This window comes from Martes martes (genome assembly GCF_963455335.1).
Source record: "Martes martes genome assembly, chromosome: 17".
NCBI classification, from domain to species: Eukaryota; Metazoa; Chordata; class Mammalia; order Carnivora; family Mustelidae; genus Martes; species Martes martes.
This window is the reverse complement of record NC_137905.1, coordinates 53,359,158-53,426,943: the sequence shown is the minus strand read 5'-3', so window position 1 is coordinate 53,426,943 and position 67,786 is coordinate 53,359,158. Positions and strand designations below refer to the sequence as shown.

The window sequence follows — 67,786 nt, the reverse complement described above, 5'->3', positions numbered from 1 at the left end:
AACTTTCAGAGGGAAGAAATTACTGAGGGAGTTACAATAAAAGCCAAGAACAGAAAGTGGGAGATTGTTAGAATACGAAGACCTAGGACTAGTTCATTTTTGCTGTTCTTCTGATACAGGCAAGCAACTTCTGCAGCTGTTCCTTCCAGCGACAATTCTTCTGTGTCCAAATCTGCAGTAGGTGGTCTCCGGTCAAGTGCATCTTCAGAAAAGATGAATTCCTAGTCCTATGATACCTCTCCTCCTCACTTCATTTATCATTCATGGGAAGCTGGGAACTATGGATTCAGGAGAAAATTCACTTTAGGTGGAACTGTAATGATGGTCACTTCTGAGTGCTCAACCAAGATGGCACGTCTGTAGGCTCTAACCAGTGCTGCTAGGCCAAAAGATGAATGGAGCAGGCAGGAGGATCCTGGTGGCCTCTGAGCACATATATACCAAGAGCTCCACCAAGATGCTGAGAAAACCTGAAAACATAATGACCACTTCTGAGATACTCTCAATATTTCCTCTAAAAGCATGTTCTGGGGTTACCTGAGGGTAGATCAACTTGCTAGTCATTATGAGTTTTACCCAAGGAGTACCCTGGAAAGCACATAAGATTTGAGGGGAAATATGCCTGGTTTTAATCCCAGTTAGTCTATATACTTGCTAAGGGACTTCTTAGCAATAATTAAGTGAGTCACAAAAACCACTACTTCTCTGACACACAGCCTTTGTAATAGTTAAAACATGGATAGAGATACAGAACTCAAAGGTATCAAATATGTCACAGTGCCTTTTAGTAATAACAATTTCTAGTGACATTGGAGGGAAATAAGGTATAAGTTAATAAACAAGCAATATACAGTATTTTATTTCATCCTTAATTATTCCTATTTTAAAACAAAGGAAATTAGAATAGAGAGTAGAAAGACTACCTAAAAGCAAGCCATTTTGCTAATTAAAATAACATAAACTCGAGAATATTTCTGAAAAACTTAAAGGGAATTTCCAAGATTATAAACCAGGTGATCTTCTAAATCACTGCATACAACAAAAGCTAAAATGCATAACCTGTGCAGCAGAAATTATAAGGTAAAATAAACTAAAAGGAAACAAATGATTTTAAAAAGCAAGATTTAAACTGGAGTGAGAGACAGTACTGGGTTGAGAGAGCAAAAGCAAATAGTAAAGCTGACCATTAAAAGGCAAAGCTGAGGGGAGGAAAGATAGGGGAAGAGTAGGGGCTCCTCTTTCAACTGGTCCCAAGTTCAGCTGGATTCCTATCAAACCATTTTGAACACCCAATGAAATCAGCCTGAGACGTAAGAATACACATCTGGATTTCTACAAGCAGAAAAGCAACAGCTTTTTGCAAGGTAGGACGTGGGGAGTCGCAAATCTTTGGGGAGATACTGGAAAATAAACAGGGGGAGCGAGTCTCCATAAGCTGGCTACTAGAAACTGATATAACACCGGAGCACAAAATCGGAACCCTTGGAAATCTGCTCTAGTGAGAGACTCCCTCTCTGAAAGGGGCTCTGGAAATGAAAAGGCATAATTCTAGTAGGGCATTGTGGTCTCGGGAGACGAGGAGCCACAGAGTGAAAAAGGGGGTGCCTGAACCGGTCGTCTCCAAGCAGTGGAGCCAGGAAGCAGGTGATGGTCAGTGGGCTCAGGAAGAGACTCTTAGTTCCCATCGTGCTAAACCATGAGCCTGGGGGTTGATGATCACATACTCCCTGAGCAGCCTGAAAAAGTCTGGAACCTGTGCCCGACCAGGCAAAAACTCGCAGGGCGGCAGCGGCCTGGAAAGGACATCAGAGCAGCAGCTAGACACGATCCGGAAGCTTTGGGTGCGCACACGAGCCTGCGGCCACTTGTACTTTTACAGTCACAGGGGATAGTGGCACTCCTGGGCCCCTGGGAGTATGTTTGGAAAAGCTGCGGTGGGCATGGCCCGTGGGAGGCTGCAGTTTCCAGTGGCGCCTAAAGAAGTGGAGACTGGTTGTCCTGGAGGGTTTATTGAGGAGGGCAGACCGTGAATTTTCGGCTCTGGGCCAGAGGTTTGGGTGCGGCTATTTTTGCTCTGATCCTCTGAAGAGGCGCAAAAAGCCTCCAGGAAACAAAAGTCACACAGAACACGGGCTTCCAGCGAGCCCAACCTCCCCACAGTGGGTGGGGAAACTGCACCAGCCGGGTTACCTAAGAAACAGCGGCAGAGGACAGTCTGGAAAGACAGGTGGACCGCAGCCCTGCGGATCCTGTAATACTGTAAAATCCCAGTGTCAGGGGGAAATAGTATATTGAGCTCCAGATGCTGCCTCACAACTTGTTTATTTTTCGGATAAAATTCTCCTTTTCTTTTTTTATCTTTTTCTTATACTTTTTCTTTTTAGATAACGTGCTTCATTTTACTCCTTTTTTCACTTTACTCAATATGTCATATATGTTTTACTTTCCTTGTAATTCGGGGATGTAGTGTCCTCTAACACACAGACCAAAATTCACCAAGAACAACTGGGACACCCTGCTTTGTCCACGCTGAGAGATTATAGCATCCCCGTTTTTCCTTTTCTTTTTTACTTTTAAAATTTTATTCTTGGGTTTCATTTTGGCTTTTATTTTTCCATGGTGACTTCCGACCGACCGACCACTCCAGATGTGCCTAGGGTGCACCTTGCTAGGGTCGTGGTTGATATTTTGGACTCTGTTCATTCACTCAACCAACCCTTGACAGAATGACTAAGAACTCCCAACAAGGAAAAGGAGCAGAGACACCGTCTAAGCGCTGAGCAGGGTGACCTACCTTGGGCTCACCCCCAGGTCCTGAGACCATGACCTGAGCCAAGGCGGACACTGAACCGACTGAGCCCCCAGGCCGCCCCTTAAGTCTGAAATCTTGACCAGAAACGCCTTCGCTAACACCCTGCACCCCAGGTTTCTCCGTGTCCGAGCCCCGCAGGGAAGCGTGACCCGGATACACACCTGATACACACCTCTACCATTCCGGCTCGTCCTCGCCACGCCCCGCAGGTAGAATCCGCTCACCCCCTCGGCCATTAATTTCTTTAAACGCTTAAGAACACGGACCCCGGAAGGGCCGATTACTAGAGCCCAGATTTCCCCAGCGACCGAATCAAAACAAATCCCCAAAAAGGCAGTCTACGGGCCTCAGGAGCCTCACTCACTCCGGAGACACCCACCTGACGCTGAACTTCGGCAGACCGAACTCACTTCCCAAATAACCCGGTCCCGGCGCCCCCAGCGGTCGCTAGAGACGCGTCAGGTGTGCCCTCAACCTCGCCGCGCTCAGGCAGCCGCGCTCCGGCCGCCGAGGCGGCTCTGTGACGTGCGTGGCCACGCCCCCCGCGGCGGTCTGGGCCCAAGCGACGGCGGCGGGGCCTGCGGCTCAGGGCCGAAAGACGACGCTGAGGTCGATTTGGGGGTCTCTCCTTGCCTTTTCCGCCTTCTCGTTGGCTCCAGCGCTGTGATGAATGAGTTTGCAGAGGCGGACCCTATCCAAGGCCCGCGTCGCCCTGTGGTTTTTCTGGTTAGCCTTTTGGAACGATGGCGGCGCCCGTGAGCCGTGGCGGAGGAGCGCCGTGGGGGCGGCCATCTTTGCGGGGAGCGCCGTTCCGCGGGTGGGGAAGACCCGGGGAGCTAAGGACCAGAGGACGCGAGGACCCTTCGACCGCCTACGAGGGGTGTGGGAGCCCAGGCGTTAAAGGGGTAGCGGTCAGACCATGGACGAAATACGGGAGACTTCCAGTCCTGGTGAGATTTGAGAATGGGGTGGAGTGGAGGTGAGAACGATGGCGCAGTTCTGTTAGGTGGGTCGGAGACCCCAGAAAGGGCTGAGCGAATGGTGGAGGGCGGGGCTGCGGATGCCCTTGGGGACCTGTCTGGGCGCCCCATCCAGTAGGGAAAGGAGATGGGTGAGGCTTCAAATATACGCAAGTGTTTCCCCAAAATACCCGGGCACGGGAGAGTGATCAAATGATCAGATATGCTACTGCCTTGTTTGGCATAATTCCCAAGTAAAATAAACATACTTAAGAAATAGTAGCCATTGGGGCGCCTGGGTGGCTCAGTGGGTTAAAGCCTCTGCCTTTGGCTCAGGTCATGATCCCAGCGTCCTGGGATCGAGCCCCACATCGGGCTCCCTGCTCAGCGGGGAGCCTGCTTCCACCTCTCTCTCTGCCTCTCTGCCTGCTTGTGATCTCTGTCAAATTAAAAAAAAAGAAAAAAGAAATACTAGCCATTATTTTATGCAGGTAAAAGAGGTGGAGGGAGTGGAGGGTATAATCCGTACATCTTTTTTTCAAGGTAATTTAGAACTATCTATACAGTTTAAATTTGTCATTCTCCTTGACCTATAAATTCTAATTTTTAAAATTCTCTTTATAAGGAGTACCTAGGTGGCTCAGTCGGTTGAGCACTGACTGGATTTGGGCTCAGGTCCTGATCTCAGGGTTGTGAGACTGAGTCCAGTCAGGCTCCGCACTCAGTGGGGAGTCGCTTGAGATTCTCTTTCCCTCTGCCCCTCTGCCCCATGCACTATCCCTCACTTGGGCTCTCTCTCTAAAATAAATCTTTTTTTAAAAAATTAGGAAACATAGAAATTTTGGTAATGTTTTAATTTTTTTTGAAGATTTCTATTGTTTGAGAGAGAGCCGGGGGATGGGGTAGAGAGAGAATTTCAAGCAGACTCCGCAAAGAGTAGGAGCTAGAGGCAGGGATGATCCTAAGAGCCTGAGATACTGACCTGAGCAGAAATCTGGAGTCTGCCACTTAACCAACTGAGCCACCCAGGCAGCCCAAGTAATTTTTGCTTGCGAAAGCAATTTTTAAGAACAGAAGATTCCCAGAAACTGGCAGTGCGTGAGGGGTGGCCATTACCCGCCAGAGGGAAAGAGCAGCTGGAACAATCCAAATTGGGATCGGAGCCTTGGAAAAAAGCCAACAAGGCCACCAGAGTCAAGGCCAACAAACCTGGAGCCGATGAGAAAGGCAGCACCTGAATCCATCCAGTTATACGGTGGGGGTGGGGGTGGGCAGTAATTCCGTTTTTAGGGTAAAGAGTGCTGAAAATTAGGTGTTCATCAGGCCGGTGTCCTAGACTCCAGGTGGTTTAGGACGCATGGGGTATGACTTGGGAGTTTGCATTCTTTTACGTTTCTCAGAGGATCCGAGACAAGAGGCCTGTCATAATCATTAGAAATAACTGTAAACTGTTCTGTGGTTACAAATATTACGATGGGTGATTCCCCTCACTATTTCTGTCTTGGCTCAAATTATATCCAGAAAAGCCCATGGGCATGTGGGTGGCGGGCGAAGATCTTGTCCTGTTGCAACCTGTACATTGCTGTCAATTAGTATTACTGGTCTTTTTCTTCACAGTATTTATCACTTCCTAAGATTAGGTAATCCACTGTCTCCCCCTCACTGGACTGTAAGGTCCATAAAGGCTGTGCTGTTGCCCGTTTTGTTCAGTCACGTTTCCTCAGCGAGCTTCAAAATGTATCTGAAGGAACAAATACCAATAACCAGGCATTTCAGATGGAACGCTGAGACGGGCACAGGATGGGAAATTTCTTTTCCTTTGAGAGAACTGTTTGTGACTCAGGTAGGTGGATAACTATGTGGTATTTATGAGATTGAGGGAAAATACTCAGTAGTGAGAGGCCAAGAGCCCCACTCCCAGAAGAGGGAGGAGGAATCATGAGGAGAAAGCACATGTCTCAGCTCAGCAGCGACCAGTGCAGCCGGAATCCTTGATTCGGTGGCAGCTCTCAAGGGTGATGGTTCTGGGGACAAATACAAAGGTTCTTCTCCATGACATCCCTTAGGGACCTCATCTCCCAATTCCTAGATTCTCCAATCTTAGAAACAAAGACTCTTGTCCTCTTTTTTTATTCTGAGGACCTCTTTTTTCTGTTCTTGCCCGGTTTATATTCAGTTACCGAGTCTCTAATCACACACAGTTTGGAAGGAGACGTCTGTATTCTGCTTTCGAATGACTTACTGTTTCCTTCAATGACCAAAACATTCTGACCAGTCCATTGGCTAATTTATGCACTTTCCAGACCAACATATTTGCCTTGAGTTTTCTGTGCTCGGTAACATAAAGCCATGCAAACCGATACGCTCCAAGATAACTTTCTGGAAATGACGACAGATCTCTCTCAGTCTATGCTTTTCAGCCATATAGTGAAGCTCACTAGCTGTCCAGAGGAGTAGCCGCTGGTCACAGATGGCTCCTGAGCACTGCAACTGAGGAACTGGTTTTTTTTTTTTATTTTGTTTTTAAAACTTTAAAATTTAAATAGCAAAAACAAAATGTCAAGGAATGTTTAACCTACTTCAGAAGACATGGACATTAAAAAAATAATAATAATAAAAAACTTACTTATATCCTAGGGTGCTTTAAAATCCATTGAGTCCTTGCCCTCCACTGAAGTAATACACCCTTTGAACAAGAAACGATCATAATCCCTAGAACCAACCAGTGTCACCCCTTATCCATGGCTTCACTTTCAGGGGTTTGGTACCTGAAGTCAAAGGCGGTCCGGAAGCAGATGATCCTCCCGACAGCAGCAGTGGCCGAACCCTAAGTCACAAATCCTCCACATCACTTCATACTGCATAGGCCTTTCATCATCTCCATAATCACAGAAGGGCGAGTACAGGACAGTAAAAGGTTTTGAGAGAGAACACATTCACGTAGCTTTTATTACAGGGTATTGTTGTACTTGTCCTATTTTATTATTGGTTTTGGTGTTAATTCTTACTATGATTAATTTATAAATTCGACTTCACCAGAGGTGTGCCTGTATAAGAAAAAACATACTGTACATAGGATAGGGTTCAGTGCTTGCCTAGCTTCAGACATCCACTGGGGGGGTCTTAGAACATATATACCCCACACGTAAGAGGGGACTTCCGTACTCCATTATCTTCTCTGGACTGTTTGTGTCCCTTCCCCCAAACTCATATATTGAATCCTAATCCCAGATATGATGGTATTAAGAAGTGGGCCCTTGAGAGGTGATTAGGTCATGATGGTAGAACACACGCGAACAGGATTAGTGCCCTGGTAGGACATCCCAGAGAATGGCTCTCCCCTTCCCCTGTGTGAGGACACAGCGAGATGACTGCCTTCCCTGAGCCAGGAAGCAGACCTTCAGCAGACACCAGATCTGCCAGCACCTTTATCGTCGACCTTGCAGCTTCCAAAACAGAAATAACTTTTTTCTTTCGTTATTTATTCAAGACTTCGCGTATGTAATTTAGAACGTTCTGAAACTTTCATTATACAGGAACTCTGCACTTTTTTCTTTTAAATAAATTTCTCTTTTTATAAGCCATCCAGGCTACAGTATGCTCTTACAGCCACCAGAATGAACCAGGACGGTATCTATTTCACATAGAATAGGTATTTACATCCTCTTACTAGATTAGCTGGTGTAAATGTACCACTTAAAAATAATCCAAGTACCTCAGTGCTCTCTCCCGGGAGACCATGGCCTTTTTCTGTTTTGGTCACCACTGAATCCTCACCTCCTCAAACAGGACCCAGTACAAAGGGAGTATTTAACAAATACTTGGTAAATGAATGAACTGACTCATTCTAAGGCTGCTGTTTTATTAAGTGCCTCTGTATAAAATAACCTTCTAAGCGTTTACAGCAAACATCCCAGTGTCCAATTAATCCTTCCCCTTGGCCTGCAGAAACTGAATTGATATACACACGCCCCATATCCCGCGCACCCAAGATTAGCCCCGATTGAACTTACTTCCTCTACTTATTGAACTCAATATTCCTCCATTCCTTTAACAGACACAATACAGCAACTGAGGTGTATGTATTTGGGTTGACATCAGATTATGCCTCTGTTTCAAGGCATATTTTTAATAGGATGAGCTCAAACTTTCCCACGCTCAGGATTCATAACAGTTCCTCTCAGTATATACTTTTCCGCCATAATATGACCTAGAAATTTTTGCTCAACCCTTCTCTGCATAGAAGGTCTGTGAGCTTTCTCCTACTGGTTTTCTGCGACATAAAATACGACATAATTGACCACGGAAGGCACGACCACATTCACTGCATTCATGAGGTTTCTGTCCTGTGCAAATCCTCTGTTGTCCCCTGAGGGCGCACATCTGGCTGCAGGCTGTCCCACTATGACCACATTCCTATTTGCTAAGAGCCCACTGATGTTTAGTGACGTCTGACAAGCCACAGAAGGCACCTGCACAGTCACGGTATTGACAAGGTCTTTCCCCTGCGTGGCACCACCAGTCTGTGACAAACTGTGATTCTCTGAGGGAAGATTTTCCACGTTGACCGAGTCTCCACATTTCTCTCTTGCGTGGATTCTCTTATGTTTAACAAGGCAAGACATGTAGGCAAAAGCCTTCCCACACTCACTGCAGATATAGGGTCTCTCGCCCGTGTGAGTTCTTTGATGGACGAGGAGCTTTTGCTTTGTGGTGAAGGCTTTCCCACATTCACTGCATTCAAAGGGCTTCTCTCCCGTGTGGATTCTTTGATGTTTAATGAGACCTGACTTCTGGGAACAGGATTTTCCACACTCACTGCACACAAAGGGAGTCTTTCCGGTGTGAAATCGCTGGTGTGCTATCAGGCACGTCTTCTGGATGAAGCCTTTCCCACACTCGCTGCATATATAGGGTTTCTCTCCAGTATGGATGCGCTGATGCACAATGAGGTTTCCCTTCTGGATGAAGCCTTTCCCACATGCACTGCATATATAGGGTTTCTCTCCTGTGTGTGTTTTCTGATGTATATTGAGCCGTGATTTCTTGAGGAAGGCTTTGCCACATTCAGAGCATTCGTAAGGTTTTTCTCCTGTATGTGTTCTCTGGTGTTCAGTGAGCATGAACTTTCTGGAGAACGCCTTTCCACAGAGACTACACCTGTGGGGTTTCTCTCCTGTATGAATGATCTGGTGATCAGTGAGCCAGGACTTCTTGATGAAGGCTTTCCCACATTCACTGCATACATGAGGCTTATCTATTTTTTGTGTTTTCTGATGCTTGATGAATTGGGACTTAGTACTGATGAGTTTCCTGCTTTCAGGGAATTTAATTCTAGGATGAAATTGTTCATTGTTAGCATGCAGAAGGGATTTCCCATCTCCAGTAAGATCTGCAGGGTTCTTTATTTCACAGCTTCTGCTCTGGTGAAGTAAAGTTAAGTTTGGTTTTGTAGTTTTTCCATGTAAGTCATACATATCATGATTTTGCCTTAACACGAAACGAGCTGTGCTCTGACGAACATTACTTTCAAAAGTTCTCTGTTTGTGCCATCGTTCTACGCTATTCTCCATGATTTCAGTTTGTAAGTGCTCTGGCAAATAGTCATCAAGTTTCCAGATTCCTAGAAAGGAAAAGAATAAGGAATTCATTTATCATCTTGATTTGGACAAAAGACAACTAAAAGACTCCCTTGATGTCCTATGTCTACTTAGTGATGACTCTACAAAATTAGTGTCAATACATGTTTAATGTTCCTTGCATATCTGATAAAACAATAATATAAATAACCCAAAAGATAGTGTAAAAATAAGGTTGGATCGTTCACAATAAATACAGATTTGAATGATCTCTAAACAAGGCCTTGCAAAACACGCAGCGCCTATGAAATACACACAGTTTCCCATGAGCAGCAGACCACAGGTTGGAGGGCCACCTCATCCAAACTGGCCAGAGACAGACTCAGTCACGTCACAATTACGTACTGAGGACTACTGTGTGTGGGACACGGTACTCATGCTGGGGACACACTCAGAGTCCTCATGTTCAGGGGGCCTACACTGCAGTTTGGTCAAAGGACACAGGAAGACAGCTGCACGCTGTGAAAACTGGTGTGAAAGAGCAATGGAGATGGACAGAGATGCAGGAAATCAGGTGACACTGTGGAGGAAGACAGGCCTCCCTGGAGGATTCGCTGTCACCGTCTCCCTTGGGGAGCAACTGTAATGATACACGCTGGGCTCCAAACAGCGTGTAACCTACAACATCCCAAAGGGAACTCCTGATCTCCCGTCCCCAATCTCCTCCTCCACAGTGAATGGCGCCTCTACTCTTCCCTCTAATCAGGACAGGACTCAGCCCCGCCCGTTACCTGTGTCTCACTCACACATAGTTTCTCCCTCCGTGATCAGTCCCGCCTGCCCTCTTCATAGTCATAACCAGTACTGGACCAACACCAGTGCCTCCCACCTTCGTGGAAGCCAGTCGCTTTCTTGTTCTACGGCAGCGGCCTCCGGCTTGGCTTTCCTGTTCTGCCGATCTGCCGTCATGGGGTGCGACAGCCTCCTATGTGGCCCCTCTGCCCGCCACTGTCCACTGCCTGTACAACCACCACTGTCCACTGCCTATACAACAGCCAGAGGGATTCTCTGGAAACAGAATTAGTTCGTGTCACCCCAGTACTCAAGAACTGCTCATGTTAGAAACGAAAGCATGATCCCTTGAAATGGGTTACTTGAATGATCTTACTCTCCCTTCCCCCTGCTGTTACAGCCTCTTGGGCCTTATTTCCATCATGTTCCCAACAGCACACTCCACTCTGCCCACACAGCTCTTTGATGTTTCTCAAACACATTCCTGCTTGGGGCTTTTAAGTTTGCTTTGCTCTCTGCTTGGAATACTCCCAGTCCAGCGGCCTGCTAATTTCCCTCACCTCCTGGCCCTAAGGCACCTTGTAAGTTCCATTCCTAAAGAGGAGACCAAGCCCCTACTATTCTGTTACAGTGACTAAATTTTTATCACAGTACTTTTAACCCTCTGGACATATTATATATTTGTTTATTTTGATTAATGCTTTAAACCTCTTAGAATGAAAGCTCTTGGTGTACTTGTATGCACGTCCACTGGATCCTCAAGCAAACGGTGCTATCACGAATGATTTTTAAAGGAATGAAGGAAGGAAGCAATCACATGTACAGAACACAGTTTTGAGAGTGTAAGAGAGATGACAAAACTCTGAATTTGTGTAAGCAAGATAATACATTATGGAGAACACAATTTCATGTCCTGTGACAGGTAACATGGTTAACAGGGACGTAATGTCAGCAGAATATGATGGGAAAAAAAAAGTTTCAGAGAAATGAACACAACAGTTCAACACCTACAAGGAACGAGAAGAAAGTTCAAAATTAGTAAATACATAGAGGAATTAAAGGAGGTATGAGTTATGATCTGGCTTAGGTTAGAATGGAGACTGGAGAATGCTAAAATATTTTTTAAGCTCAAATTCATGAACAAGAGACTCCTTTAAAGATGAGAGCTCTGCATATAGGGAACATCTGAGGTAATGTCTGGATGGCCAGGATGTCAGATGCACAGGAGCATAGAGAACCTAAGCTTATAGGGGTTTTCTGGGAGGGAAGATGGTGAGAGTTCCTTGCGCTTATTGGGAACTTGGGAGCGTTGCCAAGGGGTGAGTGAATGATACAGAACTGAAGTCTGGCAGATCACTTTCAGGATATGTCAGTTTGAGAGTCTCCTGCAGGGAACAGAAGCTTAGGTTATTAGAATAAAGAAAGTTTGAGGTGCTTAGCTGGTTCGGTTAGAGAAGCATGCGACTCCTGACCTCAGGCTGTGAGTGGGAGTCCCACACTGGGTATAGAGACTACTTAATTAAATAAAGCTTAATTAAATAAATTAAATAAAGCTTTAAAAAAGAATAAGAGAGAAAGAAAGAAAGAAAGAGAGGAGGGAAGGAAAGAAAGAAAGAAAAGTTTGAAAGTTAGGAGACCAGATGAGAAAATGGAAAACAGAAACTTTGGAGGACAAGGGCCCAGTGAAGACCAGTTTACTTTGGGGGCACAGCATCCAGGATTTAGAGGAGGTCAGGAAGGAAAATCAGCATTACCAGTGGGACAGAAAGGTGCAGCGGTTAGAAGACAGTGAGGAATTCAAAGTTTTCTGTTTGGGGAGGAGCCTCTGGGCAGTGGACATTTATGGCAAGAAAGGTAGAAGAGTATGAAGAAAGGAAAGATCAAAAAAAAAAAAAAAAAGGAAAGATCTGTGAATCCTAAGAAAAAGAGAACTATGCAAATAAGCAAAAAATTAAGATGTGCAGAAAATAAAAATGGAAGATCCCTGAATAGGTAAAACGGACATTTTTTCTCTCAATTCCTACGAAGAAAAAGAGGCCACACATCAGGAGAGAGATGCATGAAGGCACTGCCTACCTCACAGCTGTGCCTCTTATCTGACCAGAGTATGAGTTCCACAGCCTGGCCCCAGCCTGGCCCCCTCCGGGTTCTCTGACTCACCTGAAAGGGTGCGACAGGGGATGTCATCGTCTCCTGTCCATGTTGGTTCTCCTGGATCCCACCTGGAGAGCACATCTGGTTTGCCAGTGTGAAAACCTGTTCATGGGAAATGACAGAATATGAAAGACTCAGCTTCAGGCCTGGGGTCCGGGAAGACCACCGAATGTTCCAGTTACGGACAAAACAATTTTCACATCATAGAGGAAAACCTTCCTGCACTGTGTGTCTCCTCTACTGTTGATACTCTTCTACAGTACTTCTGACATCTGATACGGGAGGTTTTCACACACCGAGGAATTCCGTGACACCAAGGGACACTGACTGGGTGTCCAACAATTGAGCTCTGACATTCTCCACCTCGTGATGGCTTCGGATCCACAGGTTAGGGGTTCACGCCCCCAACACTGCACACCCCCTCCTCTTCCCTGAGACTTCCCCAGTGGCAAGTCCAAATTATTTCCCGGGCTTCTGATAGAATATGTATGCATCAGAGGTTCCCGTGACCCCTTTTCAGATTCAGTTAATTTGCTGGAGCAACTCACAGAACTCAGGAAGTTTCCTTATCACACTGCTGGTTTGTTATAAACTCAGGCACAGCCCAGTGTAAGAGGCACGCAGTACCAGGCATGTGGGAGGGGGTGGGGGGCTTCCATGCCCTCTCTGAGCACCTTCCCCCCACCTCCTTTTCTTCACCAATTCAAAAGGTCTCAAAAAACTGTCCTTTTGGGTTTTATGGAGACATTATTAAGTAGATATGACTGATTAAATCACTAGCCTTTGGTGACTGATTCAAACTGCAACTCTTCTCTCCTCCCCGGAGGTGCGATGGAACTCAGAGTTCCAACCCTGTCACAGTGGCTGGTTCCCTTGGCAACCAGACTCCATCCTTCAGTTAAACAGTTGCTTTCCAAAAATCACCTCATTAACATAAACTCGAATGTGGTCGAAAGGGTCTTGTTATTTAAGTAACAAAAGACACCCATTTTATTATCCTCTTATAACTTAGGAAATCACAGCTGTTATAGGAGCTCTGTGCCAAAATTTGGGATGAAGACCAAAAATACATCTGTTTCACATACATGTATGTGCGATACATATATATGTCATCGTACATCCCACATATGTACAAAGTAATGGCTTGCACTCAGGAGAAGGGAGAATATACCCACGTGTCTGGAGCCAGGGAGCGGACTAAGAATCTCACTTCAGAGCAACACAGACACCACTGAGCTTTAAGAAGCTGAGAAAGGAAAGGTCACTGATGGGGACCCTCCAAGTGACACTGGGGAGCTGTCCTCACCCACTGACACCAGGTTCCTATAGTTCTCCAACATCACGTCCCGGTACAGGTTCTTCTGGGCGGGGGCCAGGAGCTGCCATTCGTCCCAGGTGAAGTCCACGGCCACATCATCAAATGTCAGAGATTCCTGTAATAACAGTGTTCTCTAATGAAGTGACATCCTTTTGATGATAGAGAAGAAATGTTAAAATTTGTCTGCTTATTTCCACTCTATAGACTGTATCTAAATATCTAGTGGGGGTGGGTATTTTGAAACATTGTGGAAGAAGCAGATGCCTAATTAAATCTTCTGTAATTGCGCACAGTCGTCCATCCATTCACCCAATGAGAAGTTTCTATAACATGTAAAAGTTCAATCTTCTTAACCTAGAAACGCCATCCATATGTATATGATAGGCAGAAGAAATATGTATGCTTTTCAGATTAATGCAACTGATTTTTTACAGGCCTCTACAATTCTATTAGGGAACAAAGGAAAGAATAAAAGAAACCAAAAGTCACCTGGGCCTGGATCATTTTTTCTGGCCTCTGAAACAGCTGGCAGTGGGAAAACTCAGCTTCGTGTCTCCTGGATCTACTCCTAGTTTCTCTTCAGAAATCTCATAAAAACTGACACCACATCTTGTCACTTCTTCCTCCTTCACATGATCCTTTTGCTCCTGGGACATCAGGACCTGTGGGCTGAGGAGACAAGGGAGTCTGAGGGGCGCATCTCCTCTGATCCAGACCCTCTCACAGCTCCTGAGCACACGACACTGCTAAGCGTCCCTTTATTTGCTGGCCCAGAAGATTCTTTCTTCTGACCAATCAAGCCCGAGGTTCTAACTGCACGAAGTTTTCCTTCATTCTGTGACACATAAGTGGGGCGAGTGTGACACTGAGGAGGAAAACGAGATCGACCCCAGCACCATGCCTCAGGAGAAAGGGAATCTCACGCAAATCACTTTTATAAAACAGAGCACACGGAAGGAGACGATCGGGGCACTGTTTTCCTTTAAACCAGGTGTGTTCAGGTACGTCTCCAGAGCTTTCATACAGTTGGTGAGTACAAGCACTTCTTTCAAGCACACTGTGTACTGGGCAAATCAGAGGCACTGTCTTGCAAGTTAAGTATTATTACTTCATAATATCTCAGGAAGTTTTAAATAGATAAAGACATAAGTACAGAATATTATAAATAAATTGGAGAGTGGTAAATGAAGTTGAAGTGTTCTCAGATCCTGTATCACTGGAGAAGAGTGTAAAAGTACTAATTAATAAAAAGAATGTGAAAAAGGAAGGCTCCACGCTGTATATTATCTCTAGTGTCATGATGAAAACTAACAATTGTCTTAATGTATTTAATTTTCATGCTGACAGAAGGGGGAATATAATGACAAATTCATCCAAAACAAGGCAAAGGGGGGGGGACTAAGAAAAAGTGGGGTGCTACAGTGCACTTAGATGACTGTTCTTAAAACATAACTAAGAATTATATGAAGTATAAACAAAACAAGGATTTCAGTAAATTAAACACAAACGTCTCAAAATAGTCTGATTGGATTAAAATTTAACAACATGCTATTATAGGTTACATGTCTGAAACAATGGCATGGAAAATTCAAGAACAAAAGATTAGAAAAAGATACACCATGGGAAGAGTAACCATACATCATCTGGTGTAACTATATTCTCAGACAAAATGGACCAAAAAGCCCAAATACCACTACAGAGAAAGAGAACACTGACTGGTTAAGAGATTCAATTCACCACATTATAAAAATTTGCAATTTCTATCCACGTAACAATACAGCCTTGAAATATATACAGCAAAAAATGGACCTAAAAACAAGAATAAACCAGTCATTCCAACAGAAGACTTCATCACACCTCTCCCAGTAACTGACGGAACAAACAGCCTATCAACAAATAAAACAAAATCTATCAATGGTACTCTTTTGAAGAACACCAAAAATATCTGGTAAGTAGAAAGAAATACTGAAATTTTAAGACTTAAATAAATAGTAAGACATTGACTTGACAATCAGTCAGAAAACCAAGCATTTTAAAGATGCCATGTCTCGGGGGCACCTGGGTGGCTCAGTCGGTTAAGCCTCTGCCTTCAGCTCAGAAGCAGAGGCTTAACCGACTGAGCCACCCAGGCACCCCTAAGGTTGTCTTTTTAAAAAATGATGCAGGGACAATGAGATATCCGTTCTGGGGTTGAGGGGACAAGGAAATGGCTGAACCCCACCCCACATTATATACAAAAATCACTGTAGAGGACAGCTATCAATGTTAAAGAAAGATGCAAATTTTTTTAAAAGATTTTATTTACTTGACAGACACAGCGAGATAGGGGGACACAAGCAGGGGGAGTGGGAGAGGGAGAAGCAGGCTTCCCGCCGAGCAGGGAGCCCAATGCGGGCCCGATCCCAGGACCCTGGGATCATGACCTGAGCCAAAGGTAGACACTTAACGCAACTGAGCCACCCAGGCGCCCCTCAAATCAATATATTTTTAAGAATATAGGAAAATCTCTCAACGATATTAGGGTATGGAAAGATATTTAAAGAGGCTACATAAACTATAGTATAAAGCAAATGATACTCTACTGGAAGAACTATAAATGGTACAACCACTCTGTAAAACATTCTGGCATCGCTTGTTTCGGTTGAAGTTAAACACCCTGAGACACAGCAATTTCACTCTGAGATACACATCTAAGCTACACCACCCTTCACACTCAAATAAGGGCACATGTGAACCAGAACACAGACCAGAATTTTCACAGCAGCATTCCTCCTAACAATCCAAACTGCAAACAATACGTTTAATTAATAGTAGGAAAAACTGCCACATACTCAAAATATGGAATGCTATGTAGAAACTACAACTACTACACAATTTGAAGCTAAGAATGATTGTCCCTACATCATTTTCACGTTTTTAAAGACTGTACTACAAAAACAAAGAAGCATATGTGGCAAACTTCTTATGGTAGCAACTCCTAAAATATTTACTGTGTATTCACAGAATATGCCTGATTCGTGTTGCAGAGCAAACACAAATACATCTATTTGCAAAAACATGAATCATTCTTAAAAATATTGAGCAAAAGCAGCCTCACATTTAAAGATGCATGAAGTATAATTACACTGACACAGAAAGAGACAACTAAATAAAATATGATTAGGAATGACTTTTTAATATGATAAAACTATATGGGGCACCTGGGTGGCTCAGTGGGTTAAGCCTCTGCCTTCAGCTCAGGTCATGATCTCAGGGTCCTGGGATCGAGCCCCGCATCAGGCTCTCTGCTTGGCAGGGAGCCTGCTTCCTCCTCTCTCTCTCTCTCCCTGCCTGCCTCTCTGCCTACTTGTGATCTCTGTCAAATAAAAAAAATAAAATCTTTAAAAAAAAAAAAAAAACTAGACAAAGAAAAGCCTTAAAGGGCTTGATACTGACAGCAGGATGGTAATTACCTTTGGGTGTGAGAATGCAATATGGTTAGGAGGAGACTCATAGCGCACCACTGGATGCTGGCAGCATTCTGTTTCTTGACATGGGCAGTAATGGCTTTATATAAATATACATTACTTTTATACAGATCAACTGGTAGATCTTTTAAACAAATAAATAGAAGTACTCAACAACACCAAAAGCCTGTTCTTTAAAAATACCAATAAAACATACCCATTTGTAGTGAAACGGATAACTCAGGTAAAATAGACTTTTTTTTGGTCTTGAAAAAATACTATGAACATTTTTCGGTCATAAGTTTGAAATCCTGGACAAATTCATAAATTTTATTGTCTAACCCTCCTGGAAACATGTTAACTCCAGACAATACAGCAGATGAATTTTATGGGTAAGCAACTGGACACATAGGTATGTCCACTACCACCTGATTGCTGAGTAGACCCAATACACTGAGATAAGAATAAATTATAAACATTGTTAAGTGGAATGAAAATTAAGGTTATACTCAGACAATATCATCAAGGACACGGAAAAAGAGATTCATGGAATTGCATATATAAAAGAGAAAAGGCTCCCCCAGAAACCACTAAGCAGATTTTCATATATTTGGCTAGAACTGCACTATATAATATACTAGGCTCATTTCACAGAAATCCAGTCATTAGCAATGGGAACTGGAAGCACCATGACTGAATAAGACCAACCAGTACTTACTAATAAACCGAGATGTGGGTCACCTTGCAAGGACGGATACTAAACAAAATGGACATTCTTTCAGCAAAGAGTAAAGTGTGAATGTATGTCGGGAAAGGAAGCAACAGTGTTCGCCGCTGTTAGGTATTAAGAGGTGAGTGCAGGCGATGACAAACATTTTCTGCAAAGGGATGGATATTACACATTTTCAACTTCAAGATCCCTGGCACAAGGACTCAATTCTTCCTTTTCTGCGGGAAAGCAGCCATTGACGGCTCCTCACAGACGGGGGAGAGGGGTGGTCGGTGAATCCCTCGGTCTGAAGTTAGTCAACCTCTGAACAAAAGACTTTTAAAAACAAACAAAAAACAGAGGGTTTCGAACTACTCTTCTGCGCTCTGCAGCCTTCTTTCTGTTCCAGCAGCCGAGGTTGGAACCTCAATCGAAACTCCAGCCCCGGGTCCTTGGCGTCCAAAGCTGCGGCCCTCACATGCATCTCTCTGTACCAGACACCCTTACTAATCCGAAACCCGGGCCAGACACCCCGACGTTACGAGCATCCACCCGGGCCCCAACATTACTGAGCCCCAAATTAAACCCCCAACTGGAACCAGACACTGCGATCACCGTAAATGATCCGCATCGCCTGCACCACCGACAAGCGGACGGATCTGCAGAACCCCAACCTCTCGACAGCCCGGACACAGAGGCTGAGCTCTACAGACCCTGAGCCGACTTACTGACCCCAAAAGTACCCTAACCACGGACAGGTGAGTCACAGACTCCCAGCTCTTTCGTGCTCGGCCCAATCGATCCCCGCCAGTAATTCCACGGGCTCACCCTACTCCACTTCTACCCTGGGGACGTCGCGTCATTCTGTGAGAAACAAACCTCCTAACGGGACGAAAATAGAAAACAAAGACCAGAGAATCTTCAAGGAATAAAAACACACACTGACCCGGTTTTCTCCAGACCAAAACGAGAGTCTAAACGTAACACTTCCGCGAACTGCTGCTACTCCTGGGAACGTCGCCCAAACTGCTCGTCAGCCTATGGCGGCCGAGGAGGACCTGAAGCCTTTGAAGAACGGCGAACAATTGCTTGGCTTTAGTTCCAGGGAGCCAATATGTCCGCGCCCTTCGTTGTGGCTGTGGGGGCAGCCATGTTGGGACGCCTGACGTACACGAGTCAAAGGGACGGGTTTGCGGCCACAAGCCGGGGTTGGCGAGATCCTGAAAAGCCATTCATACCCGGTCCTCAACTTTGGCTGGTGCGGGAAATGGGTAGATTTCTAGAGACTCAAGCTCTTGGAGGCAAAAATGGTATGGGCTAAATCGTGTTCGCGGCCTGGACGGGAAGTAACAAGGTCAGGGTGTATATTATCCACTCTGTATTATTAAAAAAGGAAGTTTCAAAAAAAAAAAAAAAAGGAAGTTTCAAAACAGTCAGTGGAACCTCAGGTGTGGATACCACAGTAGAGAAGGACCTTCTGGAGAGAAAAAGTAATACAGCCGGGGGCGCCTGGGTGACTCAGTGGGTTGGAGCCTCTGGCTTCGGCTGGGGTCACGATCCCGGGGTCCTGGAATCGAGCCCTACATCGGGCTCTCTACTCTCTTCTCTCTCTGCCTGCCTCTCTGCCTACTTGTGATCTCTGTCTGTGAAATAAATAAATAAAATCTTAAAAAAAAAAAAAAAGACACCACATAGAAATGCAATATATAAACTACCTAGGAGTAAAAGTAAATGGAGATATCTGGAACATATAAGAAAAAAGTTACAACAAATCTTGCAGTAAGAATGTGAGAAGTTGAGGGATGCCTGGGTGGCTCAGTGGGTTGGGCCTCTGACTTTGGCTCAGGTCATGATCCCAGGGTCCTGGGATTGAGCCCTGCATCAGGCTCTCTGGGAACCTGCCGCCCCCTCTCTCTCTGCCTGCCTCTCTGTCTACTCATGATCTCTCTCTCTCTCAAATAAATAAGGTTTTTAAAAAAGAATGTGAGAATTTGAATAAAGAGGATCAAAATAGAAACTGAACATAATTGAAGAGTTTGTTCTTCAAGTATACCTTACTTTAATGCATACATTTTATGTGACTCTAGTTACCATCCTACAAATTCACCTATATTATTACAGCTGTTTAATAATAATATCATATATAGATATGCATAAACATTTTATAATATGGAACTATGTTTTCAATGAGATATTGTGATAAAATTAGGTTAAACCTATTTTTCCCAGTTGTACTAAGATATAATTGACATAGCTTATATCTATTTTTAATAAACTTTGTTTTCGGAAAAGCTTAGATTTACATAAAAGTCACAAAATACTACAAAGTGTTCACATATGCTTTATTCGGCTTCCTCTCGTGTGACCACTTTATATAATTATGGTACATTTGTCAAATTAAGAAAACAACATTGTATAAATGGAATATTATGGAGCCATCAAAAATGAAATCTTGCCAATTGCAACGATGTGGGTGGAACTAGAGGGAATTATGCTAAGTGAAATAAGTCGGTAAGAGAAAGACAATGATCGTGTGATCTCACTGACACGAGGGATTTGAGAAACAAGACAGAGGATCATAGGGGAAGGGAGGGAAAAATGAAACAAGACAAAACCAGAGAGGGACAAACCATAAGAGACTCTTAATCTCAGGAAACAAACTGAGGGTTGCTGGAGTGGAAGGGGGTGGGAGGGATGGGGTGGCCGGGTGATGGACACTGGGCAGGGTATGCGCTATGGTGAGCGCTGTGAATTGTGTACGACTGATGAATCACAGACCTGTACCCCTGAAACAAATAATACATTATATGTTAATTTTAAAAATTGTATAATACGCAACTATATTACAGATTTTATTCATATTTCACAGTTTTTCCACTACTATCTTTTTTCTGTCCAAGAATACAATAATGCAATCAGAAATCATGTTTCCTTGATTTTCTCATATAAAGTGTATAATAAGAAAACTCAGTGTTAAAAATGGGCAAAGACCTTGAACAGGTGCTTGATCAAAGACAAACAGATGCCAAACAAGCATATGAAAAGATGATCAACATCATTCAATAATAGGAAATCGCACATTAAAACCGCTGTGTGATACAAGGACTCAGATATTGGAATCGCCAAAATCCAAAAAACTTTGAGTATAAAAAGCTGCTGATAAGGGGGAGCAACAGGAATTTTTGATATTTTCTAGAGACGATACAAAAGCATACAGGAGTGTTAGAAGCTAGGCAGAGTCTTGAATGTAGATGACCCCAATTTTTTGAAACGTGATCTAAAAAATCTCTTTTAACAAAACGGCTCTCACTGAGGAGGAGCATTTAGGACAATGGTTGCTTTTACTTGCGTCAAACCTGAGAGGAAATATCAGAGTAAATTTGGCCGTAAGTTAAAAATCCTCTCTTTAGTCATGGACACACCACTTGATCATAGTGAACTACTCCCATTTCTGTGGGGACAGTGGGAAAAGTGGATGTAGGAGACAAATTTTTCTTCACATTTTTGTAGGAACCTTGAGAAGCGACTCGAAAGACCAAAAGGAAATGTTTCCATCTGAAGGTTGAGCCTCAAAACACCCACTAGCCCAGGGCTATGGGTCTCAAAACCCCCAGACTCCTATGCTCCCGAACACAGACAAACCCTGCACTCCCCAAAAACACTGACCTCAAATTCAATCTCAAGTTCACCCCAGGAGCTCTGGTCCATGGAAACTCCCGCCCCTAGCGCGGCAGGCTGCTCCCTGTCGGGACCCCTGGGTGACATCCCTAAGGCGGCCTAGGGGCAGTGATCACGGGTCCGCACCTGCCACCTAGTTTTCAGTCACGCAGCCTGAGTTGACACACAGGCCCCAGGCCCTGACCATCGTCCTTTCGTCATCAGTCTCTGAAGACTACGCCTTAACTCGCGCTCGAATTCCTTGGTGACTGGCCCCAAATAAAACCCCAAATATGGCAAACGTCCCCACGCGCGCTCCTGTTTCACCGGCCAGGCCCCTCACTCGGGACCCACACCCAGTCAGGCGCACCAGACCCCCAGCCTGCGAGGGCTCCCCGGAGGGCGACCGCGACCGAGTGCGGTGCTCTCCGTGCTCCCCGCGCTCCCCGCGCACTCTCCACCAGCGCTGGGGACGTGGAGGGCTGTGCTCACCTACCTGGAAATTCACCTGCCATTGGGGGTTTTATGGAGGCATCCTCAGGGAGAATTGATCAGTTATTAATTCAATTTCCCTCTCTCTTTTCTGAAGGATTGGGGGTGGGGAGGGAAGGGCAGAGGAGACCCAGCTGTTAGTTCTAAGCTTCTGACTATGGCTTCCTCTCTGTGGGGACCAGTCCCATCCAGAAGCCATACAGGAGCCCACCCAGTGCTGCCTCATTAGAATAAAAAATGCCCCTTCCGCTCTCTGCTCAGCAGGGAGCCTGCTTTCCTCTCTCCTTCTGCCTGCCTCTCTGCCTACCTGTGAACTCTGTCAAATCACTAAATAAAATCTTAAAAAAAAAAAGCCCCTAGTGCACTCATCACTTAGTAATTTACAAGGATTTTTGGAATGTGTGCCAGGAACCAGGGGTAGAGACCAATGTATATATTTTCTATTATCTCACAAGGCCAAAGAGTAAGTGCTAAATGATTCTACTTTCCTCATAGTCTATAAATGACAAACTTACAGAATCTCTGATTCCAGGGGTCAGGGTCACAGAAAATTTGACTATGAAGGAGTAGCATGAAGGAGTTTGTGTTGACAAAACAATCTGTGGTGTTGGTTACACAAACCTACGGATGTGATAAAGTTTCTTTTTTTTGTGTGTGTGATAAAGTTTCTTAAAACTATATTTAAAAAAAAAAAGAAAGAAAAATGAGTACATGTTATAACTGGTGAGATCAGGGCACCTGGATGGCTCAGTTGATTAAGTGTCTGCCTTCAGCTCAAGTCATGATCCCAGGGATCAAGTCCCGCATCAGGCTCCCTGCTCAGTGGGGAGTCTGCTTCTCCCTCTACCTTCCCTCCTGTTTGTGATGTCTCTCTCAAATAAATAAACAAAATCTTAAAAAAAAAATCAAAAAACTGGTGAGACCCAAGTAAATCCTGTGGTTAAAAGCATTATAATTTCACTTTCCTCTATTTGATAATGAACTCTGGTTATGTAAAATGTTACCTTTGGAAGTAGCTGGCTGAAGGACATTTAGGAAATTTCTGAAATATTCCAGTGTTTGTGATTCTAAGCTTATTTCAAATTCAAAATTGATGGTACTTATAACTTGGTTAAACACATCCAAATATATTGTTATAATATGAAATTAACATACTGCTTCATTTTGAAATACTTCCAGTATTCTGTAATAACAAACTTGGAACTGAAGAAATTCTCAAGTTAATTATATAATGATACAGGATAGAACACTCCTGCACTGTACATATTAAAATTTAATTCATGGTGAGAGTAACGGCCACTATTTAAAATTTATAAAATCAATGACAAGGCAATCAAATATAGCTTAAGTATCCTGTTCTGGATGCTTGTGAGGTGTGTTATCCGTTATGTTTAGATGTGACAGAATGCTCTCATTCATCATTTCCCCAAGGCTTCAAGGCTTCTTTCCTCTAAGTTGTCTGATGTTTTGCTGAAGTCCACCACATCCAATGTGTTCCTAAGTTATTTCTGTATGGATTTCCTGGCAAATATATTACTTCAAGCCCTACTGTATTCATTGCCATAGGAAGTACTTGTCTAGTGTAACTGACATCTGTCGAGGTCTTACTTCCCGGCAAAGGTTTTCCCACAGTTACATTCCTGCCAACTGGAAATACTCATTATCTGTGATGATCACATGATAGGGTCCACTTCCCACTGAAGGCTTTCCTCGTCTTTCACATTCATAGAATCTATTTCAGTCTACACTTTTCAGATGTATAATGTCCTAAAACATTTTCATCAAGGCCAATTGTGAGTTGTTTTGTAAATGTTTTCAACATAAAATATGACACAATTGATCACTCAAGATGATACCATTCTTTGCACTGTTATTTTCATTACATACTATTATCTTGAGGGCCTACAACTGGAGACAGGTTATCCCAAAGGGACTATCTATGAATTCTCTTATGTTTAACAAGGATTGACAAGTGGGCAAAAGCTTTCCCACAATCACTGCATCCATAGGGCCTCTCTCCCGTATGTTTTCTTTGATGAACATTGAGCCCTGACTTTGTGGTGAAGGCTTTCCCACATTCCCCGCATTCATACGGTTTCTCTCCTGTGTGAATTCTCTGATGGGTAATGAGGTCATTTTTACGCAAAGAAAATTTTCCACATTCAGGACACGCAAAGGAAGTTTTTCCTGTGTGAAATCTCTGATGTTGTATGAGGCAGGTTTTCTTCCTGAAAGCTTTATCACATTCATTGCATTTGTATGGTTTCTCCCCAGTATGAGTTTGCTGATGTATACCCAGAGTACTCTTCATGGTGAAGCCCTTTCCACATTCACTGCATATATACGGTTTCTCCCCAGTATGAGTTCGCAAATGGGCGATGAGCATGCTTTTTCCAGTTAAGCCTTTGCCACATTCGTTACAGATGTAGGGCTTCTCTCCTGTATGAGTGCGCCTATGTACATTGAGATGACTCTTCTCTGTGAAGCCTTTTCCACATTCATTGCATATATAGGGTTTCTCTCCTGTATGAGTTCGTTGATGTCCAATCAGCCGTATCTTTGCTGGAAAGCCTTTCCCACACTCACTGCATATGTAAGGTTTCTCTCCTGTGTGGGTGCGTTGATGGACAACCAGACGGTTCTTCACAGTGAAGCCTTTCCCACAATCACTGCATATATACGGCTTCTCTGCAGTATGAGTCCGCTGATGCACAATGAGATCACTCTTCATGGTGAAGCCTTTTCCACATACACTGCACACATAGGGCTTCTCTCCTGTATGCGTTCGCTGATGTCTGATGAGAGGACTCTTCAAGGTGAAGCCTTTTCCACACTCACTGCACGTGTAGGGTTTCTCTCCTGTATGAGATCGCTGATGTACGACGAGACAGTGCTTCACTGAAAAGCCTTTTCCACATTCGCCGCACGCATACAATTTCTGTTCTGTATGAGTTTGCTGATGTGTGATAAGACTGTTCTTCAAGGTGAAACCTTTCCCACATTCACTGCATATAAAAGGTTTCTCACCAGTGTGAGTTCGCTGATGTGCAACAAGACGCCTCTTCTCGATGAAGCCTTTCCCACATTCACTGCATATATAAGGTTTCTCTCCTGTATGAGTTTTCTGATGTGTAGTGAGACTGAACTTTGTAGAGAAGGCTTTCGCACATAGACTGCATGCATGGGGCTTCTCTCCTGTATGAGTTCGCTGATGATAAATAAGCCGACACTTCTTGATGAACGCTTTCCCACATTCATTACATGTATAAGGCTTCTGTCCCATATGAGTTTTCTGGTGTAAACTGAACTGTGATTTCTTGAGGAACGTTTTGTCACATTCGGTACATTCGTGTTTCAGTCCTGTATGAATTCTCTGATGTTCAGTTAGCCTGGATTTTCTAGCGAATGCCTTCCCACACAGACTGCATCCATGAGGTTTCTCTCGAGTATGAACCCTCTGATGATCAATGAGCTGAGACACCTTGACAAAGGCTTTCCCACAGTCACCACATACATGGGCTTTCTGCATGTTGTGAGTTCTCTGCTGTTTAATGACCTGGGAATTATTGTTGATGGGTTTTACACTTACAGGACATTTTATTACACTATAAAATTGTTCATGGTTAGTATGAAGAAGGGATTTCGCATCTTCATTAAACTCAGAGTTCTTTGAGTTATAGTTTGTACCTCTGCTTTCAAAACTTAAATTTGATTTTAAAGGTTTTTCACGTAAGTCAAATATATCATAATTTTGTTTTAACAGGAAATGACTTTCACTCTGATTAAGAATATTTGCAAATGTATTATGTTCACACCATTGTTCCACACGCTTCTGATTGCTTCGATTTTCCAAGTGACACTGCAGAGAATCACCAACGTTCCTGATTTCTAAGAGAGAGAAGAACAATGAATCATTCTGTAATCTCTCATAATCTTAGCTTGGAATAAAACTGTTTTAAAAATGCCTTCACATTGGGCGCCTGGGTGGCTCAGTGGGTTAAAGCCTCTGCCTTCAGCTCAGGTCATGATCCCAGGGTCCGGGAATCGAGCCCCACATCGAGCCCCACATCGGGCTCTCTGCTCCGCAGGGAGCCTGCTTCTTCCTCTCTCTCTGCCTGCCTCTCTGCCTACTTGTGATCTCTATCTGTCAAATAAATAGAAAAATCTTTAAAAAAAAAAAAAAAGTTAAAAATAGAACTACCCTAGGGCACCTGGGTGGCTCAGTCAGTTAAGCGGCTGCTTTCGGCTCAGGTCATGATCCCAGGATCCTGGGATCAAGCCCTGCATCAGCCTCCCTGCTTGATGGGCAGCCTGCTTCTCCCTCTCTACCACTTGTGCTCTCTCACATGCTCTCTCAAATAAATAAAATCTTTAAAAAAAAAAAAATAGAACTACCCTATGATACAACAATTGAACCAGTAGGTATTTACCCAAAGGATACAAAAATACAGATTTGAAGGGGCACATGCACCCTGATGTTTATAGCAGCATTACCAACAAGAGCTAACATATGGAAAGAGCCCACATGTCCACCGACTGATGAATGGATAGAGAAGATGTGATACACAGACATACAGACAATGGAGTATTACTCAGCCAACAGAAAGAACGAAATCTTGCCTGTTGCAATGAAATGGATGAAGCTAGAGTGTACTATGCTAAGTGAAATAAGTCAGTCAGAAAAAAACAAGTATCATAGGATTTCACTCATATGTGGAATTTAAGAAACAAATGAACATATAGGAAGATACATGGAACATACAGAAGGGAAAAAAAGAGAGAAGCAAACCATGAGACTCTTAACTACAGAGAACAAACTGAGGGTTGCTGGAGGGAGGGAGGTGGGGGATGGCCTCAACGGGATGGGTATTAAGGAGGGCACTTGTGATGAGCACTGGGTGTTGTATGTAAGTGATGATCACTAAATTCTACTCCTGAAACCAGGATTGAACTATATGTTAACTAACTAGAATTTAAATAAAAATTTGAAAAAAAAAAAAAGATAAAGAACATATGGTATACGCACATAATGGAATATTGCTAAACCATAAAAAAGAAGGAAATCTTGCCATTTGCAACAAAATGAATGGATCTAGAGGGTATAACACTAAGTGAAATACGTCAGCCAAAGAAAGACAAACACCTTATGATTTTACCCGTATGTGGAATTTAAGGAAAAAAACAAGTGAACAAAGCAATGAGACAAACAAAAAAGCAGACTCTTAAATACAGAGAAGAAACGGATAATTGCCAGAAGGAAGGTGGATGGGAGGATGGGTTAAATAGATAAGGGAGTTAAGAGCAACTTATCTTGATGAGCAGAGAAATATATAGAATTGTTGAATCACTATATTGTGTACCCAAAATGAATATAACACTGTATGTTAATTATACCTCAATAAAAAAAAAAGAATCAGAATCAAGGTCTTAAAAAATTAGTGGAAATTCCATTTTGTCATCACTTTAGAAACTGGAAAGTAATAATAAATGGCCACAGCCAGTGTCAGGGCATGACTGATGAATTACAAAAAAAAAAAAAAAAAGTGAAAGCAAAAGCTTTAGGAAAATAAAAGCAGTGATAGTATCTAGTAACTAAAGAAAAATCTGAATTAGCAAAACCATGAAGGAAATTACTTGAAGCAGACTTAAATTATGACCTGGTTTGGGTTGGAAATCATGTAGCATGTTAAAAAAGGTATTTTCTTGTTAATCAAATGACCTTTAAGAAGGGAGCTCAGGGGCACCTGGATGGCTCAGTCGGTTAACCATCCAACTCTTCGTGTTTGCTCAGGTCATGATCTCCGGTTGTGATACTAAGCCTTGTGTCAGGCTGTGGAGCCTACTTAAAATTCTCTCTCTACCCCACTCCCCTCCAAAAAAGAAGAAACCTCAGCAAGCAGAGAACATGCCAGGATAGGGAGAAATTTAAAACGTGTAGTTGTGTTGAGCTGAAAAAGAACCTAAATTTAAAAAAAAGATGGGGAGGGGCGCCTGGGTGGCTCAGTGGGTTAAAGCCTCTGCCTTCGGCTCAGGTCATGATCCCAGGGTCCTGGGATCGAGCCCCGCATCGGGCTCTCTGCTCAGCAGGGAGCCTGCTTCCTCCCCTCTCTCTCTCTGCCTGCCTCTCTGCCTACTTGTGATCTATGTCTGTCAAATAAAGAAATAAAATCTTTAAAAAAAAAAAAAAAAAAAAAAAAAGATGGGGAGAAGATGATTCCCGTTCTCACACACAAAATGTGAAGTCATAGGCTAGCTACCATGAAGAAGGCTAAATAAAATACATAGAAAGAAAGCAGGCATTAGACTGTATTAAGAGAGAAGCCAATTAGGATGTATGAAGAGAAGGGAAAGAGGTTAATTCATGGGAATAGAGGAAGCTTTTTAGAGTTATGAGAACTGAGAAGAAAATGAAAACAGGGGCGCCTGGGGGCTCAGTGGGTTAAAGCCTCTGCCTTCCGCTCAGGTCATGATCCCAGGGTCCAGGGATCGATCCCCGAGTCAGGCTCTCTGCTCAGCAGGGAGCCTGCTTCCTCCTCTCTCTCTGCCTGCCTCTCTGCCTACTTGTGATCTCTGCCTGTCAAATAAGTAAATAAAATCTTTAAAAAAAAAAAAAAAAAAGAAAAGAAAAGAAAAAGAAAATGAAAACAGAAGTATGGAGAGAGAACCTCCAGGGTTCTGGTGGGAAAGTGGGGGAGGGGAGCCAAGGAACAACATAAATGCACATAAAAACCAGGTTATCATGGAGACAAAGCATCCAAAGTGGGGTCAGATATTATGGAAGGAAATCATTATTTCCTAGTAATGCAGGTAAGCAGAGTAGTAAGAAAAAAGTGATTAACTTAAAGTTGTTTTTTTCCAGAGAGGCCTGGAAAGTGGAATTTCATAGCAGGAGAGGTGGTAACACAGGGAAAAACACTGTGACAGCGGATGAAGAAGAGGAAGATTAGAAAATCCTGGGAGGGAGAGCCTGGCTGGCTCAGGCACTGGAGCATGTGACTCTTGATCTCAGGGTTGTAAGTTCGAGGCCCATGTTGGGTGTACACATTCTTAAAAATAAAAATCCTTCGAGGCACCTGGGTGGCTCCGTGGGTTAAAGCCTCTGCCTTCGGCTCAGGTCATGATCCCAGCGTCCTGGGATCAAGGCCCGCATTGGGCTCTCTGCTCAGCAGGGAGCCTGCTCCCCCCCCCCACCCCGCCTGCCTCTCTGCCTACTTGTGATCTCTGTCTGTCAAATAAAAAAATTTTTAAAATCTTTAAAAAAAATAAAAAAATAAAAATCCTTAAAGAAACTTAAAAAGGGGTGCCCAGGTGGCTCAGTAGGTTGAGCATCCGACTATTCATTTCGGCTCAGGTCATGATCTTAGGTTGTGGGATCAAGACTTGCGTCAAGACTCCATGCTCAGTGGGGAGTCTGCTTGACGATCCTCTCTCTGCCTCTCCCTCTGTCCTTCCTCCTGCTCATACACACTTTCTCACTAAAAATAAAGAAACAAATCTTTCTAAAAAATAACAAGAGGGGCGCCTGGGTGGCTCAGTGGGTTAAGACTCTGCCTTTGGCTTAGGTCATGATCTCAGGGTCCTGGGATCGAGCCCCACATAGGGCTCTCTGCTCAGCAGGGAGCCTGCTTCCCTTCCTCTCTCTCTCTGCCTGCCTCTCTGTCTACTTGCGATCTCTCTCTCTCTCTGTCAAATAAATCAACAAAATCTTATAAAAAATAAAGTAAACAGGGATCCAATCTCAAAAGAAAAAAAAGGAGCATATTTTCCTCTAAACTTCAACAAAGAAAAAGAATTCTCACATGAGAAAAGAGATACAGGGACGGGCAGTTGACGTTTCCTCAGACACGGTCACAGTCCTGATGCCTTCTCTGAATGACCAAACACTACTGAGCCGCCCACCTTGCCCGTTCTGACTCACCTGGGCAGATCGGACTGTGCATTTCATCTTCTCTCATCCAAAGTTCTCCTCGCTCCAACTTGGACAGTGCATCTGGTTTGCCGACCTGATACCCTGTTCGTGAGAAAAGACAGAAGACTCAGTGGACTGGGGTACATCAAGAAGGGATACTGTTACATTTTTAGGAACTAAATAGGTTTCACACCTGTAACATCAAGGCTTTTCTCACAGAAGATGGGACATTATACCCTCTTGCCTAAGGCAAGAGAAGGATCTGAGCATCTACCATTTCAGAGTATAAAAGAGTTAAGTAGCTGAGAAAGAAAGAGCCACTGGCAGAGCGCCCTGTGAGTGACCCAGGGGAGCTGTCCTCACCCACTGACACCAGGTTCCTATAATTTTCCAACATCATGTCCCGGTACAGGTCCTTCTGAGCAGGGGCCAGGAGCTGCCACTCCTCCCAGGTGAAGTCCACGGCCACATCATCAAATGTCAGGAATTCCTGTTATAACACAGTTATGTTTAATGAAGTGATATTCTTGTGGTGATATGGAAAAAAACAGATAAAGGAAGTTATTCTGCTCATTTCACTATATAGGAAATGGTGGTTTTTATTCTTTAATACATTGTGATAGAAAAAATCTTGTATAATATTATGTCATGTGCAATCTTCTATTCATTCAACGACCTTGAAAATTTAAGGAAATTTCTGTAATATGTGTCACAAAATCCTCCTGCTAGTGTAGGAATCTATAATCTATACATATTTGAGAATCTCTTTGCCAATACTGAACTACATAACACTTATAAGCAGACAAATAATATAGATTTCTAAATTCACCATGAGCATTCAAGCTAACACCAAAACCAGTAATGAAGAGACTGCAGATAAGACAATACGTACTTATTTCAGTGGTTAATAAAATAGACAAAAGAAACTGTATAAAACATGTATAAAGCAAAAGGATTAACAGATGACTAAGCAAATTTTTTTTAAAAAACTATAAAGAACACATTTATGGACACATACATATATGTATACATGCATATCATTAGGCAGGGTTAATACCGTAATAGATACAATGAAGAAACAGCTGTAGGAAACACATTTTTACATTTATAAGTAGTAGGGGCAGTTAAGGACCTCACTGACCACAATACCTCTCTGAAAAACCATCAAAGACCTATGTGAACTTCAGAACTACGTGCCATGAAATATTAACATCCCTCAAGGAACCAGTCTGTTTTCTCCTCACACTTGATGCCTGTGATATTGTGATATAAGAAGTCTGTATTTCGTATTCATCTCTGGTTCTTTGCACAACAGCTCCTAAAGTCCTGGAATTTCCCAAGTGGTTGGGGTGGGAGGGGCATCTTGCATTATTTGTAATAAGCTCCTTTCAACCAGACCTGAATATACATTAATGAGGTAACACTAGTGGGACCCTAGATACCCTGAGGATATGGCTGGTTGCTAGGGAAACCAACCTATTGATTACAGGGCTGGAACTTTCAGCCCCACCCCAGCTGTCCAGGGGAGGGAGAGGGACTGGAGATTGAGATAATCACTAATGGCCAGTGATTTAATCAAGTGCCCCTACATGATGAAACCTCCATAAAAAACACAACACTCCAGGGGACACCTGGGTGGCTCAGTGGGCTAAGTGTCTGACTTTGGCTCAGATCATGATTTCAGGGTCCTGGTATGAGCCCTACATCGGGTTCCCCGCTCAGTGGGGAGTCTGCTTGTCCCTCTCCCTCTGTACCCCCTACCTTGTGCACATATGCACATGCTCGCTCACTCTCTCTCAAATAAATAAATAAAATATTAAAACAACAACAACAAAACTGACTCACACTACACTACAGGGCTCAGAGAAGTTCCAGGTTGGTGAACATATCAAGGTGCTGGGAGGGTGGCTTATTTCGAGAAGGCTGGGAAGGTACTTGCTCCTTCTCCCACACCTTGCTCTGGGCTTCTCTTCCATTTGCCTGTTTCCACCTTCTATTCTTTATAATAAATTGGTAAATGTGAAGTGAAGTGTTTTCCTGAGTTATGTGAGTCACTGTAGTGAATTATCAAAACGAACAAAGGGATGGTGAAAACTGTCTATTTGGAGTCAAGTCAGAAGTATGAGTACTCTGGGCACCCAATACTTGGCATCTGACATGAGGGCAAACTTGTGGAATACGATAGTAAATCCATGTAGTCAGTGTCAAGATTTAATCAAATTGTAGACAGGTGGTATCTGGAGAGTTGGAGAACTGGTCATTTGTGTACAAAAACTCACGTTTGGTGTCAGAAGTGTTGGCAGTAGACATATCACAGTAATGCTTACCATGTAACTTACCAAGATTTTCTTGTGATGATTGTCAGAGATATTTGCAGCAAACTGACAGCTCATGTGACCTACAGGGTCTTACACAGTCACATATATTCATTCCAACATGAATCACAAAGTATGAATCCTATGAAAAACAGGTTCCTGACCCTACTTTGCCCAGATTTCTCCAGATTCTACTATTCTCAATTTAAACTTTTCTTTTTAATTGCACTGATCTTTTTTTTAGTCGATTTCTACAAATCCATTGAGAAATAAAGGAAAGAATCAAAGAGCCCAAAAGTCACCTGGGCCTGGATCATCATCTTTTGATTTGGGGAAACGGCTGCTAACTTGGATGCTCTGTCTTTAGCTCTTCCGGATCAGCTCTAAATTTCTGTTCAAAAATCTCAGTCTCCAGTCAATGGTCTCCCCAGAAATGACGTCATCTAAGTCTTGGAGTCTTCTCCTCCCTTTTCCCTTGATCTGTCTAGTTCCTGGAGAGCCAGCACCTACAGGCTGAAAAACAAATTACTCTGAGCGGCACATTCTCTTTAGGCCCAGATGTTGTCACTGTTGCTGTGCATTCACCTTACACCAAGGCCCCAAAAGATCTATCTTTTTATTAAGTACTCTGGGCCAAGAAAACATAAAATTCGGAATGTTTGGGAAGCACACCTTTCTTCTGTACAGTGGAAGCAGTGTGACTATCAAAGGGAATGTGGGACAGAGACCCAGAAGAGCGTGATACCCAGCGGCAGGGAACTCCTTAGGTGGATTCATTTTAGGAAAGAAGACATACAGACAGTTAAGCTGCACACATTTTAGTTTTTTAAATTAATTTATTTATTTACATATCGAAAAAGAGGGAGCAACTGTGAGCAGGAGAGGGGCAGAGGGAGAGGAAGAGAGAGAATCCCAAGCAGGATCCACGCACAGCACCGAGCCCAACAGAGGCCTCAATCTCATGACCCTGAGATCATGACCCGCGCCGAAACCAAGAGATGGATGCTTAACCGGCTGAGCCACCCAGGCGCCCCATTATCTTTGAAATCATGCATATCCATCCCCCTTTTCAAAAGTCTTCTTACATCCCAGGCTGCATACATTCTGATTTTGAGAACATCGTGCTAAGCAAAAATTAAGTGGGGTCTTATTTAATTTCTCATTTCCATCCATTTCTTGATACTTTGCAGAGAATTATAAGTATAAACCTATATAGGATAGCCAGCAAAAATATTCTTTAGAAATAGAACTGAAATAAAGACATTTTCAGGCAAAAGCTGAGAGAATTCTTCATCAGAAAACCTGGGTTACAGCAAACATGAATGTTCTTCAAGCAAAAGTAAAGGATCCACCAACATAAACAGAAGAGCAAGGAGTCAAGAGAAACAAAACTGGTAAGAGTTTAAGTCTAACTTAGTACCACATGGGGATGCCTGGGTGGCTCAGTCGGTTAAGTGACTGTCTTTGACTCAGGTCTTGATCCCAGGATCAAGTCCTGCGAGGGGGAGGGAGGGTCCTCGTTCAGCAGGAAGCCTGCTTCTCCCTCTGCCTGCCACTCCCCCTGCTTTTGCTCTATCTATCTCTGTCTCTCTGACAAATAAAGAAATATCTTAAGAAAAAAAAAAAAAAGGTCAATTATGAGTATTCACCTAACATGTCTATATACCTCTTTAGACAGGTGGCTGGTTACAACATTTAAATAGAAAAAGTCTATACCATCTATTTTTTTAAAATTTTAAGGATTTTACTTATTTATTTGTCAGAGAGAGAGAGCCAGCACAAGCAGGGGGAGCAGCAGGCAGCAGTCAGAGGGAGAAGCAGGCTCCCCACTGAGCAAGGAGCCTGATGCTGGACTTGATCCCAGTGGGATCATGACCTGAGCTGAAGGCAGACGCTTAACCAACTAAGCCACCCAGCTGTCCCTATACCATCATAAAGCACACATAGGTCAAGGTCAGTGTTAAAGAACAGGGCATTTCATGGGAATAATTTAACATTCAATTTAAAACAGTCAAAGTATTGCTAGTAACCTAAAAATCTACTTCTAAGTTAGAATTTCTGAAAAGGAAATACTGGCAACAGCGTAGTATTTGATAGGACATATAGTTTCTTCATTATAGTTTTCATAAGAGCACTTACATTTTAAATCAGAAAATTATCAGCATTCTATAACTAAAATTGTGTTGCTAGATCATTAATTTAAGTTCATAGCTTCAAAAGTTTTCATACTGGGGCACCTGGGTGGCTCAGGAGGTTAAGCCTCTGCCTTCGGCTCAGGTCATGATCTCAGGGTCCTGGGATAGAGCCCTGCATCAGGTTCTCTGCTCAGTGGGGAGCCTGCGTCCCCCCTCTCTCTGCCTGTCTCTCTGCCTACTTGTGATCTCTCTGTCTGTGTCAAATAAATAAATAAAATCTTTTTTTAAAAAAGTTTTCATATTTCCTGTACCCTGGGGCAAATGATATATTATATGTCAATATAAAAAATAAAAAATTTTATAAATAAATAAATAAATAAATAAAATAACGAGAAAAAAAGTTTTCATACTTAAAAAAAAATAAAGACAGAAACAAGGGGGAGGCAGGGAGAGAGCAAATGAGTTATAAATACAAATTTTACAAAGCACAAAACCATAAATATGGGGAAATCACCAGCCTTTTTATTCAAATATACTAGGTTCCTACCATCACAGATCACCATTTTAGGCTATTTTACTTCACTGAATCTTCGAAACCACCCCTGAGGGAGATTTTGACTTCTTTTTGCTATCAGGGAAACAGACACAGGTCACATCAATCACGCAGTGGATTGAAATATCAGATTCAGGGGCACCTGGGTGGCTCAGTGGGTTAAAGCCTCTGCCTTCAGCTCAGGTCATGATCCCAGGGTCCTGGGATCGAGCCCTACATCGGGCTCTCTGCTCAGCGGGAAGCCTGCTTTCCTTCCTCTCTCTCTCTGCCTGCCTCTCTGCTTACTTGTGATCTTTGTCTGTCAACTAAATAAATAAAATCTAAAAAAAAAAAAAAAAGAAAGAAAGAAATATCAGATTCATTTCAAGGGTGCCTGGGTGGCTTAGCCAGTTAAGTGTCTGTCTTCCGCACAGGTCATGATCCTGGAGTTCTGGGATTGAGCCCCTTATTAGGCTCCCCGCTCAGTGGGGAGTCCGCTTCTCCCTCTCTTTTTGTCCCCACCTCCAGCTTGTGCTCTCACCCCCTCTCAAATAAATAAATAAAATCTTTAAAAAATTAATAAAAACAAGATTCAATTCATTCCAAAATGCACCTTCATTCCACTTCACAGCTGGTCAAGACCATCTGTAAATAAGAAATCTGTCCATTGGGTAAACAAAGGAAACAAGTAAAAAGCTATTAGAACCCTATTAGTCATGTAATTCCAGAGGCATTTAGAGTAACGTACAGGACTGCAGCTGTCTTTAGAATGCACCGAAACCAACAGAAGACTGACTCATGATGTGTCTGGGTGGCTCAGGCGGTTAGGCTCCTGACTCTTGATTTTGGCTCAGGTCATGATCTCAGGGTTGTGAGACGGAACCGGTCTCAGGCTCTGTGCTGGGCATGGAGCCTGCTTGGAATTCTCTCCCCGCCCCCCCCCCACCACCTCTCCCTGCCTGTAACAAAAAAGACTGCTTCATGAACAAAGGATGGACAGAGGGTGAGATAACTGGTAGAGCTAGTCTAGTAGGACACTAATGGTAGAATCTAGGTGGTAGGTGTATGGATGGATACTTTAACATTCTTTTGATATTTCTGTATGTTTGAAAATCTTCCATGCTAAAATGCTAGGTGGAGGGAAAGATACTGCAATAAGAATTTAGTAGCGTGGCCAAGTAGCAAGTAGATATTTAAAGTTAATTGATCTTTTATAGTCTAGAAAATTATAAGGAAAAGGGAATCAGAAAGGAATAACACACTTACAACTGCGATTTAAAAAAAAAAAAGTCTACATTGCCAATGAAAGGCAGGGGAACAACAAATCCATGAGTAAATGCATAATCGTGAAATGTCCCCAAAATGATACCTAAACATTTCAAACATTTCACCTTTATACAAACATACGCAAACACTGACTACGAATCCACTCACAATACCACTGGTTCATACATTAAAATCATTTGTAAATGTTTATTACCTGAAATAGGGGAACAGAGAAAATCACTGTACCATTTACACAGTTTATCTGAATTATCAACATTAAGCACGTAACATGAAAGCCTCAAACTGGAATGGACTAAAATTCAGACAAGGGTTATCCCTTGGGAACAGAACTTAATGACAAGAGATGTTCTTTTGCTTGGGTCAGACGGAGTCTGAAAAGAAATATCCCGGAGCAACGTGCAGGACTCTTGCAGGACAAAGGAGAAAAGGCTGCAACTTAAACAGGAAACCGCTACGAGGTATGCGGGATCATTCATCTCGCCAGAAACTTTGAAGTTCGACAGTAAGGGGTGATGTTGGGGGCCAAAGAGGGTTTGAAACTAGAGCCGAAGACCTGGGGCTACGGGGCAGAAGGGGGAGGCGAAGGCACCTCGCGTGAGTGGCAGCAGCCAAGCCACGGGCCTCCGGGCAGCCCACACTCCAGCTGCGGCGCGGACGCTCGGGGCAGCCCCCCCGAACCCCGTGTACCCCACAGACCCCTGCACGTGAACCCCGAAACAGCGCCTCGTCTTCGAGCCCCGAACCAAATGCGCACCGTATGCAGCCGTCCCTGACAGCCACCACCCTCCGGCTAGCCATCTCCGAGCCCCAGAGAGTAAACGGCCCCCGGATGTGCCCTCGGCCCCCGGTCGCTGTTCCCCAGGGATCTTGAACCACGAGCCGCGAGAGCGACTCCGGACTGGGGCGAGGGGCGCCACAAGCGCACACCCCAACACGGCGGAACACCCACCCACGCCCTCCTCCGGCTGGAGTCCCGGCCGCGTCACCCCAGGCGGACGCCGACGGCCCCTCCTCAGCCACCGCCCACGAACAGCCCCAAACACTGACCTGATTTTCGCCACACACCACCACGACCTGTCGGCGCCTGAACTTAACTTCGCCGAACTTCGTCCGCGTGGCCCGGCACCGCCGGACGGTGGCCAACAGGGGTCTGAGGCATTTGTAGAGAAAAGGCAACTGCATCCCGGCTTTTCCGCTGCGGCAACATGGCCGCGCCCGGGCCGTGCCCCAAGGGGGCGGCCATCTTAGATCACGGTCGTACGGGCCGCCGAGGGGCCCCTTCCGTGCTCGCGAGCAGGCACGGTTGGGAAAGAGGAAGGGCCGGTGGGTCCCGGCAGAAGCGCACAGGTGTCTCCAGGCTGAAGCCTAAACGGGGCAAAAACGGCGCAAAAACGGCGCGGCGGAAATCCCTTTCAGTGAGCCGACTGGAAAATTAAACTTAGATGGCTCCGTGGGCACTACCCCGTTAAAGGAAAGTGGAGGTATCTGTCCAGCACAGAACTCGCTTGGGGAGAGGCGAACCCACCTACGGAAGCCTCCTCCACCGAGTTTCTAGCAAAAATGGGTTTGAAGAGACTTTTGGACAAAGCAGGACATCCGCAGAAGCTCCGGGGGCACAGGGATGATTAGTCACTGACTAGGAAATAAAAGCGTCGAAATGAGCCAGTTAGGCTTGGGGGCAAGTAATGGGGGTTAAAGGCCATGGCAAGTCATAAAAGGTCAGTGCCCAGGGCGAAAGCTGACCCGAGGACCCAGGCGGATCTTTCCGTGGGTCCAGAGAGGAAGGCAGGCTCTGAGGACCAAAGGCCAGAAATAGGGAAGAATGGAGGGAAAGGCCTATGCATGTGAAATTGCCAACTATTTTCCAGTTAGTGTACCAACCCATTCCACCATCCATGTATGACAGCCACTCTCCACGTCCTATTAAAAGAGGAATAGGAGAAAGACCAACTAATTTTTTAAATAGCTCAGTAATAAGCCACTTATTTTTTAAAATTGCAAATATCCGATTTTTTAAAGTGCATCTAATATTCAAATAAGTGCAAAGTGAACAGGAAGCAAAAATATGTTAAGCCTTAATATTCATAAAGGCTGAACGATGAATAACATTCAGAGTGGCGAGGCCATGCGATAAAGACACTCTATTGTGCTAAGTCTTATTTTTCTCATCTGCATAGGTAAATTGTCCACCACATATGGCTTTGAGTGAACTGAGATGTTACTGTCTTGCTTATCATAGTTGGAAGTTTAAAATGCACATTTTTTTTGTTGTTTTTTTTAAAGATTTCATTCATTTATTTGACAAACAGAGATCACAAGTAGGCAGAGAGGCAGGCAGAGAGAGAGGGGGAAGCAGGCTAACTGCCGAGCAGAGAGCCCGATTCGGGGCTCAATCCCAGGACCCTGAGACCATGACCTGAGCTGAAGGCAGAGGCTTTAACCCACTGAGCCACTCAGGCGCCCTAAAATGCACACATTTAATATTAGGTATTTGATGTGTTTAGTCAGGATTCAGACTAGAGCATATCAACCAGTAAAATGTTTCTGGAGTACAATCCTGCAATTATCCAATTTAAAACTTTTCATTTCTTTGAGCCAGCAATTAATTTCAGGGATTCAGTAGAAATTTATTTTTTTTTTGAGAACATGTACAAGAATAATTATGGCATCAATTTTGACAATTTTAAGGAAGTAACAAATTTGTTACGTAAATGTACTTCTCTTCCATCTCTATATGCACTTTTGGATAGCATTCCTTCCTAGTGACTCTGACCAGTGTTTCCAATAGGACAAATAACAAACAGGATAGAACTAGACTTGCTCGGTGAGGTATAGTCTGTCTATCTCCTGGAGCTCTTCTAACACATTAGAATAGAGCCCAGGCTAGCCTGTTGCAGCATGAGAGCCTGTGAAAGACCCCATCAATTCCATCGGAGGCTTAGAGGTGTTTAAAAAAAAAAAAAAGCCATCCCATTCATACAGGCTCTGTCCAGACAGCCCTACCAGACAATCCAACCCTAGGCCCACACAAAAGAATTAGCAAATGTTTGTCTTTAGACATTAACTTTTAGGAAAGTAATTTTGTAATGCAAAAGTAACTAATACCAATATGAATGTGCCTCAGTAGGTGATTCGTTAAATAAATCCTAAATGAACATGCAGACAGACATAAAAAGAATGAAGGACACTGTCAGTTTGGTGCAGCCACTATGGAAAACAGCATGGAGTTTCCTCAAAAAATTAAAAATAAAACCACTGTATGATTCAATAATTCTGCTTGAATGTACCCAAAGGAAATGAAATCACTATCTCAAAAAGACAGTTGTTTTTCCATGCTCATTGCAGCATTATTTACAATAGCCATGGCATCAAAACTGTGTCCTATACAAATGAATGGGGCTTGATCCCATAACCCATGAGATCATGACCTGAGCCAAAACCAAGAGTCAGATGCTTAACTGACAGCCATCTGGGTCCCCAGAAGTCTGACTTTTCTTTACAATATTTTCTTTTTCCTAACTTATTTTAAGAATATAGTATATAACACATATACAAACTATGCATTAATGGACTGTTCATGTTATCGGTAAGGCTTCCAGTCAACAGCAGGCTATTAGTAGTTACCTTAAGTGCACTGAATGCCAAGTGCTGGAGAGCATATAGAACAGTATTTCGTACACCGCTGGTGAGAATATAAAAGAGCACAGCCACACTGGGAGAGAGTAGTTTCTTACAAGGCTAAACACAACTTACCATACATCCCAACAATCATACACCTGGATTTATTGTAGCGAAACGAAAATTTATGCTCACACAAAACCGTGTATGCGGATTTCACACCATCTTTACAACAGCTGAAACCAGGAGATCTCTTCCAAGAATGAAGTGATAAACAAACTGGTCATCTAGTATGTTTATTACTCACCAATAAAAATAAAACAACCATCCATTAACTCACGTAAGTCTTCAGAGCAATTTGCCAAATGACAAAAACATGAAAAGTTTACATATGTTCTACTAATAAAAAATTACAAATTTGTATATAGTCAATGTAATAACTTTTATGGAAAAATATAAAATTATGTCAATAAATATAACATATATAAAATATTTTAAATCCAGTTGAAAAATGATTTTTGTAACAAAATTATACAACTATATTGATGGAAAACAGAAGTGGTTGTGAGAGGTAGGTTTGGATAAAGGGTATGAGCATAAAAAGGTTCAATGAGGGAATCTGTGTTGATTACAGTTTTATATGATGGTTGTGGTAGTAGTTACATGAATCTGTATATGTAATAAAACTTCTTAGAATTACAACATAAAAAAAAAACCATGAAAATCTAATGAAATCCAAACAAGGTTAAGGGCTTAGCTAACAGTATACTACCAAGTCATTTTCTGGATTCAATAACAAGACGTGGCTTACATAAATGTTTTTACTGGCAGACGTGAGGTAAAGGATACTAGGGAACTCTCTGGACTATTTTGCAATTTCTTATAAGTTAAAATGATTTCAAATTAAACATTTTACAAAAATAACTCGGAAGGTGGTTTTATAAAATATTTGGTCATATTTATAAACTCAGTTAAGCAAGTACAAATACTTGTTATTTTATAAATGTAAAACATTATTTCCTTCTAAACTACTTCAGTATGCTAAATTTACAATTAAGTTTAGAGCCCAAGAAAGGTAAAAACAAATCATATACTACAGGGTAGTCCTAGAATACTCCATAGGACACCCTGCATTGTATATAACAATAAATATTCATCAGTAATGAGGAAAGCAGATGACTTTGAAACTATGAAATTACTGACAAGGCCACCAAAAAAGGGTTTCAAAGTATCATCTGAAAATATACATCAGGTGAATTATCTGATATATAATGAGGTCAGCCTTAACATTTAAAACATTAAAAACATTTAAAAGCACTCCAACATTTACCACTTTCACAGGACGTCATTCCTTCATGAGTTCTGGTGTTTGACAGGAGGTGCTCCACATTGAGCATGTTCATGAAGTTTTCATTTCTATACGATTTCCTAAAAAACGAGGCCAACTGTGTCACTGATATCCTGCCAAATATATATTGTCCTCCAGTGTGGACTCTGACCCTTACTGAGGTCTTCTTTCTGGGTGAAAGCTTTCCCATGATCATCATACATTTTTTTTTAATTGTATTTCTATGAACAATAAGCTCACTGATGCTTTATGATGATCCCTGATAATAAAGTCTACCTTCCCCCTGAAGGCCCTCCTAGTCTCTGCCTTCACAGAATTTGTCTCAGTGTACGCTTTTCAGAATACAATGAAGCTAGAAAGTTTTGCCCAAGGTATCTCCACATTGAATGTATCAAGAGTTTTCTCAACATGTTTTCACTGACAGAAAATATGCGGTAAAGGTCACTGAAGGCACTACAACACATGCACCATAGCCACCAGATTTACCTCCTGGACAAGTTCTTTAATCTCCTCAGGGCACATGTCCAAAAACTGGCAGTACCATGATTACATTCCAATCTGCTGGAAACACTGATGTTTAATGAAGTCTTGGTTGCCAAAGAAGGCATTTTCATAGTCATCACATTCATAGGGCTTCAGGAGTTCACTCATAAGTAAGGAGCTGTGATTCTGTGTTAAAAGGATTTCCAACTTGACTGAATCTACCCATTTCTCTCGTGTGCATTTTCTTATGTTTAACAAGGTTTGACAAGTGGGAGAAGGCCTTCTCACAATCGCTGCATCCATAGGGTCTCTCTCCTGTATGAGTTCTTTGATGGACGTTAAGGACCGACTTTGTGGTGAAGGCTTTTCCACATTCACGGCACTCATAGGGCTTCTCTCCCGTGTGAATTCTCTGATGGGTAATGAGACCGTATTTGTGAGAATAGGATTTTCCACACTCAGCACACACAAAGGGAGTCTTTCCGGTATGACACCGCTCATGTTGTATGAGGCATATCTTCTGGCTGAAGGCTTTACCACACTCACTGCATTCATAGGGTTTCTCTCCGGTGTGAGTCCGCTGATGTATAACGAGGGTGCGCTTTGTGGTGAAGCCTTTACCACATTCGTTGCATAAGTAAGATTTCTCTCCGGTGTGAGTCCGCTGATGTATAACGAGGGTGCGCTTTGTGGTGAAGCCTTTTCCACATTCACCGCACGTGTAAGATTTTTCCCCAGTATGAGATCGCTGATGTACGATGAGATTACTCTTCACTGTGAAGCCTTTTCCACATTCACTGCACATATAGGGCTTCTCTCCAGTATGCGTTCGCTGATGAACAACAAGATAGCGCTTCATGGTGAAGCCTTTTCCACATTCAGTACAGATATAGGGTTTCTCCCCCGTATGAGTCCGCTGATGCACAACGAGATTGCTCTTCACCGTGAAGCCTTTTCCACATTCGCTGCACACATAAGGTTTCTCTCCGCTATGAGTTCGCTGATGTGCAATCAGATAGCGCTTCATGGTGAAGCCTTTTCCACACTCACTGCATGTGTAGGATTTCTCTGCCGTTTGGGTTTGCTGAGGCAAAGTGAGACCACTCTTCCCATTAGAGCCTTTCCCGTATTCACTGATTATATAGACTTTGTCTTGTGTATGAGTTTTCGGATGTTTGGCAAACATGACATTTCTGAAGACGGGTTTTCCACATGGATCACACCCATTGGGTTTCTCTCCTCTACGACTGCTTTCATGGTAAATGAGCCGAGACGTCCTGATGCAGGTTTTCTCACCTTCGATGCATGCGTAGGGTTTCTCTATTCTGTGGGTCCTCTGATGCTTAAAGTCTTGGAATTCAGTGCTGCTATGTTTTGTGCTTTCAGGGAATTCAATTCCAGAATACAAATGTTCATGATTACCGTGCAGAAAAGATTTCTCTTCTCCATTAAACTCAACAGCCTTCCTTATTTCACATCTCTTCTCGTTAACAAAACTCAAACTCGAGTTCAAAGCTTTTCTACATAAGTCAAACACGTGATTTTGCGTTATGGCAAAATGTATTCTGCTCAGATGAACAGTATGTCTAAATGCACTCTGCTCCCCGTACTGCCTTGCGCTCTTCGGAAACCTCTGGTCTTGAGAGAGCTCTTGCAGGTGACTATCAAACCCTCCGAATCCTAGGAAAACAAGACAGTGACAAATTCTCACGAGGACAGTATGGAATAAAAGTGTTTTAAAGATGTTGTGGTGGGGGTGGCTCTTTATTGTTGACAACTTTAAAAGAAAACTGTAAAGATTAAGATGAAATACATATCAGATCCAAGAAGAGATAAGGAGCATATTTAGAGCTAAATGCCCACAAAAGATAAAGAGTTCTCATGGGGAAAGGAGTATGTGGAGGAGCTGATTAGGTACCCTCAAACACCTGTGCCACCTCGTCTTGAAGACTAGAAGATAACTTCACCACTCCCCTTCACGGTACTCACTCACCCACATGGGTTCTATCCTGGATTTCATCCTCTGTTATCGGTGGTTCACCTCTGGTTTCCAGCTTGGACAATGCATCTGGTTTGGCAGCCTGACCCCCTGTTCATGAGAAATGACAAAAGACTTAGATGCAGTGACTTGGGGTAAAGTAGGTTGAGATGGGAAAACATGACATTTTAGAGACAAAACAATTTCTCATATGCAAAGTAAAAGCTCTCTTTCAGGATAGAAAAGATTATACTCCTCTGTTTAGGGTCAAGAGAGGGGACTCTTCTAAAGACCATAATGATTGCAAAGCTGTCTTCGAGTGACAGAGGAAAAGCCAGTGACTGAGCACATCCAGATGACACAGAAAGCTGTCCTCACCCACTGACACCAGGTTGCTGTAGTTCTCCAGCATCACGTCCCGGTACAGGTCCTTCTGAGCGGGGCCCAGGAGCTGCCACTCCTCCCAGGTGAAGTCCACGGCCACATCCTCCAGTGTCAGTGATTCCTGTAATAACACACTCCTGTTTAATATGATGTGAATTACTTTTGTTAACATGGAAGAAGCATGAGGGAGGCTATTCTAATCACCATATAGCCTCAGCTATATATAGTTTTTTTCTTTTTAGGGCACCTGGATGGCTCAGTGGGTTAAGCTGCTGCCTTCGGCTCAGGTCATGATCTCAGGGTCCTGGGATGGAATCCCGCATCGGGCTCTCTGCTCAGCAGGGAGCCTGCTTCCCCCTCTCTCCCTACTTGTGATCTGTGATCTCTCTCTGTCAAATAAATAAATAAAATCTTAAAAAAAAAAAAGGAAGAAATTTCATGAGACCTAAGTGGCATAAACTCCTGAATCCCCCAAGAAACTGGCCTGCCTTCCCCACAGAGTCGGTGCACATCATGCAGCTTTTCGTGTCTCTCTGGTTATGATGTCTCTTAGAGATATCAGACTCAAAGTGACAGCTACCGTAACCCACAGGATGCACCACAGTCACACCCGTGTTCTAACAGTAGTCCTTCAGAATGACCCCTGTGAGTAATATATTCCTGATTTCACTTTGCCCTGCTTTTGAATTTAGAGTCTAAGTTAATTTCTCCCCAGAATCCAATTATCCCAATTTATACTAAAAGGCTGAACTGATTTTTCTCAGGTCACCAGAAACCTGTGAAAAACATAGGAAAATGTAACAAACAAAAATCACCTGGGCCTTCGTCATTTTCTTCTGTGCTCACAGAACAGTAACGTGGATTCTTTTGTCTTCCATCTCTCCTGCATCTGCCACAAAGTTCTTAGAGTCAGAAAGCTCGGTGACTGCTTGAAGTTGTCCCTAGGAGCAATGATATCCAAGTCCAAGCACCTCTTCTTTCTTCCTTCATTCCTTCACTTGATCACTCTTGCTCTTGGGGACCTGGGACCTGTGGCTGAAGAGCAAACTGACTTTGAGTGTCCATTTCCTCTGGGCCTACGTGTGATCACTGCTGCTACACACTTACCTTAGAGGACCTCGATATTTCCAACGGTGCCTCTACTTGGTGCCCCCAAGGCTTTCACACTCTAGGGCAGTAAAGCAGGGTCCTAAATGAATGAGAGGTGCACCTCTCCTCTGTGAAGTAGAAGCCGCATGGCTATTAAAGGGGAGGTGGGAAAGCAAAAGTAATAAAGCACGATGCCTCAGAGGCGGGTGGATTATCAATAACAACCACTTAGAACATATGGAAGGTTCCGAAGATCTGGACATTGTGTCTTTAAAAAGCATGCGTGCTGGGACACCTGGGTGGCTCAGTTGGTTAAGCGGCTGCCTTCGGCTCGGGTCATAATCCCAGGATCCTGGGATCGAGTCCCACATCGGGCTCCTTGTTCAGCAGGGAGCCTGCTTCTCCCTCTGCCTCTGCCTGCCTCTCTGTCTGCCTGTGCTCACTCTCTCTGACAAATAATAAATAAAATCTTTAACAAAAAAAAAAGCATGCGCTCTCATGCCCTGCTTTGAAAGTCTTTATATGCCTCATGGGTACACACACTTCAGTGTGAAGACCGGTGTACCAAGCAAATCACAGACTGTCTTATCCCACTTTGGGCACTAAATGATTAACCTTGCCCAACAGAGGCTTGGCTTTTGCCCTTAGTTTCTAGGAGGAAACTTCTAAGTCCTCAGGATATCCTGCATGATAAGAGTGTCTCTGCTCACCTGGGAGGCTTGGGCCATGCAGGGCAGTCTATTCTAATAAAATGATTTATGGGGAAGGGCCTTGGACCATGTGGTATCAGCGGGGCCTCTGGAGGGGCTGGAGGAGACTAAGGTCAGCCACACAAGCAGTCAGTCATAAGTGCTCATTAACGTCAATAAAAACTCTGATGCCAAGGCTTGTATGAGTTTTCTCTGGTGGGCAATAATGATAGAAAAGGTAAACAAATGAGGAAGCTATAAATTATTAATCTATATATACCTAATGGCAGAATCACAAAATACAAATAAAAACTGACAAAATTAAAGAGAGAAATAGAAAATTCAATAATAATAGTTGAAAATTTCAAAAATCCACTGTCAATAATTTTTAAAAAGAAAAAAAAAAAAAAACCCAGCGGCACCTGGATGGCTCAGTCGATTAAGTCTCTGCCTTTGGCTCAGGTCAAGATCTCAGGGTCCTGGGATCGAGCCCCACCTCAGGCTTCCTACTCAGCAGGGAATCTGCTTCTCTCTCTCCCTCTGTGCTCTCTTTCTCTAACTCTCACTCTTGTCTTACTCTCAATCTCAAATAAATTTTTTTTAATTAAAAAAAAAAAAAACAAAGAAAACCCCCCAGAAAACCAGCAGAGATATTTAAGACTTGAACACCATAATCAACTGACAATTATTTGATGCCATACTCAACGGCAGCAAAATATACATTCTCTTCAAAGGTACATGAAACATTCTCCAGGAAAGACCATAATTTAAGATATAAAACAAATGTCAATAAATTTAAAATATATTTTCCAACCACAACAGATCTGAATTAGATATCTGCTTCAGAATGAAATTCAGAAAATACACAAACATTTGGAAATTAACTAGTATACCTCTGAGTAATCATGAATTAAAAATAAATATTAATTAGATGAAATGGACAAATGCCTGGAAAGAGACAAATAACAAAATGGACAGAAAAACAGTTCTAAAAAAGCCAAATAGACATATAACAAGAAATTGAATTAGTAATTAAAAACTGTCTCCTTGGGGCGCCTGGGTGGCTCAATGGGTTAAGCCTCTGCTTTCGGCTCAGGTCATGATCTCAGAGTCCTGGGATCGAGCCCCACATCAGGCTCTTTGCTCAGCTGGGAGCCTGCTTCCCCCTCTCTCTCTGCCTGCCTCTCTGCCTACTTGTGATTTCTCTCTTAAAAAAAATAAAATAAAATAAAAAAATAAAAAATAAAAACTGTCTCCTGGGGCACCTGCATGGCTCAGTTGGCTAAGCAATCAACTCTTAATTTCCTATCAGGATTTGATCTCAGAGATCAAGCCCCACTTTGGGCTCCATGCTGGGCACGGAGCCTACTTAAAAAAAAAAAATTGCCTTACAAATTAATGCTTATGCCCAGATGTATTCCTTCTATGGTGTCACTATCACTAAAACACCAAAGCCAGACAAAGGCACCACGGGAGAGGAAAATTACAGACCAATCTCTTTCATGAAATAGGTGAAAAATCATTAACATATTACCAAAACAATAAGCGAAATAAGAGAAAGACAAAGACAGGATGATTGCTTTCATATGTGGAATCTAAGAAAACAAAATGGATGAACACATGGCGGGGTGGAAACAGAGGGAAACAAATTATGAGCGCCTCTTAACTACAGAGAAGAAACAGAGTTGATGGAGGGAGGTGGATGGGGGATGGGATAGACGGGTGATGGTATCAAGGAGGGCACTTGTTATGATGAGCACTGGTGTATATGTAAAGGATGAATCGTTGAACTCTACTCCCGAAACCAATATTGAACTGTATGTCAGTAAACAAGAATTTAAAGGTAAGAAACACATATTAGCAAAAAAATCTAGGATAACATAAATAGGGATTACAGACAGTGACTAAGGGGGATTTAGCCCAGGAATGCCAGTTTGGCTGGCAGGGTGGCTCAGTCAGTTAAGCGTCCAACAATTAATTTCAGCTCAGGCTGTGATCTCAGAGTTGAGAGATCAAGTCCTGTATGGGGCTCCAGGCTGGGTGTGGAGCCCACTTAAGACTCTCCCTCCCTCTCCCTTTATCCTCCTCCCACCCCTCCCAAACTTAAGTGCCCTCTGTGTCTCAAAAAAAAGATAGATGATAAATTTCAATGTAACAGCTAGAAATATAAACTATCTCAAGAGAATGAGAAGATAAGCTACAGACTAGATAAAATACTTGCAAAAGACATATCTGATAAAGGACTGTTAACTGAAATATACAAAGAACTCCTAAAACTCAATGATAAGAAAAGACAACCCAATTTTAAAAATGGGCAAAAGCCCCAAATGGACATCTTACCAAGGAAGATACAAGTTTAGCAAATAAGCATATGAAAGGCTGCTCAACATCATATATAATTAGAGAATTACAAATTAAAACAGAGATACCATTACACACCTGTTAGAACAGCCAAAATTCAAAACACCAATAACACCAAATGCTGGCAAGGATATGGAGCAAAAGGAACTCTCATTTATTGCTGTTGGGAATGCAAAATGATACAACCACTTTAGAAGATAGTTTCGCAGCTTCCTTTTTTTTTTTTTAAGATTTTATTTATTTATTCAGCCCCACTACCCGAACTATCACCAACACCCAGTGGGTCACTCGGGACCTCGGCTATTGTCATGAAACTCATCATGCCCCATTTCTATCACTTCCAACAGAAAGTCGGGTTCTGAATCTCCAATTTACCATACATCCTGGTTGCTGACCTCCAGCCATGTGATGAACCCACATGGCAACTTTCTGTTAGAGAAGACCAACCCTGCACCTCCTAGAAAATGTTTTGAATGGAGTATAAGTCCATCAGGACTACAGTGTGAATGGTGGTACACAGCCTGCATGGTAGTAGTCAGTAATTCTAACACGGGTTGACCATCCCCACCAGTCTCACAAAACCTTCCTCTGGACCCATGGAACTTGTGGTCTGCCCTTAGAAAATACCCCAGGAAACTAACCTTTAATCTGAATGCTCCCTTCACCCTCTGGTCCAAATCTTGTCCAACCACAATGGTATGAAAGTAGAAATCAGTCACAAAAAGGAAGTGGGACAGTCAAAAATATGCGGAGATTTAACAACATGCTAGTAAACAACCAAGGGTCAAAGAAGAAATCAAAAGAAATTTTAAAAGTACCTTGAGACAGGGGCGCCTGGGTGGCTCAGTGGGTTAAAGCCTCTGCTTTCGGCTCAGGTCATGATTCCAGGGTCCTGGGGTCGAGCCTCGAATCAGCCCCGCATTGGGCTCTCTGCTCAGCAGGGAGCCTGCTTCCCCCTCTCTCTCTGCCTGCCTCTCGGCCTACTTATGATCTCTGTCAAATAAATAAATAAAATCTTTAAAAAAAAAAAAGTACTTTGAGACAAATGAAAAAGAGAACCTATGAAAAGTTAAAGGATGCAGCAAAAGTGGCTCTAAGGGAGAAGTTCATAGAAATTCAGGTCCTCATCAATCCACCTGAAAGCTCTCTAATAAACAACCTAATTTTACATGGGAAAGAAGCGGGGGTGGTGGGGGAGGACAAGCAAAGCCCCAAATCAGTAAATATAAGGAAATAACAAAATGGAATGTGGAAATAAATCAAATGGAGACTAAAAAGACAAAAGATCAATGAAAATACAAGCTGCCTTTCTTGGAAAGATAAACAAAAAACTGACAAACTTTTAGCTAGACTGACGAAGAAAGAGAGAGGACTCAAATACAATCAGGAAAGAAAGATAACTGATTCCTGTCTCACATCAAAATCCTAGAGGAGAACACAAGCAACAACCTCTAACATTGGCCAGAGCAACTTCTTACTAGACATGTCTCTGGAGGCAAGGGAAACAAAAGCAAAAATGAACTTGGGACTTCATCAAGATATAAAGCTTCTACCCAGGAAAGGAAACAATCAACAAAAACTAAAAAGCAACCTATGTAATGGGAGAAGATTATTTGCAAATGACATACCTGATAAAGGGTTAGTGTCCAAAAATCTATAAAGAACTTGCCAAACTCAACACCAAAAAAACAAAACAAAACGAACAAACAAACAAAAAACCCCAACCAAATAATCCAGTTAAGAAATGGGCAGAAGACACAAATAGACATTTTTCCAAAGAAGACCTACAAATGACTAACAGACACATGAAAAGATGCTCAACAGCACTCATCGTCAGGGAAATACAAATCAAAAGCACAAGGACCTATTACCTCACGACTGTCAGAAGGACGAAAATTAACAACACAGGTAACCACACATGTTGGCAAGGGAGCAGAGAAAGGGGAACTCTCTTACACTGTTGGTGGGAATGCAAGCTGGTGCAGCCACTCTGGAAAATAGTTTGGAAGTTCCTCAAAAAGTTAAAATTAGAACCACCCTACAACCCAGCAATTGCACTATTAGGTATTTACCCAAAGGATACAAAAATACTGATTCGAAGGGACACATGCACCCCAATGTTAACAGCAGTGGTATCAAAAATAGCCAAATAATGGGAAAAGCCCAAATGTCCATCAACTGATGAGTGGATAAAAATGTGGTACATATATACGTATAGACAACGGAGTATTACTCAGCCATCAAAAAGAAATGAAATCTTGCCTTTTGCAATGACATGGATGGAGCTAGAGTGTATTATGCTAAGTGAAACAAGTCAAAGAAAGACAAATACCATATGGTCTCACCCACGTATAATTTAAGAAACAAACAAACAAAAATGAACATGGGGAAGGGAGGGGCAGAAAAATAGAGGGAGACAAACCATGAGAGACCCTTTTAACTATAGAGAACAAACTGAGGGTTGATGGGGGGAGTGGGAGATGGGCTCAGTGAGTGACAGGCACTAAGGAGGGCACTTGTAATGAGCACTAGATGTTAATATGTAAGTGATGAATCACTAAATTCTACTCCTGAAACCAATATTACACTATATGTTAACTAACCAGGATCTAAATAAAAACTTGAAACAAAAAAGATAAATAAGCGTGTGTTGGAGAGGATGTGGAGAAAGGGGAACCCTCTTACACTGTTGGTGGGAATGCAAACTGGTGCAGCCACTTTGGAGAACAGTGTGGAGATTCCTCAGGAAATTAAAAATAGATCTTCCCTATGACCCTGCAATTGCACTGCTGGGTATTTACCCCAAAGATACAGATGTAGTGAAAAGAAGGGCCATCTGTACCCCAATGTTTATAGCAGCAATGGCCACGGTCGCCAAACTGTGGAAAGAACCAAGATGCCCTTCAACGGATGAATGGATAAGGAAGATGTGGTCCATATACACTATGGAGTATTATGCCTCCATCAGAAAGGACGAATACCCAACTTTTGTAGCAACATGGACAGGACTGGAAGAGATTATGCTGAGTGAAATAAGTCAAACAGAGAAAGTCAAGTATCATATGGTTTCACTTATTGGTGGAGCATATCAAATAATATAGAGGACAAGGGTAGATGGAGAGGAGAAGGGAGTTGAGGGAAATTGGAAGGGGAGGTGAACCATGAGAGACTATGGACTCTGAAAAACAACCTGAGGGTTTTGAAGGGGCGGGGTGGGAGGGTGGGGGAACCAGGTGGTGGGTATTAGGGAGGGCACAGATTGCATGGAGCACTGGGTGTGGTGAAAAAACAATGAATACTGTTACGCTGAAAATAAATAAAAAATTTAAAAAAAAAAAAAAAAAAAAGATAAATAAGCAAATAAAATGATGATTTTTTTTTAAAGATTTTATTTATTTATTTGACAGACAGAGATCACAAGTAGGCAGAGAGGCAGACAGAAAGAGAGGAGGAAGCAGGCTCCCTGCGGAGCAGAGAGCCAGATGCAGGACTCGATCCCACCACCCTGGGATCATGACCTGAGCTGAAGGCAGAGGCTTTAACCCACTGAGCCACCCAGGCGCCCCAATGATGATTTTTTTAAAAAGGTGAAAATGATTTTAAAAATGTGAAATACTCAGGGAAAAAGATTATCAAAAATTTAAAACACCTTTTGAAAAGTGTATCAGAGGGGGCGCCTGGGTGGCTCAGTGGGTTAAAGCCTCTGCCTTCGGCTCAGGTCATGATCCCTGGGATCGAGCCCTGCATCGGGCTCTCTGCTCGCCCTGGAGCCTGCTTCCTCCTCTCTCTGCCTGCCTCTCTGCCTACTTGTGATCTCTGTCAAATAAATAAAATCTTTTTAAAAAGGGGGGGGCACAAAGAAAATTCGGTGGTGAGGGGTATGTTCATGATTTTCATGTGGCGACACTTTCATGAGTATATACGTCAAATTTACCAATTACTGACCTGTAGCTTATTGTATGTCAATTTTACTTCAATAAATCATTTTGAAAAAGGGGGAAAGCCAGTGATAATTATAATGTAGACCAAAATATAATGCTAATGAAAAAAAGGCAACAACAAAAGACTACATATATGATTCTGTTTACATGAAATGCCTAGAAACTGCAAATTAATAGACTCTAGAAGGTAATCAGTGGTGTGTGGCTGAGGGTAGGAGTGGAGACGGAGTGTACAGAGGACTAAGAAAACTTTTCTGGGTGACAGAAATGTTTTAAAGTTGGATTGTCTTGAAACTGGATTGTACTCACGGTTGCACAACTCTAGAAACTCTGTTAAAATCACTGAAATGTAGGGGTGCCTGGGTGGCTCAGTGGGTTAAGCGTCTGCCTTTGGCTCAGGTCTTGATGCTGGGGTCCTGGGATTGAGTCCCACTTAGGGCTCCCTGCTCAGAGGGGAGCCTGCTTCTCCCTGTGCCTGCAGCTACCCCTCATTGTACTGACAAATAAATAAATAAAATCCTCAAAAAAAAAAAAAATCACCAAAATGTAAATACTTATGCCTGGCGAATTTTATGGTATGTAAATTAAACCTCAGTAAAACTACTAAAATTATCATTGAATACTTTTGAATATAGTTATTATATTAATGTTTCACTCAGACACCATGGCACTGGCTCACCAACCTGTGTTGATACTCACTGCAGTGATTAAGAATGTATAAATATCGGGGCGCCTGGGTGGCTCAGTGGGTTGAGCCTCTGCCTTCGGCTCGGGTCATGATCCCAGGGTCCTGGGATGGAGCCCCGCATCGGGCTCTCTGCTTGGCAGGGAGCCTGCTTCCTCCTCTCTCTCTGCCTGCCTCTCTGCCTATTTGTGATCTCTGTCTGTCAAATAAATAAATAAAATCTTTAAAAAAAAAAAAAAAGAAAGAATGTATAAATATCATCTCCTACGCAAATAGGTTGAGGATGAGCAATTACATGATACAATTAATTTTTCTTTGTGTTTAGACAGATGATCCTAAATGTAGGGGGGAAAAGAAGGTTTTCACTATGGAACAGACGATAGGGTAAAAGAGACGCTTTTACTTCGAATGACTCTAAAAGGAAATATCCAAACGTGCAGTGAACTTGAAGGCAAGAAAAACAAAAGCTACATCTTTAACAGTCAGTATATCACTAGCTCACTCCGAACCCATCTAATCTTGTGGGAAAGTGAGAAGAGCGGTGATGCTGGGAGACGAACTTGTCAGTACGGTCCACGAGGACGGACTGAAGCAGCGAACTGGGTTCGGATTAACTGGAGAAAATGCCCCTTTCAGGTCTGTCTCCGGCATTCAAGGTTTGACCCTGAACCTTCCGATTCTCTGGGGGCCCTGGACCTCCTCAAACACTGACAGCCCCACCGGGCGCCTCCAGGAGGGAGTCCTGTATCAAAGGCCCTACTAACCCACCAGCAAGCCCGCGGAGCCAACAGGGACACCTCCAACCCAGGCTTCGCTGACGCGGAAGCCGGACGACACAGGCGTTCGCGGAGCCGAGACATCTTCAGACTCTTATGCACCGACTTTCCAAAGGCCCCATCACTCCCCTCAGATTCCTCAGGGACTGAATCCCAGTAAAATCCCAGCCGCGGTTCTTCACACACGCTCCCGCTCACGGACCCCACAGGCGAGAGCTAAGCCCAGAACCCGACTCACCTGAACCCGAACCGCTACAGACGCTGCTGGCAGCGACGAGAGGCCACCCGCTTCCAGAGCCACCCCGCTCCGTGTGCCCTTCCTGGCGGTACCTAGGGACTCGGGTCCTCCCGGGCCGGCGACTCCCGCGAGGACCTGGGAGCGCTACGGGATTTCGGAGCTCCACGGACTGGCCGCGCTCTCTGACATGACGGCCACGCCCACCCCGGCGCATCTGATGGGAGGGGGCGTAGCGGCTGTGTGGGGAGATCGAAATCATGACGGGCCACCTCAGTGTTTTTACCTCCTCGTTGGGAGGGATGGTCAGCGGAGCTGTGCCAACTGGGTAAGACTCAGAGGTCGGTGTCTACCCAAAGCCACCAGGCGTGTTTATCCGCCGAGGGAAGAAAGATGGCGGCACCCTCTGTGTACGGCCGAGCGCAGTCGTTAGGCGGGAGCACCGTGGACGCGGCCATCTTAGAGGAAGGCAGGTGTCCGTACGGCTGGGATGGGCTCAGACCAAGGCCGACTGGGGGAAAGTTTGAAGAAGCTGGAACGTCGCTGGAGAGGCATGGGTCCTAGAGTTGATAAAACCAGTGGTCGCTTAACGTCTTAGGTTTAGGGAGAGGGCGGTTGTGTATGGACTAGGTAAGGCCCTAGTCGTTTAGAAGGAAGCCCGCTTTTGAGGGGCGAAGCGAAGAGGGTGGGCTTCCTAAAGAAATGCTAATCCCCCCGTGGGAGTGGCTACGCAGCTACTGATGAAGTTCTAGAACCTGGGTGAGGTTCGGTGGGGTGAGGTCCGGAGCGGATGACCAAGAAAGAATTCTTGAGACACCTTTGGTGCAAAATGGTGGTTTATTAAAGTACGGGGACAGGACCCGTGGGCAGGAAGAGCTGCTGCCTCGGGGATGTGAGGAGAGGCTGATCATATACACGGGAGTTGGGCAGGTGAGGACAAAGGGGGTGTTCAGAAGGGCTGTCAGGGTAAAGAGACTGTCAGGATATTGAAGGCCTGGTTATTATTAAGCCAAGTCCGTTTTTCCCTTTAATGGGACACTAGCATGAAGACAATTGGGAGTCTCCTGATGGAATGTCACATTCTTGCTATCAAGCGTCCTTGTTAGTGAGATTTGGGTTTAGAAGAAATTTAACTTTATTTACATTTCCTTATGCCTCAGCCCCCTTCAGTTTTTATGGAGGGGAGGGTGATGTTAGGGCTTGAGGAACTGAGTTATGTGCCTCTGGAAATTGGGTTATTGATAAGGTAACTTCTTTGTTGTAAATCTCAAGGACATTTGTAAACCAAGGGAGACTCCTGCCTTGCAGGATTGTGATCTCTGCAAGTTAACTATTTGTTTTTCTTTTAGGGCAGCCAGGGGTGCCTGAGGAGTGTCACACATATTACCGAGGGTAGCGGGTGGAGAGGGGGTGCAAGGTGCCAGCTTTTGCTTTGTCCTCAGCCAGCCTCCTGCTCCGTCATCACTACTACCTCTAGTAAGGAAAGGGATGAAGTGAAGGTGCAAATGTTTGTTTGTCTTACAAAAATAAATGAAGATGGGGCGCCTGGGTGGCTCAGTGGGTTAAAGCCTCTGCCTTTGGCTCAGGTTATAATCCCAGGGTCCTGGGATCGAGCCCTGCATCGGGCTCTCTGCTCAGCGGGGAGCCTGCTCCCTCTCTCTGCCTACTTGTGATCTCTGTCTGTCAAATAAATAAATTAAGTCTTTAAAAAAATAAAATAAAATAAAATAAAATAAAGGAAGATGACCCTGGGGTATTGGTGAATCTGAAATTACGAGATAATGTAATTATTATATTTTGCATAGTGCCCAGATTTTTAAGAGTGCACACTTTAAAGTTTTTATTATTATTTAAGCGTGGGAGGTTTAATCGTAGAGGATTTAGTTACTCCCTTTTTAGAAGGCAACCTGAATCAATTTACATTTTTCATTCTCTGATGTAGAAATATTAGTTGCAACAGTTTCCTTAGTAAAAAAAATTTTGAGTTTTTTTTTAAAGATTGTATTTATTTATGTGACAGAGAGATCACAAGTAGGCAGAGAGGCAGGCAGAGAGAGGAGGAAGCAGGCTCCCTGCTGAGCAGAGAGCCCGATGTAGGGCTCGACCCCAGGACCCTGAGATCATGACCTGAGCTGAAGGCAGTGGCTTCACCCACTGAGCCACCCAGGCACCCCTAAAGATTCTTATTTATTTATTTATTTATTTATTTGACAGAGCACAAGCAGGCAGAGTGGCAGGCAGAGGGAGAGGGAGAAGCAGGCTCTCCACTGAGCAGGGACCTAATGGGGGCCTGGATCCCAAGATGCTGGGATCATGACCATGAGCGGTAGGCAGACACTTATCCGACTGAGCCACGCAGGTGCCCCCAAAATTTTCTTAATATTAACGACGTTGGCTTTTGCAATTAAAAAGGAAAAAAAATCTAAATGTATGATGATAGACAATTACTTTGGTAAATTATGGAACTGCCCTGAGCCAAACAGTACATAGCAACTGAAAAGAATATACTAAAACTGTCAGTATAAATAAGGAAAGATAACTGTATTCTCAAGAAGAAAAAAACACATCTTCAGAATAATATAAATCTTATGACCCCCATTCCGGGAACAAATTGTAAGCGTTTGCCTGTTTATTTGTGGTTGGTTAAGTAAACATTTAGTTTGGATTACTTCTGGCTTTGTACTTAAGTGTATGTCAGAAGTTTTTCACATTCCCAATTTTTGCAATTCTCCATTGTTTCCATATCTTTGTGTCATAATTCCATGTTACTTTATTATAAAAATGTCAGTTTTAGAAGTTTTAGAGTATTTAATGATGTAGATGCTCGTAACATTATAAATATTAAAAAACTAGCCTCAGTTTTCTTTCATGAAAGAAATATACTTACATATGTCTGAAAATTTGGGGAGAATATATTGTAAACAATGCTAGACTCAGGTACAATTATGGGTGATTTAAAATTTCCTCAATGGTTTATACATGTTTTCTAATTTTTTAAAAAACTTCTTTAAAATTTTAGGGGCACCTCGGTGGCTCAGTGGGTTAAAGCCTCTGCCTTCGACTCAGGTCATGATTCCAGGGTTCTGGGATGGAGCCCCGCATCAGACTCTCTGCTCAGCAGGGAACCTGCTTCCCCCCCTCTCTCTCTGCCTGCCTCTCTGCCTACTTGTGATCTCTGTCTGTCAAATAAATAAATAAAATCTTTTAAAAACTTTTTTAAAATTTTAAGTATGGGGCACCTGCATGGCTCAGTCATTAAGCGCCTGCCTTCTGCTGAGTGTCCTGGGATCCAGCCCCATATCTGGCTCCCTGCTCAGCGGGGAGCCTGCTTCTCCCTCTCCAGCTCCCCTGTGCTTGTGTTCCCTCTCTTGCTATCTCTCTGTGTCATAAAAAAAATCTTTAAAAATTTTTTAAAAATAAAATTTTAAGTAGGCTCCACGCCCAACATGGGGCTTGAATTCATGACCCTGAGATAAAGAGTCACATGCTTTACCAGTTGAACCAGCCAAGCTCCCCATGTTTTCTAATTTCCATACATTAAGAATTTATTGTCTGGGGGGGCACATGGGGGGCTCAGTGGGTTAAAGCCTCTGCCTTCGGCTCAGGTCATGATCAGGGTCCTGGGATTGAGCCCCACATCGGGCGCTCTGCTCAGCAGGGAGCCTGCTTCTCTTCCTCTCTCTCTCTGCCTGCCTCTCTGCCTGCTTGTGATCTCTGTCTGTCAAATAAATAAAATCTTTTTTAAAAAAAAGAATTTATTGTCTGTATAATTTCTTAATTGTAAGAGTATTTTATTCTCTTCAGGGATTAATGGGTCACCCTATTCACCTGGGATGTCAAGCTCTGAAAAGTGAGTTCGGCCTCTGGTCCAGAGAGCTCAGGGTAGCCTGGGCAGCCCATTCTGGGACCCTGCCTGATCGATTTCAGGAATGAGCTGATCTGACCTCGCCATGGCAGGATGTGTAGCTCCGCAAAAGGGTAAGAAGTGGAGGGGATCAGAGGGCCTGGTTGGTAGAACACTCATATCTGATTCTTTACTGTAGAGAGTGTCCACCCGGAATCCATCCTGTTACAGTGTAGTGGTGGTCACAGGTGCACTAATCCAGGATTTAGGGCAAAGATGTTAAAATTTAAGTATAGATCACAAAGATTATTTTACAAATACAGGGTCTTGGGCCCAAGACTAGAGGTTCTGGTTTAGGAGGTCTGGGTTTGACTTAAGAATTTGCATGTTTTACTGACTTCTCAGAGAATATTGAAGCAGGAAGCCCAGAGAAAACACTTAGAAACAGATCTGGAGTGTTCCAGCTTATGAGTATTATGCTTGCTGGTTACCCTCAGTATACTTAGGTCTTAGTTCAGATTACATCTGCTCAGAACAGCTGTCCTTGAACACCCATACTAAAATAGCTCCTCCAGCGGCACCTGGGTGGCTCAGTGAGTTAAGCATCTGCCTTTGGCTCAGGTCGTGATCCCAGGGTTCTGGGACCGAGGCCCTTGTCTGGCTTCCTGCTCAGCCTGGAGCCTGCTTCTCCCTCTGCCTGCTGCTGCCTTGCTTGTGCTCTCTCTCTGTCAAATAAATAATTGAAAAACAAAATAGCTCCACCATTACAAGCTATGTACTCGCCTTCTTAGTTCTCCATAGCACTTAACAACTGACATTCTATTATGTACTTATTTTACTGAGTCACCTGCACTAAACCATATGCTCCATAAAGGCCATGACTTTGCCTGTTTTGCTCATTAATGTGTCCCCAGTGACTACAATGGTGCCTGGCACCATTGTAAATGCTAAAAAATAAAAAATAAATTCCTTAAAGGAATAAGTTACTCAACACTGCCATAACACTGTATGGCAAATTGCGGGGGGGGGGGTGCCACAAGTAGGATTTATAAACTAGATTGCATATCCTTTTTTTTAAAAAATGTATTTGAGAGCGAGCGAGCGTATTCATACACACATATGAGTGGAGGGAAGGGGGAGGGAGAGAATCTGGAGCAGACTCCGCGCTGAGCCTCACGTGGGGCTTGGTCCCCCAACCCTAAGATCATGACCAAGCCAAAACCAAGAGCTGGAGGCTTAACTGACTGAACCACCCAGGCATCCCAAATATTCTTATATTAAGGAAATAACTGGATAAAGAAGAACAAGGAGAAAAAGGGGAGAACAAGAGGCTTTTTGCTAGGAAAACGAAAATTTTTTACCAGCGGACCTGCTCAAAAAGAATTGATAAAGGAAGTTCTAACAAAAAGGAAATGACAGAAGGAAACATGAAACACCAGGAATGAAGAAGATGAAATGAAAAAGGTAAATATATCATCAGACGTAATAGGCTATTCCCCTTTGAGTTTTTAGAATTATGTTTGACGATTGAAAGCAAAAATGACAACTTTACCTGCTCAGTGTATGAGCAGGTTTGGGAAAGATCAGTTAAGACCACTATTATAGGGGCGCCTGGGTGGCTCAGTGGGTTGGGCCTCTGCCTTCAGCTCAGGCCATGATCTCAGGGTCCTGGGATCCAGCCCTGCATGGGGCTCTCTGCTCAGCGGGGAGCCTGCTTTCCCCTCTCCCTCTGCCTGCCTCTCTGCCTCCTTGTGATCTCTCTGTCAAATAAATAAAAATCTTAAAAATCTTTAAAAAAAAAAAAAAAAGACCACCATTATATGTTACACACACCTGACAGGAAGTCTAGGATCAAATATGACTGTGCCAAGTGCAGGACAAGATACAACTGGGGCACTGATACACTGAAGGTGGGAATGTAAATTAGTATGACTACTATGGAAAAGCTTGTCAGTTTCTTATAAAGTTAAAAACACAAACTTAACATGGGTATTTATCCCAAAGAAATGAAAACTTATGTTCATACAAAACTGGATTCATAGTATCTTTATTCATAATAATGAAACACTAGAAACAACCCAAAGTCCACCAATATTGAACAAATAAACTATGGTGCATTCATAGCAAAAGAATACTACTCAGTTACAAAAAGTAAAACTATTTATATGCCCAACAAATTGGATGAATCTTAAGGGCAATTTGCTGCGTGAAATAGAGCCTATCCCAAAGGTCACACTGTATCATTCCATTTTAATAGCATCCTTGAAATGACAAGATCAGAGTGATGGAGTACTGGTCAGTGGTTGCCATGGATCAGGGTTGTGGGGAGAGTGTCACTATAAAGGGGCAGCACATGGATGTTTCTTTGTGTGGGCACAACAATTCTGCATCCTGACTGTGGTGAGATTTACAGGAGTCTATATATGTGATCAGGTTTCTTATAACGCTACGCTAAAAAACAAAAGCTCACATAAATTAATGCATGCAAACACTAGTGAAAACCAAATAAGGCCTATAGTTTACTTAGTGCATTGTACCCATGTCATTTTATTGGTTTTGATTATGTGTTACGGTTATGTAAGATACTGTCACTGAAGAACCCGAGTACAAGTACTCAGAAACTTTTGTACACTTTATAATTTTTTGTGAGTCTAAAATTATTTCCAAAAACTTAGAAAAATCATATATAAGGTTATTTTTGTAAACTACTTTCAAACTTGAATAAATACACCTTAATTTGTTAAATTACATTTATAAATATATTCCTTTTTCTTTTGCCTGAAAGAGATGACTTTAGAACCTAAGAAATCAAAGAGCTAATGATATAATGATGCAAATAGGGCACAGAACACCCCTGCATTGTGTACATTAAAATTTAATCAGTGTTGAGGATAGCCTACTTTAAAATGATGGCCTCACTGAGAATATGGTTCAAAGTTTCCTGCCCCAAAATGGACATCAGATGTAGAAGATGAGACTTATGATGGAAAACTCAGGTATGCATCGTTTTCGTGAGGCTTCTTTCCTTCAAAATTTCTCTGCTAGCTACTCCACATTTAGTGTGTTCGTGAGTTTTACGTCTGTAATGAATTTATCAGAAATGATGAGGCAGAATGTAGCGCTAAAATTCATATTCACTGCCATTTGCCTTCAACGTGAATTTCACACAATTATTGAGGTTTTAATTCTAGGCAAAGGCTTTTACACAAGCATATCATTGCTACTGTGTGTAAGCTCGCTGGTAGGATCTATTATGATCACTGATGAGACAGGGTCTTTATTCCCATAAGAGGCTTTCCTATTCTCTCCATTCATAAGCTTTATCTTAATATATACTTTTCAGATATGTAATTACCTAGAAATGTTTCCTCAGGACTTTTCTGCATTGAAGTATCAGGTTTTTTTCCTGTTGTGACATATGATATGAGGTAATTGATCACTGAAGGCACTAGCACATTCTCTGCATTCATTGAACTTTACTCCTGTGCAAATTCAGTATTCCCCAAGGGGGAAAATCTAGCAACAGGCTAATTGATCTATACTGACTATATTCAAGTATGCTGGGAGCACACTGATGTTTAATGAGGTCACTGAACTGTCACGGTTTACCCCCTGCGAGAGTTCACTTGTAGGTAATGAGTTCAGATTCTCTGCAAAGGCTTATGCACCTTGACTTACACATTTCTTGTGTATACTGACAAGGCTTAACAAATGAGAGAAAGGTGTTGCGAAATCCATAGAGTCTTTCTATGAATTCTTTGATGTACGATGGCTGCTGACTTGGTATTGAAGGCTTTCTCCCATGAGCTGTCTACATAGTTTGCTGCATAAATTCCCCGGGAATGGGATTACCACAGTCAGTACACATAAAGGAAGTTAATTCTATGTGAAATCTCTGATGTTGCATGAGGCATATTTTCCTCCTGAGGGTGTGACCATATTCACTGTGTCACTGGGGTTTGTTTCCATTATGAGTTCTCTGATGTACAATAAGATTTCTCTTTGAGGAGAAGCCTTTTCCACAGTCACTGCATATAAAGGGTTTCTCTCCTGTATGAGTTCGCTGATGAACGATTAGTCGGCTTTTCACAGTGAAGCCTTTACCACATTCATTGCATGCATAAGGCTTCTCTCCGGTATGAATTTGCTGATGTAAAATGAGCTCGGTTTCCGTAGCAAAGCCTTTCCCACATTCGCTGCATAGGTAGGATTTCTCTCCTGTATGGATTTGTTGATGTACAACGAGATAGCGTTTCATGGTGAAGCCTTTTCCACATTCACTGCACGTGAAGGGTTTCTCTCCAGTATGAGTTCGCTGATGTACCACGAGATTGCTCTTAAAGGCAAAACCTTTTCCACATTTATTGCATATATAGGGTTTCTCTCCAGTGTGAGTTCGCTGATGTAACATCAGTCCACTATTCACAATGAAACCTTTCCCACATTCGCTGCATCTGTAAGGTTTCTCGCCAGTATGTGTTCGCTGATGGACGACCAGCCGACTCTTCAGGGGGAAGCCTTTCCCACATTCACCGCAGATGTAGGGTTTCTCTCCAGTATGAGTTCGCTGGTGTATGATGAGCATGCTCTTCACGGTGAAACCTTTGCCACATTCACTGCATATATAGGATTTCTCTACTGTATGATTTCTCTGATGTACGATGAGATTACTCTTTCTGGGAAAGCCTTTGCCGCATTCATCGCATATATAGGGTTTCTCACCTGTGTGGGTTCGCTGATGTTCAGTTAGTCGACTCTTCAACGTGAAGCCTTTCCCACATTCGTTGCATATATAGGGTTTCTCTCCTGTGTGATTTCGTTGATGTACAATGACATAGTGCTTCGTGGTGAAGCCTTTCCCACATTCACTGCAGATGTAGGGTTTCTCTCCTGTATGAGTCCGCTGGTGTATGATGAGCATGCTCTTCCCGGTGAAGCCTTTTCCACAGTCGCTGCATACATAGCACTTCTCTCCAGTATGATTTCGCTGATGCACAATGAGATTCCGCTTCCCCGGGAAACCTTTTCCACATTCGCTGCATACATAGGGTTTCTCTCCAGTGTGAGTTCGCTGGTGTTCAATTAGACGACTCTTCATGGTGAAGACTTTTCCACAATCATTGCACAGAAAGGATTTCTCTCTTTTATGAATTCTCTGATGTTCATTGAGCCTGGACTTTCTGGAGAACACTTTTGCACAAATATTGCATCCATAAGGTTTCTCTCCTGTATGAACTCTGTGATGATCTGTGAGCTGAGACTTCTTAATGAAGGCTTTTCCACATTCACTGCATATATGGGGCTTTTCTACTTCACGAGTTCTCTGATGCTTAATGACTTGGGACTTACTGCTAATAGGTTTTGCACTAACAGGGAGTTTAACAGCTGAATGAAAATCTTCATGCTTATCACGCAGAAATAACTTCTCATCTCCACTGAATTTGGTAGAGTTTTTAATTTCATAGCTTTTGCTCTGGTTGACTAAACTTAAATTTGATTTCAAAGTTTTTATATAGAACTCAAGCATATCATTTTGCCTGGAAGGAAAAGGATTTTTGCTTTGAGGAACAGTATTTCCAAATGCATCATTTTTGTGGGTTTGTTCCATACCTTTCAGCATTCTTGGATTTTCCCAGTGACCTTGCAGGTGGTTATGAACTTTACTAGGCTCTAGAAGAGAAGAGAACAATGAATCCTTTCGTAATCTTGTTTTGAATATAACTTTTAAAAACTCTTTCATGTTTCTTAAAAAATGGCACGTTACTGACAACCCTATGAAAACAGTATAAAAGAAATGCCATATATAAATGTTCCTTATCTCTTATACATTGGTAAAAACACAGTAATACAAACAAACCAAAAGCAGTAAGTATAAATAAGGTTATGCATCTGACAATGTATGTAGATCTGCTGCTTTCTAACTAGGATCTCACAAAACATGCAGAACTAGTAAAAACAGAAGCAAGTCATTGTTGGCAGCAAACGACAGGGTTGGAGGAACACCATTCCACAGAACTTGGAAAAACACCAGATCATAAAGGGAGAAGAGACCACTATCCGCAACTATGAGGGTTGCATTTGTTCACTCCAAACTGTTTCCTGAATGGCTCCTGTGTACAAGGCACTATGCTGGTGTTTGGAATATATAAAATATGCCTCACTTTCACTGATCATAAGTCTAGTTAGGGAAAACCAAATGATGAAGAAAAGAAAAAAGAAGGGAGTTGGATATTGTGAAATGTGATTGAAGGAGCAATGGAGACTGGAAAGTGGAGGGAAGCAGGATATACCTCCATGAAGACAAGACAGTTGAATGATGAGTTCAATGGAGAGTGGTTAATGACAGTGAGGAATCTAGGATTTCCCTGCTAACCATATGGCTTGGGTACCTACCACTGGGTAGGTAAAGGCATATCAAATGGAGATGAGGAATATTGCTGAAATTCAGAACGTATAGGAAAACTGTGTTGCAGAACATAAGCTTTGTGAGGATTACTAGACAATGTAGTACAGACATCGAGGTCTGGTTGGAGGTGTAGACGGAGATAGCGGTGTTGAAATGATAACACACCTGTCATCAAGAAAAGAAGGCTGGGTGAAAAGTTGTGAGAACACAGAGAATGAAAGATGGTGAAGGTACAGAAGGTTTGAGACATTTCAACACTTAGGCTGGGGATTCTTTAAGTTCACCCAGAGAACCCAAAATCTGACTAGGGACACTGGGGAACTATGCAAATGGAGGTGTACGAATAAATGCATTTCTTACCTAGCAAGTAATCAAGTAAGGTCTTCAGAATTGAAAGTGACCTGAGACAGACTCTTGCATAGTAATCCTGTTCCTCAATTGGCCTTTCTGCAGACCACCACCAGACTAACTTTCCACAAACATCAGTCAGATTTAGTGAACACCACCCTTAGCCCGGCTCTCACGTTATCATACGTTCCGTCTACACTGAATAGGCTGATCAGGCCTGGGAGGAAATGCGGCAGCCGGACAGTGTACCACGTAGCCATTTTCAGAAGCTGACATGCTCCTGCACAGGGGACAGAAACTGTCAAGCTGATGACATTCTGCGTTCGGTACGGAAATCACACCCAAGCTTTTCCCATTTCAGAGTCCCCGATATGCTGTTCCCTCACTTGCCAGCAGCAGCATCTAGTTCAGTAGCTCTACGTTTGTGTCTTGGTTGGCAACAGGTTGTACGACAGGAGCAACCTCCTCCTCTAAAACCAAGGAGTGTCAGCTTTACCTTCAGTTTTTCTCAGAACATCTAGCGGTTCCTTATTGTTACTCCACTCCCACTGTCCAGGTGAAAGGTCATAGAACCTAGAGCTACAAAAAATACAAAACCGGGGCATTTGGGTGGCTCAGTGGGTTAAAGCCTCTGCCTTCGGCTCAGGTCGTGATCCCGGGGTCCTGGGATCGAGCCCTGCATCGGGCTCTCTGCTCCATAAGCAGCCTGTTTGTCCTCTCTCTCTTTCTGCCTGCCTCTCTGCCTACTTGTGATCTCTGTCTGTCAAATAAATAAATAAAATCTTTTAAAAAAAATGCAAAACCGAGCACAGCCCTCCACCATGCTACCTCAAATACTCACATATCAAACCCAGTCATTCTGGCACTAAAAGTGCGCGCCCTCACTTGTGTGGCGCCCCATTTGTGAAACCCCCATTTGTCCATGTGTCCACTCCACTGATTTTCCCGTCGACACCTTCTAATGCTGCTTTCGTCCAGCCAACTTCAAGCCATTCTGAGTGGTCCATACCATGCCTTGCGGTTTCCTATTTCATGCCTTCATTCCTAATTCACCGTGGCATCTTCCTAATTCAAAATGTAGATGTCCTTTGTATATATCATGCTGTTGTTCGATTCTGAAGATACAACCATATGTTCTATTTCCTTTTTATTTCTAAGTTAGTCCCTTTATTGTTTATTTTCATAGTTACCTTCAGTTAAGATTTAATTTCACCCAAAGAGAGGTCTGGCCCTTGCCATTGGCTCCAGGGAAGTGATCTCTAGGCCCTCACAATGTCCTACCTGATCGGAGTGCCTTTGTTTGCCTGGGGCCTTTGGACGCTGGATACTCTAACAGTGTGGTTTATGAAGGAGACTTTGGGCCATGCCATGTCAGTTTCAACCTCTGGACCCTCAGAGGAACTGGAGACTATAGGAATTAGTCTGATTTCTGGTGGGGCTAAAAACTAAAGTTCATAAAAAAAATAAAAAAATAAAAAAATAAAAAATAAATTAAAAAATAAAACTAAAGTTCAGCCATGTAGGCAATGTGTGATCGAGCCCCAGGAAAAACACTGGATGCCAAAGGTTTAAGTGAGCTCCCCTGGTTGGCAATACTCTTTCCATATTCTCACACACCATGGCTGGGAGGAGGTGATGCTGGCCACGAGTCTAGAAGCACCACGTGCTAAGTGTAAGCACCATGTGCTAAGTATACCTAAGAAAATGAATGTTCATAGCATAACTCATAAAAGCCAAAAAGTGGAAAAACCCAATGTCCATCAACAGATGAATGAGTAAATAAATTGTGGTATATCCATACAGTGGGAGTAGTATTTGGCAATAAAAAGGAATGAAGTACTGACACATGTTAAAGCATGGAAGAACTTTAGAAACTTTAGGCTAAATGCAAGAAGCCAGACACAAAAGACCAAATATTTTATGATTATATAAAATATCCAAAACAGTCACATCTCTAAAGGTAGAAAGTCGATCAGTGGCTGCCCAGAGCTTGGGGCCTGGAAAGAAAAGTTTCTTTTTAATTTTTACTTTATTTTATTTTTTAAAAAATTTTATTCTTAAGTAACTTCTCCAACCCCCAGATCAAGAGTCACATGCTCTACTGACTGAGCCAAACAGGTGCCCTGGAAATGATTCTTTTCAAAGTGATGAAAACCTTCCAAAATTGCTTAAGGGGATGGTTACATAATCCTGTCAATGTACTACAATGCACTGAATTATATGTGCTAAGTTGGCAAATTGTAGGTTATGCGAATTATTTCAAAGCTGCTTTTAAAAATGGGGAAAACAAATGATTTAGAGAAACGGGAAGACCTCAGACAAACCAAGGGAAACTCGGAAATATTAACCACATGAAGGAAGCCATGAAGGCAGGCGTAAGCTGATTTGGGGTAGGAGTGACATAGGATGTAAAACCATCTTTTCTGGTGAAACAGTGGACAGAAAGAGCAGAGACCTTTAAGCCAAGATCGCTATAGCCGAGAGCAGTGTGGACGGGGTCAGGTGTACAGTACAAAAGGCGAATCTAAAGCTCAGACGAGATGGAAGGGGATTGTTGGCAGAGGGAAGGGGATTACTTCTCCTCATGCAGGGACTCAGAAATCTTGGGCAGGTCAAATACCCACAACGCTACACAGTATGTAGGAGACACCAATTTGCAGTCTCTTCCAGACAATAGAAAGAGCTTAATTCATGAGCCAGAAGGAAAGCCTCAAGTATTAGGAATTCAGCAGAGAAAAACAGAAAAGAGTTGGAAGAATCTCGAGTGGAGGGGAAAGCTAGAAAGGACTGATGCCCCGTAAGAGACCAGGTTACTGTGACGGCACAACACAGGCTGGAGTTGGCCATCGGGAGGGCAACTGGCATTTCCCAAGAGCCGGGCGGGAAGGTACAATAGTCAGAAACGGTGTGAATTCACACGGCTCTCTTTGGAGTAAGGGTGGGGGTTGCGGATTTCACAGCCAGGGAGGCAGAAGGAACAGGGACACACACTCTGACAGGGTACAAAGAAGGGGTAAGCCACAGACTCCCTGGAAGAAAACTAGGCAAACCAACAAAAATCAAGATGTAAAATGAAAAAAGCAAGGATCAGGTATCAGAAGAGAAAAAAAAGAGTTCAACTTCCCTCTAAAGACCTAAAGGGAAAGTTCTGCTATGGGAGAGAGATACAAGGAGCACCTCTGCCAGCCTTCTCTCAATGACGAGGGCGACTTTCAGATACCCGGCAGGTCGGTTCTCACTCACCCGGCTGAGTTCCACTGGGGACTGCCTCCTGTTTCGCCCACGGTTCCTCCCCTCGTTCCAGCCTGGACAGTGCATCCGGCTTGCTGGCTTGATACCCTGCTCGTGGGAAAGAGACACTTAGACTCACCGAATCCGGCTGGGGTCTGTCGAGGTGGGGGAATGCTACATTTGAGGGCCTGAGACAGTTTTCACATCTGCAAAGCAGAGGCTTGTCTCCCAGGAGAGGGCACATGTGATTCTGTGAAATAATGGTGTAGATTTG

The 67,786-nt window shown here is 43.1% G+C and overlaps 3 protein-coding genes across 4 annotated transcripts; all 3 read right to left on the bottom strand.

Moving 5' to 3' along the window:
- Positions 1–7,246: 7,246 nt before the first annotated feature.
- ZNF350 (zinc finger protein 350) lies at positions 7,247–18,788 on the bottom strand. The gene is made up of 5 exons (XM_080829168.1): positions 18,716–18,788; positions 14,104–14,283; positions 13,603–13,729; positions 12,303–12,398; positions 7,247–9,394 (listed from the first exon to the last, which is right to left on the bottom strand). The coding sequence occupies exons 2-5, from the start codon at positions 14,116–14,118 to the stop codon at positions 8,034–8,036; spliced, it is 1,599 nt and encodes a 532-aa protein (XP_080685294.1). The 5' UTR covers positions 14,119–14,283; positions 18,716–18,788; the 3' UTR covers positions 7,247–8,033.
- Positions 18,789–22,984: 4,196 nt separating this feature from the next.
- ZNF615 (zinc finger protein 615) lies at positions 22,985–37,472 on the bottom strand. Of its 2 annotated transcripts, XM_080829071.1 has the most exons (5): positions 37,144–37,472; positions 32,445–32,655; positions 30,191–30,317; positions 29,837–29,929; positions 22,985–25,806 (listed from the first exon to the last, which is right to left on the bottom strand). In XM_080829071.1, the coding sequence occupies exons 2-5, from the start codon at positions 32,460–32,462 to the stop codon at positions 23,852–23,854; spliced, it is 2,193 nt and encodes a 730-aa protein (XP_080685197.1). In that variant the 5' UTR covers positions 32,463–32,655; positions 37,144–37,472; the 3' UTR covers positions 22,985–23,851. The 2 variants fall into 2 exon arrangements, with proteins under 2 accessions (XP_080685197.1, XP_080685196.1); XM_080829070.1 differs by lacking the exons at positions 32,445–32,655; positions 37,144–37,472 and adding an exon at positions 32,167–32,397.
- A 2,529-nt stretch (positions 37,473–40,001) lies between these two features.
- Positions 40,002–44,942, bottom strand: ZNF614 (zinc finger protein 614). Its single transcript, XM_080828788.1, has 4 exons — positions 44,723–44,942; positions 43,902–44,028; positions 43,539–43,634; positions 40,002–43,225 (listed from the first exon to the last, which is right to left on the bottom strand). Exons 1-4 carry the CDS (start codon positions 44,735–44,737, stop codon positions 41,706–41,708), a joined length of 1,758 nt encoding a protein of 585 aa, XP_080684914.1. The 5' UTR covers positions 44,738–44,942; the 3' UTR covers positions 40,002–41,705.
- Positions 44,943–67,786: the final 22,844 nt, after the last annotated feature.

Excerpts from the sequence above, each read along its gene's own strand:
- ZNF350 (XM_080829168.1), bottom strand. Across the intron at positions 12,399-13,602 it reads TAGGAACCTGGTGTCAGTGG|GTTTTCACACTGGCAAACCA; the intron begins GTGAGGACAGCT and ends TCCCATGAACAG. Across the intron at positions 9,395-12,302 it reads CCCCTGTCGCACCCTTTCAG|GAATCTGGAAACTTGATGAC; the intron begins GTGAGTCAGAGA and ends TTTCCTTTCTAG.
- ZNF615 (XM_080829070.1), bottom strand. The coding sequence starts at position 32,220 with ATGAGCTGTCAGTTTGCTGCAAATATCTCTGACAATCATCACAAGAAA. Across the intron at positions 30,318-32,166 it reads ATCATCACAAGAAAATCTTG|GAATTCCTGACATTTGATGA; the intron begins GTAAGTTACATG and ends GTGTTATAACAG. Across the intron at positions 25,807-29,836 it reads GCACAGTCCGATCTGCCCAG|AAATCAGGAACGTTGGTGAT; the intron begins GTGAGTCAGAAC and ends TCTCTCTCTTAG.
- ZNF614 (XM_080828788.1), bottom strand. Across the intron at positions 43,635-43,901 it reads CAGCAACCTGGTGTCAGTGG|GGGGTCAGGCTGCCAAACCA; the intron begins GTGAGGACAGCT and ends TCTCATGAACAG. Across the intron at positions 43,226-43,538 it reads CCAGGATAGAACCCATGTGG|GATTCGGAGGGTTTGATAGT; the intron begins GTGAGTGAGTAC and ends TTGTTTTCCTAG.